This window comes from Carcharhinus amblyrhynchos, chromosome 9 (assembly GCF_965287045.1).
Source record: "Carcharhinus amblyrhynchos chromosome 9, sCarAmb.v2.hapA, whole genome shotgun sequence".
Lineage (NCBI taxonomy): Eukaryota > Metazoa > Chordata > Chondrichthyes > Carcharhiniformes > Carcharhinidae > Carcharhinus > Carcharhinus amblyrhynchos.
Window position 1 is genome coordinate 26,362,703 of NC_137332.1, and position 72,089 is coordinate 26,434,791.

The 72,089-nt window shown below is 40.4% G+C and overlaps 1 protein-coding gene across 2 annotated transcripts; it reads left to right on the plus strand.

Annotated features, from left to right (window-relative positions):
• Nucleotides 1–46,424: 46,424 nt before the first annotated feature.
• On the plus strand, nt 46,425–59,218 carry dmbx1b (diencephalon/mesencephalon homeobox 1b). Of its 2 annotated transcripts, none has more exons than XM_080196528.1 (4): nt 46,425–46,578; nt 51,940–52,154; nt 53,784–54,138; nt 58,789–59,218. In XM_080196528.1, the coding sequence occupies exons 1-4, from the start codon at nt 46,425–46,427 to the stop codon at nt 59,193–59,195; spliced, it is 1,131 nt and encodes a 376-aa protein (XP_080052654.1). In that variant the 3' UTR covers nt 59,196–59,218. The 2 variants fall into 2 exon arrangements, with proteins under 2 accessions (XP_080052654.1, XP_080052655.1); XM_080196529.1 differs by having other exon boundaries at nt 51,976–52,154.
• Nucleotides 59,219–72,089: the final 12,871 nt, after the last annotated feature.

The following is a 72,089-nucleotide window of genomic DNA, read 5'->3' on the forward strand; positions in this document are numbered from 1 at the left end:
CACCCCGAGAGCTCCAGCTGTCATAACATTCCATCTTATTAGAATGCCCTTGATTTATACTCGAAATATTTCCTTCTTGGAAAGCCCGCCGTTGCTCATTGTTTAAAACGCATCAGAGTAAAAATCGCCACAATGAATAACATTTTAACGGATTCGAGTTTGAAGGGGAAGATCCGTTTTATGAGATACCACACGGCCAAATAAGTATAGCACGGGCTGAATCCTTGTTAAACAAATGAAGTTAACTTAAAGTTGTGCTGAAATAAAAGGTTTCAACTTTCTTTTGTTGGGTCATTGAAATGTTGCATAAATTCGGAGAGATAACACAGCGAGTCCGGCATTCCTGTAGGCGATGTTGTCCCTGGGTCTTTAGGAATGAAAACTACGAGACATTAAAGCTAGCATTGCAGAGACATCCCTCCGAATGCAGAGAGAATGAGCGGATCTGATAGGGAACGAAATGGAGAGAGAAAATAAACAGGAAGGAGAGGTAAAAGTCGAGAGAGGTGTACGCAGCCAAGTTAGAAAACAAGGGCAAAGAGAAGGTGACAGAGACAGAAAAGGGGGAAAGTAACTGGGGATAAAAAAAAGGACGGCTCGGAGTTTGAAGCAGGCCGGATCTGACAGAGTCTCAAAATAGCTCGGCAGTGTCCTTATGTAACAATTTAAAAAAAAGCACATCCTAAGCAAAGGAGACAGCCCTTTAGGAATTACCCGTGCTACCGTCAAAAAGCGCAACCGACATTTAGACAAAAGAGGCCTGTGCAATGTGCTCAATAAGACGTACTTTGTACAGATGAACATTCGTTCTGTATTTCTCTGAATTGTATTTACGCAACAATGAGGATAAAAGTGCACCACACGGCAATTGTTAATCTCCACAGTATCAAGTTTCCAACAACCCAGAGAGTAATGCTTCGAAGTTCCCACGTTCTAACCGTGCAGTGCAAATAGGTCAAAACGCAAAGGCTCGGTAAGAAATGTGCATGAGTGTTAAAAAAAACACCAAAATAAAAAAGTTAAAGTAATGTACCAACAACTTGATGGTATTTCAAAATTACATTCTAGTCACTGAATAACTGATGCTGACAACATTTTACATTCGTGTGTATTCATTCTTTTTGATTACGGGTAACCTGGATTAGAATTAGGCGTGTCATAGATTACATCGACACTCCTTTGCAATATGTTAAACGCGGTTTATATCCAAAATCCTCAGCAGGTCTGGCAGCCTCTGAGGCGACAGAATGAACATTTCAGGCCGGTGACTTCTTGAACCTTCGATTGATCGAAGACCCAAGGGTCATCGACCTGAAACGCTAACCCTGTTTCCCTCTTCATAGACGCCGCCAGACCTGTTGAGTATTTCCAGTATTTCTGATTTCAGATTCCCAGCCTCCGCGATCACTTGCTCTTGTGTAAGATGTATGGCCCTCTGTTTCTGTGCCTTTGGAGGTCTCTACATTTCTACATGCTTTGTTGTTTGTGCGCTGGTTTTGCCTGCTTAAATGAGTGTGCTGGGGTCGTTACATGTGTCAGTCCGTGTTGCACTTATGTGCTGCAATTGCACATGTGCATGCTGATGTTTGGGGATGCGTGTGTCAGTGTGCTGGTACATGTGCATACGTGTCTTTGTTATGTTGTCCCTTCGCCTTTCTGGGAAACGTTTAAAGAATTACGCTAAGACGCACGGTGATTGCGTTCCGTTGACAGTACTTAGTCCGGTTATCTTTCCAAATCGTTGTTAAAATGCTTTACAGATGATCAAAGGGGATTTGGACCACTCCGTTTGGCTTTAAGGGAGAAAAGGAACTTTTACCTAGTGATGGCATTTAAATCCCTTTGCCGCTCACACTGCTGGCAATAGTTTGACAAACCTTCCTAAACTGATAGAGAAAGCAACAAAGTGAATTATTCAAACTGCGGTACTAGATATTTGATTTCCCAATATGCTTTTAGCCCATAAAGTGGTAGACGCTTAGACACTGCGTCCAGTGCACGTACACACTATGCACAAATATGTGGAGACGCGGGTGTACTTAGGTTGATGAATAGATGCTCATGCTCACCGGCATGGAAATAGCTCAGATATACAAGTTGCACGTACATGCAGTGGCCAGGTACACACACACACACATATTATATATACAGTATGCCCATGTGAATACCATGAACGAGTACATTCATGAACACCGAGCGCATAGACAAATTAACTGCAAAGCTTATACGTGGATATTCGAGACAGATGCAGTTCGGATCACAGTAGCACTGTACACACCAGGGGAACGCATTCCTGCCGAAGGAACATACATACACGGGGATAGTTCACCCCATGTGTTGGGTATTATCAACGCCACAATACGTGGAATTATATGGATTGTCATAAATGTGAAACTTTCCATTCGGAATGAAAAGATCAAATTACTATTTATGATGTCATTTGCCTTTATTCTCAGTCTTAGCCCCTTTCATTTAGATAATTGATTTTTTTTTCCCCTGGCGTTTCTTGGGAGTAATTTGTTACAGTTTTTAAGATGCTTTAAAAATGATCAAAAGGGTTTAGAGCCACTCAGTGCTGAGTTGGGGGGAGGGGGGATAGAGAAGAAGCTTTTTTTTAGTGATGGCATTTAAACTCCTTTGCCGCAAAACTGCTGACAAGTTGATATTTTCCTATTGCAGAGTTCCAAAAAAAAAGCTGGATTCAACCCCAGTAAAAGAATGAGGTTTGCATTTATTTTTCCCCCTCCTCTCTCTTTTGTCTTTTTAAGGCTGTCAGAGTACGTTAGCCTCTCAGAAAATTAGTCGTTTGGATCATCTTCTTACCAAAACAAAATCTGAGCTTTTTAAAGCAATACCGGATTATAGCAAGGGGCTTTGTTTTGCTAAATCGAAGGATTAGAGAAGATTTGCCACCATAACGTTGTGGTTTTATCGTCCTTTTATCCCTTCGTGTTGGTAAAGCTGTGTTGCTTCGGGATTAAGGTTTTACAAAGACCTTCCTTGTGCTGCTCTGAGGCAGATAGGTGCAAATCCACGGATATGGGAGGCTTGCCTAGGTTGCTGTTGGCCACAAATCCGCATGTAAATTCTACTGCCGCCAGATCCAGTGGCTAGCAATATGGATTTTTCACATCTCCATAGTCAAGTTTAGAAAAAAAAGTTATATGATGAAGCATTCACACGGACCCTTAAACCGCTAAGGTTTTGAGGATTTTTTTTTTGAACGGGATCAAATAAGTCAAGGTTCGAGCTCCCTAATACTTTATCAAAGGAAAAGAGCCTTTATTTGTATCCACGTACTCTCGGAGATCAAGTTATCCATTCAAAGCAGACTATATGTATTATGAAGAGGCTCCAAATAAGGTCGCCTACTTCGAAAGCACGGGGGCTATTATGTTATGTACAGACGCGCAGTAAAATAATAAAATAGAAAATGAAAACAAAATATTCAATTTTAAGCATATCACATACTTGACATACGTCAGGCCAGTCCTCCTCTCTGATCATGTGTGGGAGTTTAACTCTCCGTTCTAAAGTTCAGCTTTCTAAATGCATTGGAAGTGTGAAAGGATATGATAGATATCATGAAAGCGGATGTAAGTGAGTCTTTCCCCTCCTAGGAGTTGTATGGATTATTTGCTCCCATTGCATATCTCTGGAATATCACTCACATATTTGACTGTGGTTACGAGTGTTCTGTAGCTAAAAATTACTGAGACATAGACATATCTTACTTATTTAGGTAAAATAAAACCTTCCTACGGTTGCTAATGAACACTTGTTTCAAATTACACTCCCCACTGTCCTAAAAAAAAGTGATTAAACAAGGAGATGGAGACGGTGGGATATCTGGAGACACACACTCAAAACCAACCAAAAACATGCACATATACACTGAGACACACGTTGACAGATGCAAACACCCCAATACATGCAGACTGACAGAGCCCCCGAATGCTGGATGCCCGAGTAGTTTGCCAGGATTAAACCAGAGTATGCCCCGTGATTAACCCAGGTTTCAACAAACAGCCCTAGAGAACCCGCCAATAGGCTTGGACAACCTGGTAGCCACTGTCAAAAATCGCGAAGAAACACTTCAATTGTTTAGACTGATGAGGCTGGCGAGCTGTTTGTACCCGTATCCACGAGGTAAAACATTCTTCATATTAAAAGTGACTTTTTTTTTCATAATTGGAAATCTATTCCACTAATCGAATCGTGTCATTGGTGGAGTTCCACCGTGTGTCCCCGATACCTGCGTCCTTCTGACCTCTAATCAGAGTGCGTTTTATATTTTGAATATTATGCAAATTATTTTGTAAAGTTATAATCGCTCCTGTTCAAAGTTACTAGGAACTAAACAACTCAAGTGTGACGGTTCCCATGAAAAAGATATATGTTTTGATTTGAGGAAGGCAGGACACATCCGAATTCCGACGAACTTTCAAGGAAATCATTTTATCTTTAGTCGAGAATATTAAAACTCTAGCAGAGCCAGACAGCTTCGGTTCTGGTCCTATTAAAATCCTACAACTATTTAGTCAGGCAGAGATTTTGAGTGATCCGAGAGGGAAGTGAAAGTGGAAGAGAGAGAAGTTCTTAGTTACATCCGACTATGTTTAAAACTTCACTTTTATCCCCGCTTGTTATCTATCGTGCTTTAAATAATAGGACTGATCTTTTTTAAAAAAAACTTCTACTTCAAATCGTCAAAATGGATCTGATTTATTTAGTTTTGAAGAGCTCCTTTTCATAAAGTTGAACACTAATTGCGATGGCAACGGGAACCAGATAGGGGTCGTTAGAAAGTTCGATCCCAGAGCATCAGGTTGCCAGAATCCCCACCTCTAGGAACGCTCCCATGTCAGGCTTTAGTGACCACACTCAGTGGAAGTGCCCTATTTTATGCATATAGAAGAGTTTCTTCAAATATTGAAGCAAAGTTGATTCCCGCTTTTCTTGAAGACTAATTTTAAATCACAAATTTTCAGTTTTGGACTTCGCGTTTGTGGAGAAGCTGCATTCGGATTTTACCTGGCGTCCCAAGTGTACCTGTTAATTTAGGAAGTTGCAACGTACCAAGTTGCTATTTTCTTTCCATCTGGTCTCAAATTTAAAAAAAAATTCAAAAAAAATTCTAACGACGTTTCCAGTGCAATATTTATCTCTGTTAATCCAAAGGGTTTGCTTTATTCTATTCAAGAATTCGGACTGTGCTTTTCTGCCCCGCATCCTCTACAGATCAGAGCCTATTGATTGGGTGTTTACAATGGGTTGTAGCTCCTGTGTATTGCAATTAATTTAAATAATCTATTGCATTGATATACTGTGGAATTTGGTGTGCAAGAGGTCGAAGCAAAAGGAAGAGGGGAAAAATAGAAGAGTTGTGCACGAGTAGATCTGCACAAGCCAGGCAAGATGAGATGTGTACCCGATTTACTGGAGCTAAACCAAGGCCTGGGAAAAATCCGTGTCTATCAGAGATACTGGTGTGCAAGATTGGTCCTATATATAGTTGTATAGCCATCTATATTTCTGTGCATCGTTGTCTATTTATCGAGTGAGACGTTTCCAAATGTAGAATAATGCACCTTTAATCTGAAATTTCACACTGAACAGAAAATGGCGTTAGGAGGGGGCAGTTTATGAACATCTGCGCGCAGATGTATGGATTTAGCTTGCTCCCAGCACAATGGTGTGGAGTGGAGTGGATGAAACTTTGTTCTCCTCCCAAAGGTGTGCTTATCTCTGTAAGCAGATTGGGGAGAAATAATCAAAGTGAGAGATCTCATGTATATTTGAATTAATAACCTTAGGTGGGAGGGAGAGATTCCACTGCTAATTCTGATGCAATGCCTGCAATTTAGTTACATCAACCAGAGGTTTGGAGAAAGGTGTTTAATTATTGTTAGACTTGTTGTCAGACTAATAAAAATAATCGATGTTGATAAGTTGGATAGGGACAACTTTTTTTTACTGTAGCTATGATGTTTAAAATGCTAATTATCTCGCAGAAGGAATTACAAATCGGGGCAAGTCGAGGTGAAGACCTGATAGGAAAGTCGGGCGGGGTGGCGGGGGGGGGGGGGGGGGGGGTGGAATAAATGAAAAGTTTTGTTGATAAACTATATAAAGTCGAGGAAACCCTTTTCGTTTAGCGACTAAGTAAGTACCGTCCATCTTGGGTTCAGGCATATTTGATGATATGATATTCAAAATATTAATGGGAGGTTAAAACCATCTTCACAAAATGCGTTGTTCATTGCCGCAAACACAGTGATTGTGATGTTCAACGCTTTTGATTAAATTATTTATTTAGACTGTACAAAATACATTCATTCAATAAGTTGACTTCAACACTCAGTGTCAACCCCTTGTCACTTGTAACCTTTTCGACTGGAAATAATTTTCCTGCAAATGTTGCGAAAAGTATCGGGGCAGAGCTGGCTGGACTGCGGCAGACAAACTGCAACAACTGAGACTTCCGGAATTTCAAAGTCAGACTTCAATTAGAACCCAATGAGCTATTCATATATGTCTAAGGGTTTCATAATGTCGAGTTTGTGGCTTTGCTTAAGATCATTATTTTGGTTTGCAATTAATCCGTTTGAAGTTGACGAATAAAACAACGTTAAGGAGAATTAATGAGCAGAATGGGTGAAGTGGAGGAGCTGGGTAATGCAGAAGCCATTGTGACATTCAAATCACCTTAAACTCCTACTTTGGGCAGTTGTAAAAGGAGAGAGAAAAAAATGAAAGAAAATGACATTCCAGTCACCTAAAACTTTCTTAAGCGAGATTAGAAGGAGAATTGGCGGCTCTTGTCATCAATAAAACGATTTTCTTTTGGTCGGTGTGTGAAGTACAGGTGTAGGAGAGGAGATCCTCGCTAACAGGTAGGTCTATTCATCCAGCCTGCTGCCTAATTCTCCCACAGCCCTGCTCAGACGAAGCCGGCGCTAATAACATGTCGTGTAGATGGCTGCTGGCAAATTGCTTTGTTATTCTTGTCAGAGGAGGTCCCTAGGAACCAGTCAATTTTAAACGATACATCAAAATGATTAATTGCCTTTAAATGAGCAGCTGTTGGGTACCCTTGGACGGGTTGGATGCAAAGGGGAAAAAACAGAAAAGAGCAAAAGAGGCTGCAAATATAATATATTCATAAAGTAAAAGTGATTAGATCTATTAATTAGCTGACAGCCGCCAATAGCCTCCCTTTTCTAGTTTCAGATGTTTAGTTGTTTGGGGGTTGGGGGTGGGAGGTGGGAGAGGGTTTAGGGGTTGTGCTGGCGTCTCTGTAACTCTAAGAAGTCCCGGAGACAATTCCGAAGCTTTTCTTTTATTTCCTCGGTCTTTATTCTTTGCCCGTCTCAAATATTATTACATATCGTTCAGAGAGAGGGAAAATAAGATTGATGGCACTATAGTTCGAATGGATAACGCGCCCTTGTTATTCTGTGCTTTGCTGGGGATATAAAACCGTGCATACAGTACAGGACAGAGAGGAGGCCATAAATACAAAAAAGGGATAAGTTTGTAAAACAAGACTTGTAAGTTTTTTTGTGAGATCGCCAGATGAAATATGAAGAGGTAGGGGCAAAGGCAAGGAGGGAATGCTGTAAAGAAACCAACCTTCTTAATATTTTACTTAAACCCCTCTGACGGGACTGGACGCTAGTCTGCATTAAGCTGCACTGAAAGCTGGCTTTAAGGAAAAGCTGGGAGGAATTTATTCTTGCTTTAATTGCTTTAGAACGGCTCCCACAATGACTCATTTGAGAGATTTTGCGCCCATTTAAGTCCCTACTTTCAGCAGTTCACAAGTTAATCCCCTTTCATTCTGCAGACCCGCAGTTGGCATGAGACAAGGGAGCCTGCTAGACAGGAACTTAAACATATAAGCAGCCAGTGTATTTTAGCGGACACTTCCAAACAACAGCAGCAACAGGAGCGTGGAAACAGGAGAACACTGTGGAAAAAAAAGTGTGAAAAAAAAGAGTTGAGAGAAGGATTGGAGAAATATGCAAAATAAATGTTTAAAAAAGGTTACGGTTAGTCACGAACAGGAAAGCAGAGGTAAATTGTGAAATAAGAACATGCACTGGCAAGGAGCGGCTTCAGAAATTGTTTAACTAGCTGGACACAAAACTCTTCCAGCAATCTTTAAGAGAAATGTTCCAAGTATTACCCCTTAAAGATCTCACCATCCCTATATCAGAGCAAAGTTTTATCCTGCACTATGGGAAGGAGACGCTATCTAACACACATCAAGGAGAGACGGGCATTATTGTTTTAATCCTCTTACCAGTAGTCATTTTAAGGCAGTTTTTTTGGTGTGTGGAATGGCGTCGTGTTGCCCCCAATCCCAGTTTAAGCCGTCAGGGCTGGGAGAGATTGTATGGGAAGGACCCGGGACTCTATTAGCAATATCCAGAGGGTTAGAGACGTCCATTCTGCTGCAGGGAGCATGACAAATCTGAAAAGCAAATAAAATCAACGGTTGAGTTCGTCAACTCTGCACCAAAAAAAAGTCTGTACAGTTCTGACTAACAGAAAAAAATGATATCCATGTACAAAGGGCACTTAAATACTGTGCACTTTCATGTGCTGTGGGGAGGGGGTAAAGTTGGGTCCTTCTTGTTGATAACATATTATAAATTCCTTATTGTGTTTTAATGTTTGAAGCTGATTTGATCTGTCCAGATAGGAATGTGACGCAGGTTGTTTTACAAGAAGTTTGTGGAGAAGTGAGAGGGAGAGCGGAGAGGCCATGTTTTGATTGACATATTGAAGGGCCATTGAAATCCTGCAGACTTGCTCTTGGCTCCCGAAGCACGCCACTGATTCTGTTTTAAAATTCTGCATCAGCCGACTTCCCAGCAGATGGCAACATACCCTGTCATTGGCTACAACTTTCTAATCTGCAAGAACGGAGTGTGAGAGACTGTGTGAGTGTGTGTGTGTATGAGAGAGAGAGACTAATACAAAAAGAGAGACAAGAGGTGTCTGTAGACAGAAGTAAAACGTCAGAACTATCTTACTGAACAATTTCAAAATCGCTAAGTGTCACATATTCTGCCTTATTATTGACGAGCTCTTGAACTAGGAGTGTATCCTCCGTGGGCTACGGCCAAGGTTCAGCGTTGGAAAGGTAAGTGCAGAATATAGACTTTTAAATTGAAGATGTGTGCTTAACAAACTGTTCTCCTTTCTCTCAACGTTGGAACATGCATAGATGGATGAAGCGATATGTTTACACGTATACCTCAGTAAATGTATGCAAATTAATGACTTTGCCCCGATGTTTGGCATATTTACAGGCTGCTTGCTCGGATTTGTTTGCCGACTTGCCAAGTTTAATTTGTGCTGGTCTGATAATGACACGTTGGTTTGCTGGTGGGTCCCACGAACTGATCATCTTTTATTTATCCTTCCCCCCCACCCCCCACTTGTTTATTTTATATCTTATCAAAGAAAATGTATGCCCGCAATGAAAATTGATGCTTTTATTCTTTTAAAAAAAGGCTGCGTATCAGAACAATCTGATGTCTTCAAAGATCTGAACGTCAATCTTTCTGATTGTTTCCTTGGGGTGTACCTCTGTTAAAAGTCAGCGTTCATTCCCTGACTCGGAAAAGCTCCGGCAAAAGCATCTCTCAGACCTGTAACCTCAGCTCCGAGTGCCCAAATCAGTGCTATTTCTCACAAAGGTTACGCTGCGAGCCTTTGTAAGTAAAGAAATGTTCGCACTCAGGGGAAAGGGAAACCTTCGCATTGGATTCACTCAAACCTTTCCCGTGCCAAGCAAGATGTAAAGATGCAAAACTTCTGGATGCGCTTCACTTGTGTTTTGCTGCGCGGCAGTTTCCTTGTATCATTTACAGCGCCAGCTTTTCTAACAGTGGAAAACGCTTCGCTTTTTAGACAGACACATCAGTGATACACTCCCACCATCTCTCTGACAGGCGCCAGTTAAAAGGGGATCCGCGGTGTTGCAAATAGCACTTTATGGGAGCAGAAAGGAATTGATTAAAAAAGATGCTCGGATCCTGATTCAGTTCCTTAACTTCTTCCATATAATACTCCCATGCTGCGGAGAGTTTTTAAATATTTGTTTTTTTTGTAAAGGCGTCAACCGAATTCCCAGCGTTGGGGGGAGGGGGGGTGGTGAGCGGTGGTGGTGGATACTGGATAGTGGAGGATTAACGTCGCTCTACTGATGTGGAGACATTTCCCCAGCAAAGTTTCAAAAGGTTCCTTCAGTAAATCCGACTGGAGTTTTGAAGCTGTCTCCAATACACTCCCCTTTGCGATAATTGTTCGGGGTACGGCGTGAGATAGGATCTTCCAGCTCCTGGACTTATTCTGCGAATTATGGGTCGGTTTCTGGTCCTGCTAGAATTTAGAAAAAGTTGTTTTATTTTATCCGTGTGACTTATTCATTAAAAAAATGTAGACAGATAGGTAGATAGAATAGACAGATAGATAGAACAGATAGATAGAACAGATCGATAGATAGATAGAACAGATAGATAGATAGAAATATAGCTAGATAGATAGAACAGATAGATAGATAGAAATATAGCTAGATAGATAGAACAGATAGATAGATAGAACAGACAGATAGATAGATAGAACAGATAGAACAGATAGATAGACCTGCACACTGTTGTAAAGATGCTGATTTGTTAGATTATTCGACAATGAAAGTATGGCAAAGTTGTAATGACTCAGTGCAAAGCCCATTCGCCGTTCCCTCTATATTAGTAGCAGATTTGTCGCCAAGTTAGTCTATAATTATCTGATCAAAAATCTGCTCAGGTTGGGCAGAGACCAGCTCTTCCCATTCAATATAGTCGAGCGAAATATTCCTCAACGGCCGCACATTCTCGACAATGCGAAATCGGGAGAGATTGGGAAAGAGAGACACGATTGCACCGGAGATAAATATTTAGACAGCATATGTTACAGGTGAGGCAGGTGAGAAAGGGGAAAGAAAGGGACAAGAGGAAATAGAGAATGCGAAAAGATATTCATTGGAAAAAGAAGGGAACGATTCACGAATGGCGCATTGCCGAGAAAGTTTAAAAACAAAATGAAGCACAAGTTAAATAAACAGTTTAAGAGAGAGAGAGATTGAATGACCAGTATCGAGCGAAATTAATAATGATGGAAAAGAGAGAGAGAGAAAGAGATACCGAGAAAAGATGCAAATATATAATTTGATTTGATTTATTATCACATGTATTAGTATACAGTGAAAATATTGTTTCTTGCGCGCTATATAGGGAGAGCATACGGTTCATAGAGAATGAAACGAGAGTGCAGAATGTAGTGTTAATGCATGCAGAAACTGTGAACGTGTTTAATAAACATCGATACAAACACATTAAATATTAATTGTATCAGATGTATGCCCATGGCAAATATTTATAATGTCTGCACATATGTAGATAGATGTTGAATGATCCAGGATAACTACATAGATGTATGGGACTTCAGAATGGCCAACAGACAATCACAAAATCAGGAATGTTTGTCACGGTGCTGGGGACATAAAGCAATGGACAGGTGTGTTATCAAAATATAGCGTTGGGTAGAAAGCAAACAGAAGGAAGACGTGCCACGAAGTAACGGTGATGAGTGTGCACAGGGTCTGAAAAGAGTAATTGGAAGAGAAATAATGATAAGGAAGGTAGAGATTTCCTAAGGAGTGCATCAACTCTGTGCTGTATCGTCTGAGCATGGCCATATATATATATATATATGATCAGCAAATAAGGGCGGGGGGTGGGGGAATCAACCTGGTGTCAGAGAGGATGATGAATGAACCGCACTGCAGTCGAAAGCTATTTCCACTTCTATTAGGTCCCGAGCCAAATGGGGATCAGGATGCATATTTTAAGGAATATCTAATAAATCTTGCCAAACTCGCCCCTACGGCAATGATCCCGATGCAGAGGTGACTGCTGAATGCTGGCCTACTTTGTAGCAAAGTAAATGTTTAGAAATCGCCTCTGTCGAAGTAATCAACATTCCTGGGCGCTGCTGTAAATCTCATTTCAATGAATTTTTTAAACTGTTTAGCAAGTGTCCATAAATAATTAGCTCTGTCTCAATGTACAGAGACTTAAGGAACAAAAATGAACCCGTGTAAATGGTAAATCCCAGCGTTCGGAAATTCATTCGAACGGAAGAGCAATTCTATAAATCATGATTTTAAATCTTAGGCGTGTGGCTTGCACTCGTCCGATATGTAATCAAGGCCCATTTGGTTGTGTTTAATAATTAACAACAATTAAGAAATAATTATTTTTTGCACGACATTTTAATATTACAACTGAGTCTAATTGCTTTCAGTTTCACTTGCAGCGACTATCCTATACTCTTTAGCGCACTTTGACAGCGAGAAAACATCTCAATTAACTATAATTAGTACATTTGAATATGGTCTGCCCTAAAGCTACGCCCAAAAAAGATTTAATTATCACAACGTAATTATTTAAACTAAAGTTGCCAATATTCCAATTATAAGTGCAAAGACCCTGGAATGCATACCAACCGTTTAAATGTATTTGCAGGTTTGGATAAGGTGCCTTTATTCCATTATGTTCTGTAGTAAATTATTAATAAGCACTCTAATTAATTTGTTAATAGTATAAGGAATTTATATTGTTTATGCAAATAATTCAAGTAAATACAAACATGTTAACAAAAAAAATCTTCTAATCGCTTACACACAGGACTTCAGAGAAGGAAAATACATTTCTATCAAATGATTTCATATACATATTCTGTTGTGAACCGAAAAATAAACATTTAAACGTATCGCAATGGTTCATTTGGTTTCTAAAAAAAGTCGAATGTTTTATCTAAAGGAAGTAATATATATTTCTTCTCTCTTCACTGTCCTCTCTCGCCCCCTCACTCGCCATTTCCCCCTAGCTTGCTCTGATTTATGCAGTTCGATTAGGAGTGCTGTATATTTGGTTCCAGATCGGCGCTGTCGTTAGATTTGCCTTTGCAGATGTAGATGACAGTAATAAATATATAATCATGTCCCGCAGCAAGGAGCCCTTACGGCAGATCCGCCACGCCAAACTTTTAACACTGTACAAACCAGGGAGATAATCGACTTTGGCAGCAAATGGAAACTTCCCTCTCTCTCTCTTCTAGTCTGTCATGAAAACACTTGGAAATGCACAGACATGCAACCCCAGTTCAATAATTCTATTGTTTGTCACAATTGTGCGGAGATGAAGCGATCCCAATACCACTTGCATATCCCAAGTGTCTCATTTTAAAACCTGGGAGGGAGGACAAACATATATCTTGCAGACTGCAGTGGTGGTGGTGGTGGTGGTGATCAACATTTAAAATATATTTAACAAGTATTTATTATTTGATTTCATAAGTGTGCTCGGTCTAACTATTTTCCTATTAATGTCGGTTCTGAACTCTATATTTCATCCTGGGTGTTTGAAGATTATCTGCCCATGTGTTGGGTTGCTTCCCAGGCTGATAAGTATTAATGAACTTTAAGATTGTGCCCTTCTTGCACTGAAGGCGCTCAGCGCCTGCCCGCTACTCCCCCCCCCCCCCCCCCCCCCCAAACAACTTCCTCCACGGGCAATTTGTGTATCAGTTAATTCCCGAGACAGCAGTTGTCAGAACAATACCTATACACGTTAACTAGTATAAACCTTTATCGTCTTTTTTTAAATCATCTCTCTTCCCCCCACACGCCCCCCCGCCCCTCCCCATAGTCGGTCCCGTCTCTATCAATCACTCTCTATCTTTCTATTTCCTTCTATTACAACGGGAGGACAAGTGTATTGATAATATACACTCTGAAGTGTGTTAACTTCGTACAACTCTTAACTCCGCGCTATTTGTTTTTGAGAACTGTTTATTTTTTAAGTATCTGTCGTAAAATTGCATTTGAAACAAAGTGTGAACAACTTCCTAATATTATTCGCACCTAAAATCTGCGGGACGTGTTTTGAGACGCTGCAACAATCCATCAGTGTTATCACTGCTATTCGGCATTTCCGTGTCCCAGATAGTAAATTTACTCATTTTCCCAATCCTTGGGGAGACACATGGAAGGCGTCCATTTATATGCAGATTTAACTGAATCAATAAACGGCAGTTTAAAGCACAACTAGACACAACATAATGTCGAAGGGCGTTTTATATGAGCGTCTGAATTGATACACGCGTTTCCATATTAAATAAAGGCATGAACATCCCGTGCATCGATACGGAATAAATATAGAGAAAAGCAGCTTGATATATGGGGCCTGTGCATGAGGAATACATGAAGGAGATTACTGGTGGACGGGTAGAATGAATCAATATCAATGGGGGAGATGGAGATATCCTTCAGTAATTATGCAATTAAAGTTTGAGTTTAACCGGATTTATGTCTCTTAACACGAAACAAATCGCCTGATTAAATTCGACAAAAAACGCATCAGTCACACTACATTAAAGAGGATGGAGATAATTATACCAATTACCTCTTTGTAATCGCCTGGTTCATAATTAATGGCTTTCCCCCTCCCCAACAGATAGTTTGATAATAATACATAACACTGTTGCTGAGGCACTTTCTCGCCCTACAGGTCACGTTCCATTTAGAAGGGGAAAGGGACAAGGGACTGAATTAGGACACGCGGGGAAAGTTTTTTGCCGCGTCCATGAGTATCAGCTGAAACTATTAGCTGCAAGAACTGAGATTCCTAGCGATCACTTTATCTTCCTGTGCTCCTCAGACCAGGGTTCGCTGTGGCGTCCCTGCTTCTTTCCAAGCAAAGGGACAGGAGACAATGACGGGTGGTTAAACAGGCTCATTTATCGAGCCCATAGGGGGACCAGCCTGGAATTCTCCCGCACCTTTTTTTTGGAGATCTGGGGATTGGACGGGCTCGCCATCACAGGGCATTAATGCACTTGCTGGTCTCCTGATATTTTGATGCACTTTGCAGTGACGCTAATGTGACAGTATTAACACAGCCTGACACAACAGCGATAGGGTAAACCCAGCAATGACGCGGTCCCAGTGGGCGCTGCCTGTAAATTAGGCCACTTATTCGGTGCAGACTACATGGGGTAAAGTTGGAGGGGACCTGAGAACGCAAAGACAAAAATGGCTAAAAGTAGAAACGCAAGTTGACAAGACCATAAATAACGTAAACAACGCAGCAGCGTTCTACAGGGATGGAATATCCAAACGAGGAGCTAATGTTAAATTCACACAGAACTTTATTCCAGCCAGACAAGTGTATGCAGTTTCATAAATAAGAAAAAATTCACAAAGCTCATTGCAGAAAAAATTTGAAAGGATGAGGGTTAAAATGTTGAAGGGCGCTGATAGAAGTATTTTTTTAAAAAAACAAAATAAACAAAAGGATGAACACGGGGAAACTATTTTGTGGTTACTTGTGCTTGAACCCAGAACAAGTGGGTAGACATAAAAGCGGATGTTGGAATCTGAAAATGCTGGAAAATCTCAGCAGCTCTGTGGAGAGAGAATAGAGCCAACGTTTCCAGTCCAGATGACCCTTCGCCAGAGCTCAATTGCTGCTACAGATCAAATGCGGAATATGGGAAGAATCTCTTTACACGGAGTGGTAAACATGTGCGACTCGCCGCTCCGTGAAATGGTTCAAGCAGCTGGTATTAAAGGGAAGCTTGGCGGATACATGAGGTAGAAGGGAATGGAGAGATGGGAGCACAGTGTGGGAACAGGTAAATTAGAATGGGAGAAGACTGGTGTGGAGTATTAAGGCTGGCATTGTTAATTTGGGCTGGATGGTCTGCTTTGTGCTGTAAATTCTATATATAAAGTAGAGCCAGGTTTACAACGGTACAGCATGGAATCCGCGATCGGCATTCCTTTCAGATGTGGCTCCCTGCTGGCAGTTGGTGAATTGATTCTATAATGTCAGATTATACTGGATCCTGCTACTATACTGAGTCCATAATTGGGCACATGCCCCTATGGTTAGCTACATATATCAGACCTATTGAACTTGCGTCAGTTTGTAACTACATAATATGATTCGATACCTATCCCTAATAAATTGAAACATCCCGACCGAATATAAACCCTTCAGTGATCTATAATCAGACAGGTTACCATGATAATAACCATTGTAGTTAACCTGGAAAAATACCTTGAATGTAATGAGTTAACTGTTATTTTCCTTTATTCTTTTATGGGATGTGGGCATCATGAGCAAGGCCAGAATTTGTTGCCCATCCCTAATTGCCCTTGAACTGAACGGCTTATTAGACAATTGAAGATGGCAGTAAGAGTCATGGCCATGGATTTGGAGTCACAAGGGTATTAGTGAACTAAATGGGTTTTTATAACAACTGGTGATAGGCATCATAGTTGATAGTCCAGATTTAGAACAAAGAAATGTACAGCACAGGAACTGGCCCTTTAGCCTTCAAGTCTGTGCCGATCATGATGCCCTAACTAAATTGAAAAAAATTTTCTGCCTTTACTCGGTCCATATCCCTCTATTCCCTCCCTATTCATGTATCCATCCAGACGCCTCTTCAATGTTGCTAATGTGCCTGCTTCCACCACCTCCCCTGGCAGTGCATTCCAGGTACCCACCACTCTGAATGAAAAACTTCCCCCATACATCTCTCTTAAACTTTCCTTCTTTCACCTTGAATCTGTGCCCCCTTGTAATTGACACTTCCACTCCAGGAAAAAGCCTCTGACTGTCCACCCTGTCTATGCCTCTCACAATTTTGCAGGCCTCTATCAGGTTTCCCCTCAGTCTCCATCTTTCCAGTGAAAATAATTCTAGTTTATTCAACCTCTCCTCACAGTCAATGCCCTCGAGACCAGGCAACATCCTGGTGAACCTTTTTGGCACTATCTTCAAAGCTTCCACATCCATCTGGTAGTGTGGTGACCAGAACTGCATGCTGTATTCTAAATGTGGCCTAACCAAGGTTTTATATAGCTGCAACATGATTTCCCAACTCTTGTACTCATTGCCCTGGCTGGTGAAGGTAAGCATGCCGTATGCCTTCTTAACCACCTGTGTTTCCAATTTTAGGGAACTGTGGGACTGCATAGACTCCTCTGTATCTTAATGTTCCTAAGAGTTCTGCCATCTACAGTATTATTCACTCCTAACTTTGATCCTCCAAAATGCATCATCTCGCATTTGTCTGGATTAAACTCCATTTGCCATTTCTGTGCACAAGTCTCCAATCTATCCTCTGACAACCCCTGGCACTATCAACAACTCCACCAATTTTTATTTATTAACTGAATTTAAATTCCATTGGCTGCCAAGGATTTGAACCCAGCAAGCATGGAGAGAGAACAGAGCTAATGTTTTGAGTTTGGATGACTCTTTGTCAGAGCTGGGATGAAGTTGAGCTCTTATACTCTCTTCCTCACCCTCTATTTCCCCCACCATCCCCATCATAATTCAATAAGTTGCAGGCTTTCACTTTCCACAGCTACTCGCAAGAAGTAACTGTAAAGATAAGGTATAGTAGGACAGCTGGTATCCATAACTTGATAACTTTCATTCACAATGTGGCATCTCCAGTAAATGAGAGAAACAGATAAGCAAAAAATATAAAATCATACCTGTACCATTTTTGGAAATGGCAAACAATGCAACATTGTTCTACTTTATCACGCCACTTTCTAATCAGGGAATCCTATGATTGGTAAATGGACCTGGAACTGCCGATGAGATGTTTAAAAATACAAGTATTGCAGCTATTCTGCCACTTTCCAATGATGCAAGCTAGCTTACAAAGGTGTAAAAATGATAATAGGACATAGGCATTAACTTGGCACACTGATTCTTGAGTGTATTAGGGCAAATCCCCTTCCTGTCAGGGTTTCACATTTATTTTAAAATATGCAAGCAGCAATATATTTCCAGCTGGAATGAATTCAGCTATGCAGCAGAATGTTGGATGGTGCCAGAAATACTAGAACAACATTAAAGATAGTTCCCTCCTGTTGCTGAGAACAGAGTCCACTGTACTTCATGCAAAATCAGACAGACTGCCAATCTACCTTTGCAGGATATATGTATGAATCACTAAATCGTCACATGTGCGTGCATTGTTATGACGTATAGGGACATTTTGGATAGCAGCTACTGCAATTAAAAATTGCAGCAGAGTTGAGTGGCAGTATAGCTCTGATCTTTCTAACAAGTGTGCTATCAAGCCTGTAGCGATTTAAAACTAATAAATGCAATGGAACTGATTCCTTAAAGTTCAATGAACCACCAATAAGATTTCAAAATCTGCACTGATTTTAATTCACTTGCAAGCAACTGGAATGGTCAGAGAACAACTCTTCTCAAACAACACTCAACAACATCAAACCGACATAGTTATGTTACAATTGAACCATTTGTTTTACATCAGTTGGACATGTAAACCCACTCACCCCTACTCAAGATGTACAGTGCATCTGTTCCATTAGAAAACTATTGAAGTGTTTTTCGTGGATAGTATTTTCTGAAATTGCAGCTCACTTTATCTTGTTCCTGTAATGTTTGAAAGAAGTTTATCCTGTAAGTGAGGTATGGCAGCTGCTATTGCTCTCAATTGTGGAAAGACTGTCCGAAAAGACTGGTGAGTGCTGTTCAGAGATTGCTTAGGAAAATATTCATAATTTTCAGGGATCACTAATAAAACAACAAGGAAAATGAGTTAAAAGGCACTTAATAGAACCACAGAATCTCTACAGTGCAGGAAGAGGTCATTCAGCCTTTCCAGTTTGCACTGACTCTTCCACTCAGGCCCTCCTATCTAACCCTGTAATCCTTTACATTTGCCATGGCTAATAATCCACCTGACCTATGCATCTTTACACACTAATTTAGCATGACTAATTCACCCAACCTGCATACCTTTGGACTGTGGGAAGAAACTGGAGCACCCACAGAAAACCCATGCAGAAACAGGGAGACTGTGTAAACTCCACACAGACCGTCACCCAAGGCCAGAATCAAACCTGGGTCCCTGTCGCTGTGAAGCAGCATTGCTAAGCACTGTGCCACCATGCTGCCCACCGATGTGAACTCAATTTCAAAACTGAATCAACAACATCAGCAGTATGAACTTATCAGTTTGCTGACCACATTCCATTTAAAAAGGGCCAAAAAGAGATTCAGTCACAGGACAAGGAGACTTTAAAAAAGCACTTGATAGAAAGATTATAGAAATAGTTGATTTCTTATTTGTTCCTGTCAATCTAAATAATCCTCAGAGCAAATTGCATGAGAAGAGAAATGTAGGTAAAATAGGTCAGTCTAATGTTAGTCTATACTTTATTGTTTCATATACAATTAATACAGGGCTGTATTAATAAAGAAGCATGTAGATGATAAAAATAGTCCATGCTGTGATATTTTGGTAATTTAACTGTTGCATGTTGTTGCCTATGCATGCGACAATAAAGTGATCTTGTTTCTTTGTTGGTAGCATATCATTTGTCTATTATTTCCCATATTCAATGACCTCGGATATATCTTAAGGATATTGAAAAAGCAACGTATATATACTTCTGTTTATAAAGACACTCTTCTAAATCAGAATCAAGGCCCCACCTTACTATGGAATGAAATGGAATATGAAATCTTCTCTTCACATGCTCTAAGGTCAAACGAGGCTGGCTCCAGATTTACGTTATGATGTTAGTATTGATGAAAGCAAAAAACAAAGCTCCTATGCCTCAATACTACAATTGCAGAATAAAGCCAGCCTATAATTGGGGAAAAGAGCAGTTTCAGATATACACTAACACATGCATTCTACTCAAGTGCCAGTGAAATGTTTATGGCCAGTAATGGCACTATTATAGTACAGGTATCACTTTGAGTTATTCTATCTGCCTGCACCATTCTTCCACAAGTCAACAGTGTTCAAACATTAGTTCAAATTTTTATATTGAAGGAACAGCCAGCACTTTGTGAATATTGAGCTGCATGATAAAAGGTCAAAAGTTCTGAACTGTTCCTCCATAATAATGTAAGTTCATCTCTCCAAGTGAATTCAGCCACTTTATCAGAATTCAGTCTGATGAATTTCATTATGCTGCACAGTTCACGTTAATGTGAAACTAAAAGTATGAATGTAAACTGTGAAATATAACTAACTCATAAAGAGGCAACTAATCTATTAATTCTCTCCGAATAATTTGATCTCAAGGTAGTCTAATGGACTGGCAGAGCACCTGTTAAACTTTAAAATTGAGCTTAGAAAGCTGCTTTTGCGTTGGCTGCAGTACATGGAAACAAAAGTGATGTGATACTGCTTATAGTATATTTTATGAATGGGAATTCATAAACATGCGTCTGTGATTTCTCAATATGCTCTCCCAGCAGGAGAGGGTCTGTGCCAGGACTCCTCATTCACAAAATGCGTCCTTTTGTTTACAACCACTTTGTTGTGCTGGAAATAATATAAAATGATTGCCCTGTTTACACACAGAGAAAAAACACCAAATCCTCAGGATACACAAGAAATGGATTTTTTCTGATTGTAACAGTTTTCTTTTCAAAGCTTTTTGTGCTCATTTCATGAGTTATCAGTGCCTTACAATTAAGCAGTTTCCATCTTGGCTAACCAACACCAACAGCAGGGAATCCCAGGTGAGGTTTAGCATGGTTACATGATCAATAAATCGTGCTGCTTTTGGAACAGACATTTTTATTAACTCAGGGATGCAAAGTTTATATTAATGATATAAGGGAACAGTTCTCTGAATAATGTAACTTACAATTTCTACAGAATAATAGAGCACAAGAGGTAATTCAACTTAAAAGTTGGCCAATATGATTTGTCATTTCTTCATTTTGAATGTTGACTATTATTTTAAATAAATGATCTTTATTCAAATATATATATATATTTGTGTGTGACCGCACCGTGGGACTGGTAAACACTACCAGGTTGCAGGGCAATTTACCTTTTTAAGGTGATGTATATGTGGCCAAATGGTACTTAAGTATGTCACATCTAAAGAAATTGTCATCAATAATTGCCTATGCTTTGATTGTTGTGTCCACAGCTGATGTTTGTACTGCAGGTTTGCAAAATATTGCAAGGAATATGAAGTGTAAACCTCTTTTAAAAACATACAGCAAGCCTTTTCCTTCCCAATTCCACACTCCTCTTACTATTGTGTTTAGAAGCCGATTTAAACAGTGAATTTTTATTCTAAACAGCAAAACAAGCAATTTCATGTCTATTACTGACCTTACAATTCACAATGTCAATATTGAATTGAATTACCACTGTTACCAGAAAGTTAATGTCATGTGCCTGTCTTTTCTGTGATTTTTTTTTAATACCTTACGAAGTAACATAACTTTTAGCATAGCTTTGTACAATATTCAATGGTCAATGATGGTACTTCAATTCTGTGAATCTTTTGCTGACTCAAAATGGGGCAACAGGTTTTATGATTTTAATCAGTGTTGGATTAGAAAATAATCGTGTCATATTCCTGCCATTTATTGGGATTTTTGGCAAACATTATGCAGAAAAGGAGCTGCACATATTCACTTCAGCACTTGACTCAACTGATGGCTGCAATGCAGGTTCCAGGCAGAATCTTATTAATCTGATCAGCTTGAGCCCAGCTAGGACTTAGTGTCCTTAAGAGAGAACTCTGCACATGCCTGAATGCAACCGCACCAGAGCTGTCTCCCAAAAGTTAGACATTGAAATGCTGAGAGCATGGGGAAAGGGTAATGCCAGCTCTGTAAACATTTAAGTGATTAAGTGAAGATTGACTAGGTTTACAAAGAGTCCATAGGGCACGACAGACCCACTGAGTACTTTGTAAACCAGGTTTGACACTGCACTGGATTTACACTCCACACTGTGTCAAATCTTAAGCAATGTGAGGCAGCCCCTACAGGGAATCTCACTCTGCTTTATTCAGAGGCAGGTCAGGTCCTCACGCCAAACTTAAATTTCAAATTTTCTATTGATACAAAGCTGAAGTCCCTCTGCTCAGATGTCAAATCTGTAGCATAAATGTTCCTTAAAAACAATATGCATGATAACCTAGATAACCTACACACTAATATGAAAATATTAAAAAATTCTAACTATTTAAATGCAAGTCTTTTTGACATTTGTATATTCATCAATCTCATCTTTTGTGTAACCACCTGTATTTTATCATAAGCATCTTTTGATAGTAGATTTTGTTCAAAGCCTTGTAAAAAAATGGAAATTCTGTGTGAGATATATTGAAGTTCTCCACTAATGATGTATCCTAATTCCAATATACAGACCAAACATTACAGAAATAAAATAAGTCCATATATATTAGTGGATGCAACCTATCATCTGTTGACCAAAAATTTGTATGAAGCATTGTAGGAGGACATTGCAGGAGGAGCCTTGTACAGAAGTTCAAAATTAGTTAAAGTTTGTTAATTTGTCACAAGTAGGCTTACATTAACACTGCAATGAAATTACTGTGAAAATCCCCTATTCGCCATGCCCCACATAAATTATCACTTGATCTAAGCATGATTCTTCATTTGGTTTTTCTCTTGCACTCAAGTTGAGACAGGTTTAAGTTTAGTTATTATTTATTAGTCACAAGTTGGCTTACATTAACACTATAGTGAAGTTACTGTGAAAATCCCCTAGTTGTTACTTCAGATGCCTGTTCAGGTACACTGAGGAAGAATTAATTATGGTTAATCTATCTAATCAGCATGTCTTTAGGACTGTGGAAGGAAAGCAAAACACTGGAGGAAACCCACGCAGACAACCTGCAAACTCCACATAGACAGTAACCTAAGCCAGGAATCAAACTTAGGTCCCTAGCACTGTGAGGCAGTAGTGCTAACTATTGTGCCACCATGCTACCCCTTTTGTGACTGGGGAATTAAACTTCCTATTACAAGCATCCAGTATCAGCATCAAGTGCTCCCAGGTCTGTAACAAAACAGTTCGATATCTACTCTATCCTATTAACATGTCTCAGTTCTAAAAGACCAATACTTAATAGAAAAATGTGATCATTCTGACTTTCATACAATAGCCTCTATTTCCTCTTGAAGTGAGTTTACCAATTAATGCCAGATTTAGGGAAAGTTTTGTATGCAAGCAATAGGAATTGACGTGAAACTACCTTAAATTTGATGGACACTGCAGACGTCAGGCAAAAAGACATTTTACAGTCCTTGGTTTAATTTAGACTCAGCCCCATTTGATGTGATAAAATCTCAATGTCCAATCTTGATCACCCAGTTCTCTTCCATGATTCAAATGCAGGCAAAAATTCCAATGGGCAAACCCACCCTTCTATTTAATCTAATTACAGAAATCATGTTTAAAAAGCAGTAATTAAATCTAAAATTCTGATCAGTCATAAAATAATCCTTGGTGCAAAAATATAACTAATCCATTGCTAGGTTTCAGCCAGAGACCAGCTAGATATTCTATAATTCTTTTGTCTGACTAGCGAAGGAGAGGGTGGATAGACTGGGACTTTTTCCTCTGGAGCATAGGAGACTAAGGGGTGATCTTATAGAGGTCTATAAAATAATGAGGGGCATAGATCAGCTAGATAGTCAATATCTTTTCCCAAAGGTCTGGGAGTCATAGGTTTAATGTGAAAGGGGAGAGATACAAAAGACTCCAGAGGGGCAATTTTTTTCACACAGAGGGTGGTGAGTGTCTGAAACAAGCTGCCAGAGATAGTAGTAGAGGCAGGTACAATTTTGTCTTTTAAAAAGTGTTTAGACAGTTACATGGGTAAGATGGGTAAAGAGGGATATGGGCCAAATGCAGGCAATTGAGACTAGCCTAGACATTTAAAAAAAAGGACGGCATGAACAAGTTGGGTCAAAGGGTCTGTTTCCATGCTGTAAACCTCTATGACTCCATGATTACACTTCTATGAAGTATTTTGAGACATTATTATTATCCAACCCTATGGGTTGGTTAATATTTGATTGCAAATCCTGTCTCTGATCGTAAATTGCCAAGTGTCTTGAGAGCATTTGTAGGTCTAAATTAAGTGCAGTTCTAAATGGGGATTAACATAGCAATACAATGCTATAGTGCAGTTATACATTGAACTTTCATGTAAGAGCTGTTTGTATTGATTCAACTAAGGAAATTCAATCTTGAGACTCAATAATATCCTAATGGACAATTGTATAGTATTCCAGCATTCCAATTGTATCTTGGAATGTTATGATATGATGCATGTTTCTAGATTTGATTGTTTTGGAGTGTTGTGTCACGAGAAATTCAGATTTGTGCACTAATTATGGCAAGTGACAAGAGAAACCAAGACTAATGTCACAAAGGAATATAAAGCAAAGATTGGAGATAGATTACATGCCAAGCTTGAGTTTGAAAGACAACAAGAATTTGGAAGCCACAAAAAGTAAGGGGTTCCACTGTTTTATTGTCCTGAATGAACTATAATCAGAAGTGGGCTAAAGTGGAAGACTGTGGAATGAGACACAGTTTCAAATCAGTGAGGCTGTAATGAGAAAAAAAATATAAGGTTTTTAGAAGTTTATTTATGGGCTGTGGGCATCACTGGCTAGGCCAGCATTTATTGCCCATCCCAAGGTGGTGGTGAGCTGCCTTCTTGAGCTCTGCAGCCTCTGAGGTATAAGTATACCCACAGTGCTGTTAGCGAGGGAATTCCAGGATTTTGACACAGCAACAGTGAAGAAACAGTGATATACTTCCAAGTCAGAATGGTGAGTGATTTCGAGGTGAACCTCCAGGTGGTGCTGTTCCCGGGTATCTGCTGCCTATGTCCTTCTAGAGGGTAGTGTTCATGATTTGGAAGTTGCTGTCAAAGGAACCTTGCTGAGTTCCTGTAGTGCATCTTGTAGATAGTACAGATCGCTGTCACTGTTTGTCGATGGTGGAGGGATTGAATATTTGTGGATGGAGTAACAATCAAATGGACAGATGGTGAAGTAACAACTTAGAAGGAACAAAACAAGGTCAGAGAAGCATTGCCTATAGTAACATTGATTACAGAATTGTCATGTTATACATGGAATATTGTGTTGTGTGTGGTGGGATATTTGGACATGGTGCTAGGATTTTGATAGGAAATCATTGGAGTTGCATTTTAGGGCATAGTTTTGTGGTTTTGTGTAATAGTTTATCAGGACTTTGTAAAATTATAAGTTCTAACCTTATGTTGGAATTTGATGTAACATAATGGGACAATCATTGTACAGTGCTGGAATGTGTTAGAACACATACTTTCAGTATATCGAGATATTGTGGTTGGAGTACTGTATCATTTTACATTATAGTGTACAAGTTTACATTTAGTTCTGTGTTGGAATGTGGTGCCATTGTGAATGAACATGTTACGCCATTATACATTAGGTATTGCACTATTTTATGTTTGAGTATGTTTTGTTGGTGCAGTAATAAGTCATATTAGAATACAACAACTGATCCATCAGTACATGGAGTTTCACAGCAAATCATAGAATTGTCATAACTGTTGAACTGATAAAGACAACTCTTACTTGTACATAATTAATCATGTGTTAAATGAGGCTGTTGTGATAGTCCCTCCTTCAGATCAATTTCTAGTCAAAATGTAATGCAAAATTAATGTAGGTATATACTGAGATAATGAACAAAATATAACTTGACCAATGTATTTTTTATTGTTTAGAATGGATAATACAGATAATATTTGGCCCAATTAGTCAGTGACATTACCATTACACCACTGCCTCCCTTCATATCATATGCTATTTCCTATTTATTAGAATTGCACTCCATCACACAAACAAGCTTCCCGTCCATTGACTCTGTCTACACTTCCCGCTGCCTTGGGGGTAAGGGCAACTGCCAAAATGAGCAGGTCATTTGCCATATTGAAATAGCCAATTGTGGGTGAATTAAGCTTGTTGCCAAGCCTATCGATCCACAATACATTTGGCACAGGTGGCAGTGTGTGAGCACGAAGTCTGATATTTTAACCTCAAATGGTTAAAGGGTAGGAAGAAAGAGAGGTGTTGATCTTCAAGGGCTGCCCTTTGCTGATTGCAGGCTTGTCAACCCCATCCCTTAGACTGAACACCCCCTTATTTCCTACCTGCCCTCTCTCTTAAATTCACTCAACCACTTTTCCTCAGCATGGTCCCTATCAGTAATGGTCCCAAACCCTCTAGGCCCAAGACCATGGATTTACCGTACCAGGGTCCTAAGCTTTGTGTTCTCTTCAGCTGCAATCCCAGCAGTTGCCACTGAGCTCTTTCAAATGCCGCTGGGACTGATGGAGTTGCCAGCCCTGGAGGAATTCCCACTCAGCCCTGTTTAATGAGCTCCACTGTGATTTATTCCTGCAAGGCTGTTTGGCATGCCATCCAACTCCTCCATGTATTATTCCTTTTTAGCCTCAATAATGAAGCTATCATCAATTGTTGTAAAAACCCATCTAGTTCATTAATGTCCTCTAGGAAGGAACTCTGCCATCCTTACCTGGTCTGGCCTACATGTGACTCCAGAATGTGTCAGCAATTGGTTGACTGTTAAGAGGCCCAAAAGACCATTCAGTTCAAGAGCAAATGGGATGGATTTCAAATGCTGGGCTTGCCAATGATGTTCCCATCACATGAAAGAGTTAAACCAAAACGTAAATCTGGTTTGAGTAAAACAAGAACTTTTGGGGACTCCTGACTAGAAGCATATCACTTTAAGCCGCTTCCGATTTATCAGAGTTTCATTTTAGACATATTGTTTTATAACCAGGCTGCTAAGAAAGGAATGTAAAGAGGGATAAGCAATTTGAGTAAATGATTGTGAGAAGATATAGACCATTCTCTGAAGTTCACTTGGATTACCATAAAGTAAAACGATAACATTTCAAAAGGGTAAAATCTGGGCAACAGCTGCCAAATGGAGATTCCATGCATACACTTCTAATCTGTTAAAGAGAAAAGATGCCAAAAACAAGAAAACATTACTTTCTCTTCCTCAGACAAGGAGGAGGAAATGTTTAATATATACAATATACCATCTTGGATTTTCCCTTTGATCACAACAATTTGGGGGCATATATTATATTATATATATTACATGTATATAGATCCTCAGGTTGTTGATTGGTGATTTGCTGCTGATATTGAAAACCATCATCATTCCATTTATTTAATATGATATATTTCATCATTGAGGAGGTGATGGCCTAATGGTATTATTGTTAGACTATTAATCCTGAAACCCAGATAATTTTCTGGGGAACCAAATTCGAATTCTGTTACAGCAGATGCTGCAATTTGAGTTCAATTAAAAAAATCTGGAATTAAAAATCTATTTATGACCTTGAAGCTATTACTGATTGTTGGAAAAACTCATCTGGTTCACTAAGGACCTTTAGGGAAGGAAATCTGCCATTGTTACTTGGTCTGGCCTACTAGTGATTCCAGGGCCACACCAATGTGATTGACTCTCAACTGCCCTCCAAAGGCAACTAGGGATGGACAATAAGTTCTGGCCAGCCAGCAACATCCATGTCCCACAAATGAGTAATTAAAATGCAGCAAATTAAATATTTTGGGGATGTGTAGCTTCAAATGGTAGAGTTTTGCTAATGGCTTAAGAGACAACTCCTTCCACAAGTGCCACCCATGAAATGGTATAAAATGATTTTCAGGAGCATCTATTACAGTTTCCTGTACGGAAATCTGTAATTGAATAAAGTGCCCGTACCAGTGTATAGTGGTGTATCCAGTGCCAAGTCTGCCCTACCCTCTTCTCCCTAACTCAAGGCTGGTAGATTTGTTTCACATGTCTACTATCTTGCATTGAAAAAACTTCAGCTAAAAATATGACATTCCCAGTGGTTGTAGTGGCTCTTGATGGAAACTTATATTTTGAAGAAATAAAACATCATAATGATCATCAAATCTATGGCTCATTCTGACTTCATTCTAATTGGATGTTTCAAGAAGTTTATCTCTGCAGCATTAGTTGTTTGTGCCATTACTTGTGAATGTCTAGATTCAAAAAACATTGAATCTGAGCTAAAAAATTCTCAGTAGTGATGAAAACAAGCTTTCAAATCCATTTTTCCACCTCACTCAGCTAAGATCAGTAAGTGTTATAATTCTTGCAAGCAGCGGACAGAACAGAATTACAATCTTGGTTGAACTGAAATGTCTTGTCACCTTGGGTGAAATTAGTTTTGATGTGGAGATGCCAGCGTTGGACTGGGGACACATGCATCTCCATTAAGGATGGTCACCTCAGCACCTCACTGTACCACAAGCCCAAGGGTAACCTCATGATGCTCCACTTCTACAGCTCCCACCCTAAACATGTTAAAGGCATCCTCCTGTCCATGATAAGCCCTCCATATACATAGGATCTGCTCAGATGAGGAGGATTGCAACAGACACCTCCAGATGCTGAAAGATGCCCTCATAAGAATAGGATATTGCGCTCGACTCATCAATCAACAGTTCCGATATGTCACAACGAAAAATCGCACCGAGCTCCTCAGAAGACAAACACAGGAAACGGTCAACAGAGTACCCTTCGTTGTCCAGTACTTCCCCAGAGCGGAGAAGCCACAACATCTTCTCCGGAGTCTTCAACATGTCTTTGAGGAAGACGAACATCTAGGCCATCCCCACACCCCCACTTCTTGCCTTCAAACAACCACACAACCTCAAACAAACCGTTGTCCACAGCAAACTATCCAGCCTTCAGGAGAACAGTGACCACAATACCACACAACACTGCCACAGCAGCCTCTGCAAAACATGCCGGATCATCGACACGGATGCCATCATCTCACATGAGAACACCAACCAACAGGTACACGGTACATACTATTGCAACTCGGCCAACGTTATCTACCTGATACGCTGCAGGAAAGGATGTCCCAAGGCATGGTACATTGGGAGACCATGCAGACGCTACGACAATGGATGAATGAACACCACTCGACAATCACCAGGCAAGACTGTTCTCTTCCTGTTGGCGAACACTTCAACAGTCGCGAGCATTTGGCCTCTGATCTTCAGGTCAGCATTCTCCAAGGTGGCCTTCACTACACACAACAGTGCAGAGTTGCTGAGCAGAGACTGATAACCAAGTTCCGCACACATGAGGACGGCCTCAACCGGGATCTTGAGTTCACGTTATACTATTTGTAACCCCCATGACTTGCCTGGGCTCGCAACATCTCACTTACTGTCCTGTCTGGAGACAATACACATCTCTTTAACCTATGGTTAATGCTATCTCCACTCACATTGTCTGCACCTTTAAGACTTGATTAGCTACAAAGACTCACATTCTAATCAGTATTCTGTAAACTGAGCGTGTGTCTTTATATGCCCTGTTTGTGATCAGAACTCCCCATTCATCTGACGAAGGGGCAGAGCCCCAAAAGCTAGTGGTTACCAAATAAACCTGTTGGACTTTAACCTGGTGTTGTGAGACTTCTTACTGAAGTTAGTTTACTAACATTGGGATCAATAGTGCTTTAACGCAAAGATCTTTGCAAACCTGATCAGGTTGTAAACTGTCTATAACAACTTAGTTATTTAATTTAATGTCTATCACATGGCACATTTCTTTAACCAAATATTGTGGACTGGCATGAAAGAAAGAAAGACTTCCAATCTTTTACTGCCTATCATGACCTCTGAGGACCCCCAAGAGCTTTACGGCCAATTAAACACTTCTAGAGTTGGTTAGCTCAGAATGTTAGGATATGGTGCCTAATGGTGCCAATGGCAGAGGTTCAGTCTGTATACCAGCAGAGGTAATCCTTGTGACTGGCTGTTCCTTCTACTTACCGGTTAGAATATCATGGCAACTTAGAAAAGATAAAGGTGTGCAGAGAGCCATGATTAGCAATCCTCAGGAAACCAAGGATGCTGCATGAGAAGAGAGAGAGAGAGAGAGACAGAAACGAAGTATCTTTAAATTGTATGAACTTGCAATAATGACAACGTAACAAAGAATCTTCTTACACAGATGCTGTGTCTCAAGGAGTGGAACATACTTTCAGTTGACTTTGTAACAATAGTACCAAAGTAGACCAAACTTGAATGAGGACTTACTTTAAAACTAAAACAAGGTGTATGCTGTTAGAAATTAATGATGTCAAACTCAGAGGTGAAAATCCATTTTTAACAATAAAATGGGATAATGCCTGATTCTCTCCATAATTAATGAGCCATTAATGAAATCACAAACTTCAAAGTAATGTGCTTAGTAAAGCTTTGTAAACTATAGCTCCAGATCAGCAGCTGAATAGGACTGAAATAAATGCAATATTTTATGAAAAGAAAAATTCACTTCCCTGCAATTTAATCTCAAAATACTGGATATAATTACAAACCATCAGATCATCATTCTCATTAACTATACAATCTAATCTCCTGTTTTATGATACAACTAAACCTATCGGATCAACTCGCATTGATTACATTACAGTGTAATAATTGTTTTATGTGGGTGTCTCATAAATCAATTAGGCTGGCATATTATCATCATCATAGAACCCTTACTCTGCTCCATAAAAAGACTAAAAAGAAATAAGTAAACCAGTTCACTTATCCACCAGTATGGCTCATACCAAAAATACAAGACAGAATGCAGCTGTTGCAAAGCTCTAATATTTCTGGCAGTTTTCAATCACTCAAGCTGCCTATGACATCAGTTAAGTGCCTTAATCATGTGATCAATTGCAGGTATTTATTATTTTCTATGTCGTACACTTCAACCTCATTGCAGACTTATAATCATTGTAGTAACTTATTGTTTTAATAGTGAATCTCATAAGCCTATTCAATTAGATTGCAGACGCAATAACTCCATTATTTTATATATTATACACCTCGAACCATAGAATTCCTAGTGCAGAAGGAGATCATTTGCCCAATTAAGCCTGCACCAACTCACCAAAGAACATCTTATCCAGGAACGCCTGCTTCCCAACAAATCCCCGGAAACCTGCACATTTACCATGGCTAATCTACCTAACCTACACATCTTTGGAGTGTGGGAGGAAACCAGAGCACCCGGAGGAAACACAAGTAGACACGAGGAGAATGCACTAACTCCACACAGACCCAAGGCTGGAATTGAACCCAGGTCTCTGATGCTGTGAGGCAGCAATGCTAATCACTGTGTCAATGTGTTGACCCTAAGTCATACTGCAGCCTGCTATTCATGCACTGTCGCTGCCAAATATATTTTGTATGAAATTGGTTAAATCGATAAGACACACTTCTTTCTCTGAGTAAAATTCACCACCACGTCTGTTAAAACAAACACGCTAAGCTCAGAATGAAATCACAAGGGAAAATAATTTGTTTCCTTAAATACTTATATTTAAATACTTTTTTTGAATCAGGAATGTTACATAATAAAGAAGTCAGCATAAAAGTTGACCTTCTAAGGCTTGAAAAATCCATCTAAAAATGGGGATTTATGTGCTGAGTATAAAAGTGAACTGTTGACATGGGGGTGGGCTGTCACTATCTTTGTAATTTGCTACAAGGGGACATGCCTTAGTCACCTACACATCTTTGTAACATATCTCATAACTGCTGGCCCAACCAGTGACACCCAAATGAATAAAGCCTGCTTGACTCCTTGCACCCAATTTTAGGGTGCCTAGAAATAAAACATCCATCTGGAGAATGAAAAGTTGATTGTGACGACTAATGCCAAGGGAGGGGGGTGACATTTTTGCGCAAATATCAAAAAGCATGATGTTAGGGACTGAAAAGCTTATACATGGCATATACATTAAGTCAACTTATACACTGTGATCTCTTGTAATGCCAGAAGTTGGGGAATGGTTTTGTCCACTGGAATTGTAACAAATGGAAAATGCATTACCCCATTGAAATGCTGCTTGGAAATTTTTTGGGAGATGAGCTGATCTGCTGGAATTCCAAATAGGAGTGAACTGAAATGACATTGTGGGGATATTTTCAGCAAACTGACCACAGCTATTCAAGAAGGCTAACCACTTATTTCTCTGGGTAACTAGAAATGAGGAATAAATGATGGTTGACAACATCCACATCCCATAATGAAATGGAATTAGAACTCTTCACAATGGACATGAATGAGAAATTATTTCACCAATGAACTTCTATACAATGGAAATAAACAGGAGGTGTTCCATGCATTTGACTATATTTGAATCAGAATTGGAATTGAGAAATGTACGGGGTTGTTTGCAGTCAATTATATTGCTATCAAAGTTCTCTTGAGCCAGTCAAAACACTTCGCATTTTGAAAACCAACTGTGATATTCATTTTACATCTGTTGTAGGAAATAAAAGGTAGAAAATGAATTTGGCAAATTGTCCAATAGCTACTATATGTTTATATATAGTATATACATATATAAGCTCTGATAGCTACACATAGAGATTCAAGATGGCACCAAAGCACAGTGGTTTCATGCAAGTTGTGTCCAGCGTATCCTCTAATTCAATCCTTTACTCTCATTCTATGCTTTTAAAACTCTACATTAATTCTTAAACCCTGTAACAAGCCTTTAATTTAATCTCTTACAGATTTGACAACCTTATATTAAGTTGATCTTTCTCTACACTCTAGCTATGACTGTAATACACATTCTGCGCACTCTCCTTTCCTTCTCTATGAATGGTATGTTTTGTCCGTGTAGCATGCAAGAAACAATACTTTTCATTGTATATTAATACATGTGACAATAATAAATCAAATCAAATCAAAGTTCCCTCTTTGAAAAGTTACTTTCTGTTGTCACATTTTTGTCACACATTTGCATTAACTATTGTGTTATAAATTCCTGTGTCCTCATTTATAATCAAAATTGTTGAGGTAAACTTACCCCACAGTGATTATTTCCACCCTCCACTTGTGGAGACATGATGCTTCAGTTTTACATTTTCCCAACATCTTATGCTTCAACTCTGCTCCCAAATTGCTCCAGATCTTGCTATTTAGCAAAACTGAAGACTATATTTAATTTTGATTCTTCTACTGTGCTGCAGATTGACAAGTATTTTATACAGAGATAGGACATATAGGAGTGACTTATATTGAATTGAATGGTGGAGTTACTCAGTGTGATCCATCAAATAGTTCAGATCAAATATATCATGAGGATAATATGACTCCTCTCTTTCAGGAACCATGCCCTAAGGGAGCATTGATAATGATGCACTTCTATTGGATTGGTCTATGATTCTGATTTACTGTAGTGGTTTCCCATTGCCTTCTGCAGTAACAAGAAAACTCTTCCACTCTCACTGCCTGTCACCAGGCATTATGAAAGGATTTACACGCTGATAATCAACATGTTTGGCCATATTATGAATGAGGTGGCATGGTGGCACAGTGGTTAGCACTGCTGCCTCATAGGGCCAGGGATCTGGGTTCATTTCCAGCCTTGAGAGACTGTGTGGAGTTTGTACATCCTCCACATATCTGTGTAGATTTCCTTCGGGTGCTCCGGTTTTCACCCACAGTCTAAAGATGTGCAGGTTAGGTGAACTGACCATTTTAAATCACTGTTTAGTGTCCCAAGATGTGTAGGTTAAGGAGATTAGTGGGGTAAATACATGGGGTTATCATCAGGATAAGGTCTGGGTAAGTCTCTTCATGCAGGATTTTATTTCAACTCAGGAGCAGCTTCTTCCCTGCTGTCATCAGACTTTTGAACAGACCTACCTCATATTATGTTGATCTTTCCCTACACCCTAGCTATGACTGTAACACTACATTCTGCACGCTTTACTTTCCTTCTCTGTGTACGGGTACGTATGACAATAATAAATCAAATCACATCAAATCAAAAAAATTGTTCTTTTGGGGACACAGTGCAGACTTGATGGACCTGTTTCTGCACTGAAGAGATTCTATGACCTTAGGTGGCCATCAAGTCCTGCAGTGGGATTTGAACCCAGAGCTTCTGGTGCCTCTGACATTGCACCACAAGACCTCCATAATATGACTATTAAATCCAACATTAAGTTTTTTTTATATACTCCTAGATATGTTACGTTATATCTTAAAGGCCTGAAATTTCCATAGAACTTCTCTCACTATTGCCTAATTGTATGAATGCTGTACGTGTACATAGAATTTCCATCATATTATGGGGTTAAGTTTTGGAAGTGAATTGGATATGGACCTGAGGAGATTTCAAGCCACATTTTACCATTTGTGCCAGGTTCACCCAACCTCATAGATTGTGATTAACACAATGCATTGCTGCAAATTGTAACACAGGGCTTGACCTGTTGTTTTATAACAAGGTATTATCAAAATATTGTTTAACAATGTTGTAGCATCCTGTACCATAAACTGTTCCATAATAATTTAAAGTATGTGATATATGGATACATAGACTGGGATTTTACCGGCTCGCCTGCCCATCGATGGGTGGGGGCAAGCTGCTAAAATCACACGAGAGCCAGAGAAATCAGGAGCACACCTGATTTATCAGCTCTCGCGAGCTTACGAGAGCCAGATTTCCAGCAAGGTCAGACTCTCGCTGCAAATAAATAATATACATTTTAATATTAATTCCAATGGCATCAGTGAGCTTGCTTGCCTTTGTGGCCTCGCTGGGAGAGGTGCTCCTGATCAATGGGGAACAGTGGTGTTGGCTTTGCTGGTAGAATTGGAGGTCACTGAGATTCCTGGGTAGGCTGAGGGCAAGGGGGTTGCCCCTTTGGCAGTGCCAACTTGGCAGTGCCAGCCTAGCACTTTGGCAATGTCCACTGGGCACCAGGGCCAGTTTCTATGGGAGAGGAGCCTAAGAGGGTGGGGCCAATGGGACTGAGCCTATGGCGATGCGACCTTTGGGACGGCATCTATAAGGGTGGGGTGGCCCGATCAGGGGGAACGGGGACCACTGCACACTCTGCCTGTAATCAGATCGGGGGAGGTGCGCTGCCAATTTGCAGGTGATTGGAGAAGAAGGGGATGCTTGCTGCCGCTCTGCAGGTCATCAGATCAGAGAGGGAAAGGGGCCTGCTGCCTACAACAGCTGGAAATGGTCTAGCCCATATTTTCAACATCTAAATCCATAAGATTGGGCATGAAAACTCACCCAAAAATGGATCAGGAACTCTCCCATTTTCATGCTAGCTGGACACGTAGAATCATTCTCTTAAACTTCACCTGTAGAATTACTGGGTGGAATTTTATGGCCTTCCCACCAGTAGGATTTTCTGGTCCTGCCCAAGTTGACATATTTTGAATGCTTCAGCACGTTTTATGGCCCTGCTCCCATTGGTTCAGAGATGTCAATAGAATGACACAACATAACACTGCATTATTGTGCAGGAACTTTGAAAAAAAAGTCCAGTGAGTTCCATAATCCCTTTAGCCTTACAAATGTTTCCAATTCAAGAACTTATCCAGTTCCCTTTTAAAAGTTTACCTGCCACCAGGATCATCCGGTCTCACCAGAAGTCCATGGATTTTTGACTGGGACGCTGAATCTCCTATAGAGGGTCCTGTCAGAACAGGTCTGGAAACCCTGGCCATTATTGTATCTGCTACCACTACCTTTTCAGGCAGTCCATGGAGCAGAGTGGCGCAGTGGAAATGTGGTGTGCCCATAACCCAGAGGTCAATAGATCAAAACCATCTTCTGCTATCTAATTACACATCTGGATTTTCTTTGCAGTTGATTTGTATCAGCTTCATGCTTCCAATAAACACTTCAGTCTGCAAACAATCAGGCAGTCTATTTCAGATCACAGCAAATAACTAGAAAACCTGGCTCTTTCACTAATTACCTTCAATTTGCACCTTCTTTCTTGTTACCAACTCTTCAGCACTGGAAATGGCTTATCCTTGTGTAATCTATCAAAATCCTTCCTCAAACCTCCCCTTAACCTTCTCTGCTCTCAAGAGAGCAAATCTAGTTCCTCTAGTTTATCTATGTGACCAAAGTCTGTCACCCCTGGTACAATCCTGGTAGCTCTCCAAGGCTTTGACATCCTTCCTACAGGGGAGGCAATGGTGAAGTGGTATTATCACTAGGCTAATAATCCAGAGACCCAGGGTTAATGCTTTGGGGTTCAAATGCCACCACAGTACTTGATGAATTCAATAAAAATCTGGAATTAAAAGTCTAATAATGACCTTAAATCATTTGTTAGAAGACTATCTGTTTCACTAATTACCTTTAGGGAATTAAATCTGGGTTTGGCTTACACGTGACTCCAGACCCACAGAAAAGCGGTTGACTGTTAAATGCCCTCTGCAATTCAGCATGGGCACTAAATGCTGATCCAGCCAGTGACACCTGCTTCCCATGAATGAGTAAAAGATCTGGTGCCAAGAATTGGATACAATATTTTTGTTGGAGCCTAACTAGTGTTTTTTAAATCTTTCATTTTATTTCAATACTCTATTCCTCTATTTATAAAACGAAGGATGGCCGTATCTTTATAACAGCCTTCTCAACTTGTGCTTGTTGTGTTGTGATCAATTAAAACACTGCCTTTTATTTCTGTAATACTTGAGCATAAATCCACTTCACGCTGATGGAATGAAAATGTCCTCTCCCTGTTGATGACAATAATCCTAAGTAAACTGAGTACAGAGCAGTTGCAGCCCAGCTTCTGGCTGACAGGAATCCATATCACAAACAGTCCATAATTTAATGCCAGTTGGCACTAAACTGGTAATCTATTATCTTGTGATTGTAACATAATACTACTTAACATTTTAGCACTGATGGATTGAAATGTGAGAATTAATTCTTTTCCAACTGCGTTTCATTTAGTTACGTTAAAACTACAATAGAAATGAGCAAAATTAAAATTATTGGAAATATAGCAGCACCCAACTGAAAAAACCTCACCATCAATTTAAAATGACCAGCGTTAATATAAAGAAGAAGGTCCCAAATCCAACTTCTTGTATGTGGGATCAGTGCTACACTGCTTCCAGTTGAGCCAATTAAATCCCTTCTGATCCCCTGGCTCTTGGAGTACTGCGTATTGGATATAATGCTGTGGCAACTGAACAGGAACAGGAGAGTCATGTTTGGCCTCAACTGAAACCCATCAATACAGCCACTGGGCAAGTGCAACTTATTTGGCTGCTTAATGAAATATAAAGATTATTTTAAGCACTGTAAGCAGAATTCGACAGCCTGAAAAACAGAGCCTCCACTTGACAAATGCATTTGTAATTTAAAAAATGCTGTATAGGTTCTTTTCCATAATTGATTTATGTATTTTTAAAAGGATCTTAAACACGAGCAAGAGCTGCTTATTATTAGTGCCCATTGTAATATATATTCCTAAACCCTGCAGCTATGGTTATAGCAAAAGCTTTCTGATGTCCAGCATTGTACCACACTCTTCAAGGAGATTTATTTCCCACACTATTACCAGATTTATTGTAAATTGGAGACAGCCAATTAGCTTCAACAGGAATGCTAGACTCCCAACCAGGATAGGGCATTAGTTTGAATTAGTGATACATCTGTTTAACAAACATATTTTCATTTTCCATTAACGTTTTTCTATTGGTTTATGCATGTTTCATACATGATGCCAGTGTAAGTTAAATCAGCTGTTTTCATTTTCCTGCATCTACCGGTACACCCCTAGAGACAGATACCTTTCTGAAGTAGTTTAGCTTTTCAATTTCTTTCTTCCTCTTGCTATGTTTCCTCTGTGTCAATAAGATATTTTCTAATGAAAAAGAAAAATTTCAAGAGAAGGATCCACCATCCGTGCTTAACTGGACAATATCAAACTTAAAGAAAAAGCATATAATTGCACAAGGACAGGTGATAGGTCAGAAGGCTGGACAGAAGAAAAAAAGCAGCAAAAAAAAGGCAACAAGATTAATAGAGGATAAATTTGAGTATGAGACAAAGATGGCTAGAAATATAAAGACAGATATCAAGAACTTCTACTGATATTTAAATAAGAAAAGAGCAACAAAGTGAATATTGGTCTTGTAGAAATTGATAGTGGGGAATTGATAGGGGAAAGTGGAGAGATGGTGGGTGAATTGAACAGGTATTTTGCATCAGAGGAATCTGGATGTCCTAGTGCGTGGATCACAAAAAATAGAATGCATCAGTAATTAGGAAAGGTAATAGAATATGATCATTTATTGCAAGGGGAGTTGATACAAAAGTAAAGAGGTCATGCTTCAGTGGAAAGGAAACTGGTGAGACAACATTGGGAGTACTGTGTACAGTATTTGTCTTCTTATTCAAGGGAAAATGTAAATGTGTTAGAAGCAGTTAAGAGAAGGTTTACTAAATCAATACCTGGAATGGTGGGGATTTTTTTGTGGAAAGGTTGGACAGGTTACTCTTGTATTCACTGGAGTTTAGAAGTGTAAAAGACACCAAGACTGTAAACTTTAAGATCCTGATGTGTCTTGACAGGGTGAATGTGGAGAGGGTTTTTCCTCTTGTGGAAAAAGACAGAACTAGAGTGTCAGTTTAAAAATAAAGGGTCACCCATTTAAGACAGAGAAGAAGAGAATTTATTTCTCTCAGAAGGTGATTGTAAGCCTTTGGAACTCCCTCAGAAGGAAGTGGAAGCAGAGTCCTTGAATATTTTTAAGGCAGGGCTGGATAGAATCTTGATTAACAAGGGGTGAAAGGTTATTGAGGAGAAGTGGGAAAGTGGAGTTGAATGTGATCTGAATCAGATCAGCCATAAGCTCACTGAATGGCAGAGCAGGTTTGCCGGACTGAGTGGCCTATTCTTGCTCCTAATTTGTATATTTGTATATTACAAACATTTACCTGGATGGAAAAGCAGGCAGGTAATCTGCTCCATGCTTTGCATCTACAGTGCTTTCTAATTGGCCATGAGCTGTGTATGAGACAGTCGCTGGATGATGCTGGTTAGACAATGGCACAGCTGAGATCATGCAGTCTATGTAAACCGACAGAAAACTCAATCTCACCAATCTAATACACAATGTCATGAAATTTGTGGCACTCTCATTTTGTAATTACTTATTAATGCTCTTATATTCTCCCTCATCAATAGAAACAATCAAACATTCTCAGGAGAGCTCTCTTACACTCACAAAATTATGGTTAAAATGTAATGCATTAAGTTGTTTCGATACATGAAAACTGACAAGAAGATATTCTAGTAAAGGAATTAAAAAGGACATGACATGATACTGTCCAGACCTTTTTATCTCACTTAAATTCGTTTCAACTCTAGTTCAGATCTAATCACAGAATTAAATCAGATCTCAGTGCACTAAAAATAGACTAACCATTGCATTCACACCACAGGTTTTCCTCACACCAATGCCACGTAGTACTTGTTAATCCAGTATCAAGATCCGAACTGATTCCCAAGCATACAATACATAAGATTTTAAGAATCAGATTGACTTCAAAATGAAGCAGAATGCAAGAAAATCATACTTCACCTATCTCCAGTGTTCAGTGCGATCTTGACTTTGGATTCAGTTTGAACTTACACTTTTAATTTCATCATCAATGTAAGTTTATTTATCAGTGCCACAACTCGGCTTACATTAGCACTACAATGAAGTTACCATGAAAATCCCCTAGACGCCACACTCTGGCACCTGTTCGGTTACACTGAGGGAGAATTTAACATGGCCAGTGCACCTAACCAGCACATCTTTTGGACTTGTGGGAAGAAACTGGAGCACCTAGAGGAAACCCACACAGACACCTGGAAAATGTGCAGACTCTACACAGTGACCCAAGCCAGAAATCAACTGGCACTGTGAGGCAACAATGCTAATCACTGTGGCACTGTGCTACCGATGTAAAGTAAAGCAAAGTGGTGCAGTAACTATAATGCGAATGCACTGTAAGGCTTGCAATGAGATTCCTTTGCAGTGCCAGACTTATAATAGGAGTTAAAACGTTCCACTTTGCTCTAAACTTTGCTTCTCAAATTAAATAGCAAGTGCATCCTTTGACATTTATTTACAAGTTAAAAGATTGTATGCAATCTTATATGGATAATTTACAAATACTAAGGATAAGAAATTAAGACCAAAGAGCAAATTAGTAAATTGAAACTATAAATAACCAGTGCAAAGTTGCAGAGCAATACTAGCTTTCACTGTAAAGATTAAATCAGAACTCAGTACTCCAGAGGCTGATCTGTGCATGTACAATGCATGTAACAATTCTATGATACAGTAAGTTGAACATTGAGTGAATTGGCTTCATTTTCAGACCAATCCTATTGTAAATCTAATATTGACATGGAAGTTGATTCCAAAGCATGCTGTAACTTGGACCACCTGACAATGGATATTTTAAGAATAGGTTAGACTGAAAGAATAAAATACTTCTTGAGGAATTATATTCCTCTGCTGCTGGAGGAGAAAAGGATATTATCTCATTCACTAACGTTCTGATCAAAGCGAAACTCCCCACTATCCAGTGCTACAGTGTTGGCCAGCACCAAATCACTTTGTAGCTATTTATCACATCTCGCATATTCTCTCTGTGATATCTATCACCTAACCATAGTCCACATTGTATCTTTTTATTCAATGGTTTGTTGTACAGCTGTTTGTCTAAACTCATATTACCCCTTTGAGTAGTTTTGGATCTACTTTTTATATTGCCATTCACTCCATTATCTAATGCTATACTTGCAGTGCTTCTCTGCGCTGCTCTGATTTCCTGTGCTAAACTCCTCCACTTCTCTCTCCACTGCTGCTGCCATGAAATTGCCTATCCAGCTCAACACTGATGTGCTGAGCAGCATTTCTATATGCTTGGCCATTATAGTTTCATATTGTCTATCTTTACTCAACTGTCTCAAATCACTTTAATCTGGTGACAGCATCTCTTTAAGGCAGCTGGATAAAGTTACATTGAAAAGGGCAGATATTTTAAAGTCAATGCAATCAAAATCCAATAGAATTTTAAACAATGATCATTATTGTATTCAAAATAGTCATGTAACTCAGATGCCATTACTTATGCTTCAATGTTATTTTATTCTGTAACTCCGCCTTCAGTAAAAGCAAAATGAAATCTGTGGAGAATAGTTCCAGTAGGTTTTGCATGCATACATCCGTGTTTACATATCTATCTATATATATATCCATCTATATCTATATCTATATATATGTCTATATGACATACATAATTATCTTTTTAATGAATATATCTCATGTTTTGGAGATAATCTCAAACTATTCATCTTTTCTGCAGTGTGACTGTAATTTATTCCTCAATTTACACCTGGTGTAATCTAGTGACGTGTTATTTTGTGCCGGATTTTCCCCAATTGATGTTTATGTTTTTTGTTTCAAGAAGGCTCCACCGGGCTAAATGTTGCCATTTTGCACTTGCCTGAGTCAGCCAGTCTAGAGCTGGGTAAAGTTAATACTGCTGGATTCCACTCAAATGTGTCCATGAAGCATCCATATGGGGAGAAATTTATTTTGGAAGAAGTCCTTAAAGCTTTTCATAGAATCAATTGTAAAATAATTAAGCACAGAAGGAAAGCGATTGGTTCAATGTGTCTATGACGGCATTTTGAAAGAGCTATCCAATTGGCTCCAATCCCTGGCCCTTCCCCATCGCCCTACAAATACCTTGCCATTCATTTATTTACAGAATTCCCTTTTGAAAGTTACTATTGAATTTGCTTTCACTATCCTTTTAAAAGCAATGTTTTCTAGTTCAATAGAACATAATGCATTTTTTCCTTATGCCGCTTCTAGTTCTTTTGCTACTTACCATCAACCTGCATTCTTCAGTTACTATCCCTCCTGTCACTGAGAAGAGTTTTACTTTACTTACTGTATCAAAACATGTCATGATTTTGAACACCTCTATTAAATCTCCCATGTTTTCTAAGCAGAGCAATTCAGTTTCTCCAGGCTCTCCACGTAACTGAACTCATGTATCCCTGATATCCATTCTCGGCACACTCTCAGTGGTTCAATGGGTAATATTCTTGCTTGAGTCAGAAGGTGGAAGATTCAAGCCTCACTCTAGAGACCTGAGCACAAAAATCTAGGCTATTCTATTCCAGTACAGAGGGAGTGCTGTACTGTTGGGGATGCTGCCATTCAGATGGGAAATTAAATCAAAGTAGATGTAAAAGATTCCTTGGCTCTATTTCAAAGAAAATTAGAGGAGTCCTCATTGATTCCTTGGCCAATGGCCCTTGAAAATAATTAAGATGATTATCTGGTCATTATCACATTAGTGTTTGTGATATTATAGTATGTGCAAACTAGCTGCCAATTTTCCTATATACAACACTTGAAAAATACTTCATCAGTTGTAACTGCTTTGCAATGTCTTGAGTTTGCGAAGGATGCTGTATAAATCGAAATCTTTCTTTCATAACATCCTTCCTAAAGTGTGGTGTACTGCAGGTGAGCCTCAACAGCATTCTATAAAAGTTTAGTATCATTTTCTTGCCTTTATACTCTTGCCTATACTTATACGATCAAGGATTCCATACATGTCTTTTTCACAGCTTTCTCAACTCATCCTGTCACCTTCAAACATTATGGCTGGGATTTTCTGACACTGCCCATGGCAGGACCCACACTGGGGGATGTGGCAGGTCAGCCAAAGACCCATTGACTTTTGACAGGACAGGATGATCCCAGTGGCAAGCAAGGCCCAAGAATCCTGCCCTGTGTACATACATCCACAAGTCTCTTAGCTCCTATACTCCCTTTAAAATATGCTTCATCTTTAAAGAAAGGTTTAAAAGAAAAACTCTTGTTAGGCACTCTAAAGGGCTGAAATTAGTTTCCTGCAGTAAGATATGCCATCAAACTGTAAGGTCAAGGAATAAGGACTATTGTAGGTTCATCCTTGCCTCATCATCATCATGGAGGTGAAATGTAAGTAATAATTAAACACTTCCATGCAACTCCTCTCTCGAGGCGAAACCAATTGGGCAGCGCTGAGAACCAGAAGAACATCTGAGGGGTTAGGAAGACTGGGTGGAGGGGTTCAGGTGATTGTGGAGTGAGGGGTGAGGCTGGGCAAACAGCAGTCTGCAGTTGTTTGGTGGAAGAAAGGAGGAGTCCTCCTGTTTTTTCTGCTTCCAATAAAATAATCGCAGGAGGTGCTGGGGGCTTCTTTTGTGCAACCTTCATCAGATTCTTTTAAAATGGTTGATTAAGCAAGTTAAGACAAGGACATATTGATGAGACCTTTAAAGTTCACATCTTGATTCAAATCACAGAATCCCTCCTGCGTAGAATGAGACCATTCCATTCATCAAATCTGCACTGACAACAATCCCACCCAAGCCCTATCCCTGTAACCCCAAATATTTACCCTGACACCAAGTGATAACTTAGCATGGCCAATCAATCCAACTTGCACATCTTTGGTCAATGGGGGGAAACCGGAGCACTTGGAGAAAACCCACGCAGACACAGAGAAAATGTGCAAACTCCACACAGGCAGTTACCCAAGGCTAGAATCAAACCTGGGTCCTCAGTGCTGTGAAACAGCATCGCTAACCACTCTGCCACCATGCTGCCCTCAAACCTAAACAAATTTAGGAATCTGAATTGGAAACCTGTCCAGGTGCTCTTGCTCATTGCAATATTTCTATAAGGCCTGTCCTTATATTTGGCTGCCCTAAAGATACTGGCCAATTAGAAGAGATACAAATGCCAATGGCAATCCCCTAACCAAGCTTTTTGTTCTGATATAACTAGAAAGGACTGCCTAGAGTTCACTGTAGATATTTGTAATTACACTGGCTTTGACAAAATATTGTGAAGTTGCGTAATGCAATAGATAAAATAGATAAAACCTGGTAGAAAGAATTGTTCAGTACCAAGCTGCATTGCAAATAATAATCAAGAACCCCACATACCCTGTACATACCCTTTTCCACCTTCTTCCCTCAGGAAAAAGATACAAAAGTCTGAGGTCACGTACCAACCGACTCAAGAACAACTTTTTCCCTGCTGCCATCAGACTTTTGAATGGACTTATATAAAGTTGACCTTTTTCTGCACCCTAACTATGACTGCAACACTACATTCTGCATCGTCCCCAATCCTTCCCTATGTATGGTATGCTTTGCCTGTGCAAGAAACAATACTTTTCACTGTATACCAATGCATGAGACAATAATATGTAGCATCTAACCAATATGTAGCTAGTCAAGGCAAGTAATCAATATTACTAGAAAGACAAGTTTTATAATAGAAAAGAAAAAGTTTGGAATATTTTACAGAGCATTTAATTTCAATGTAATGGCCTAACATGACATGACCAATCAGCTACATTATTGATGGTAGAACCTACAAGGACTGTAACAAAGAGAAGATATCTGCAGGCAACAGCTTACCTTGCTTTTAGAGTCAGGAGAGCTTGGAGCTTTGTTATTAATCAACAACAATGCAACATGCATTAGCCTCTTGTTGGAACTGATCAAGAATGCAAGTTGTTGTGAGGAGATTCTTTCTGAATTAGGTGTCTGTAAGAACACCTTTTAGGGCAAGACAATTAAAGCTACAACCACTGGAACACATAAAACCTCTAAACTCTAAGACTGACTCTGAGTCCAGCTCAATCCTATTTATGCTTATATTTACTGTTCTTTACATCGACTTGTTTGGAATTTGAAAAGGTGGTTATTAGCAGTTATGCCATTGTTAAAACTAACCTTTTGGGAATCTGGATTTAAGCTGTGTAGATGACCTCTGAGATTTAATATTACATGCTGTAGTAGCCCAAAAAGACTAAAAATGATGTTATCCCTTGTCTAGAGATTCACTGATTGGATCATTAAATTGAGGAGCGAGTAAAGGTCATAATGATATGGAGCTGAGTGAATAATTTCACCCTTGCTCTGAATGTGAATAACTTTAATGTAAATTACAAGAAAAAAGGATATGATAGAATTTTTTTTAACTCTTATCAAGTTAATAAAGAGCTGGTTAGTGCTGTGAACTTGAACATTCATCTTTGGACCTTGAACTAAAACCTTGGCAGTCTAATCAGCTAAAATTTGCTTCTCTGTAAGGATTATAAAACTTGTTAGTAAAATTATTTAGTGGCATCAGCATTTCATTTGAAATGGTTCATTCAACCATTTCTGGTTGACATGGTCAACCAGGCCAAACCTAGCCACAATCCGATAGAAGTCAACTCCAAACTAGAACCCCAATTTGGAGATTTTAAGAATGAACCTTGTGAGAATTAAAATGTAATACTTTGGAACTCTACCACCTTGCCCACCTCGGAACCAGCACAGCCAATAGTCTAACAACGGGAATCGTTGTTAACCTCAGGCGGGAATTTCTGGCCTTGCTCGAGTGAAGCTGCAAAATCCCACCAAGTTTGAGTAAAGGATATTTCCTGATAGTGGGCACCAATATGTGTTGTTGGGGCAATGTAGATGGTAGTTTATGTTGCCTTGTGCCATTGTTGCCCTGGAAGCACATTTTCCCTGATGTTTAGAACACAAACATTGCAATGTTCTAGTCTCAATTCCAGCATTATGTATCTTGTTTGACACAAAAATGCATTAAAAAGAAAGCATTGAGTAATTAAAAATTAAGTATGAAAGGAACATTCCAAATGTTCTATCAAAAATAGGGGGTGTTTAGCTGGTTAGCATGTTGATGCACCCTACCTTTGTAAATACGATTTATAGATTATCTGAATTTAAGGCATTTTGTTGATTAGGGCCTCTGAATTATGTTGCCATTTGCTTTACTTGCTATTAGGTTAGGGGGAAAAGCTAACCTTTATTCCTTTTCCAGGTCTGCTCTATCCAAACCAGCCAAATATGAAACATATGAACCAGAGTGGAAATAGAACTTCTTCAATTTCACCAAATTAAGATCCTATTCATTGAGAATTTCACTTCTTAGCCTCTTATTTAAAATTTGGTTAAGAACCTTGAGTAGAATACCTTCACACGTTGTTCTGGTCACATGGTAATAATGGCACTCAGCATGGGTCATGTGAAATACATGTCCACTGACTTGCCAGGATTTGATCACATGTTTAATTCAATAGTTATTAAGCAAGTAACTAATTGCTTGACTTTTAAATGGCAAGAAGTAGCTTCTTAAAATGCTTCAAGTATTACATGAATTGAAGGTATATTGACTGATATCAATGGATTTCTAACTGACTAAAATAACAAGAAATTGTGTTAACACATCTGTTTGAATGGGATTCCTTGGTCTGCTATGTATTGCTAATACTGACATCATGATATCAACCCTAAAGTTATACTATGAATACAAAATCATCTTGAATATATTCCCCATGGATGCTATATCAAGCAAACCAAACAATTAGATCATAAACTGTACTTAATGCATTGAGTCTAAAAATTCTAGCCATTCTTTGATAACTGTATATTTGCTGTTTCTCCCAGAGATTTGCAGCCATGCAGCACTATGGGGTCAATGGTTACTCTCTTCATGCCATGAATTCTCTGAGTGCAATGTATAATCTCCACCAGCAAGCAGCACAACAGGCCCAGCATGCTCCCGACTATAGACCATCTGTCCATGCACTGACTCTGGCTGAGAGGCTGGCTGGTAAGATACTAATGTCATTTTTCACCGTGCAGCAAAGTTGAGTTTTTATTTTCTCTTTTTCTGAATACACTTATGCTGGATTCAGAAAGTCAATGCAAAGTTGTCAAATTTGTGAATGATAACAAACAAGAAGTGGCAGCAATATTAGAAGAAGCAACTTCAGAATTACAGACTGAGTTGGACAAAATGTGGGCAGAAAATTAGGAAGCAAAATCTAACATGGAAGATTAAAGTTCTGCACATAGGAAAGAAAATCAAGCAAGATGTTGAAATAAATAGGAACAATGCAAAAAAAAATATTGGCACAACATGCTTCATGAATGCAGCATTCATGAATGCAGATCAACAAAATTAACAGAATATAGAACACAGAAAATAGCTAAATCAATAGATCACAAGGAGTCCTGTAGTATTCCAAATCAGACTGTACCTCGAGTACAGTCCTATTACTTATCACAAGTTATTACTGTGTTATTACTTATTACAAATGAGTAATTCAGTTATAAGTAATAGGATATGAAAGAAAGATTAAAACACTGAAGAGACATAAGGTGATGTTTACTGTCAAACGTCTGAGTTAATGAAGAAAGTCTGAAGAACACCTGGCTTCACAGAACTGAAAAGGAGGCACTTGAGAAATGATCCTATACAGACACCTGAGATAGTTAAGAGAATTTGACAAATCTAGAGAGCAGTCAATACCAACATAGAATCAAAATTTAAACTTAAACCTTTAACTCTATTAAACTTTCCTAATAAAAAATCCCTAAAATCAAAAGAAAGGTACACATTAAAACAAAGCCATGATGTTTTCTGGTCATGTGCAAGGTCAAATCATACTTAAGAAAAAGTACTTTTGCATGCTACAACAAAATAGCCCTCAGAAAAACAAGACATAGACATTAAGCTCAGTTAAACAAAAGCTGTTATCAGAGCAGCCAAAACGTCATTGGGGAAGTGGATGGTGGATAGCTGTACTATCAATGGCAAAATCATTTTCAGCTGTCCTAGGAAACCAAGAGCCATATTAAGGATTACATAAAACATTGAAGAGTTTCTTAGGCAGATTAAGACGGACAGTCAGGATTGGTATAGGTTTTAAATTACTATTTAAATCATTATTTTTCACTTCAGCACATGATTCTCCAATAATGCAATGCACCATTGACTCTAAAGTTGAACATCTCAAAATGGATGTGGACATAATCTTGTATAGAAAAAGCAGTCTCGAAACAGTTTGGGCTGTTGGACAACAGATCCACTATTGCCTGCTTTATAATGCCATTGATATTACTTTTTATCCCCATCGTCAAAGACAATAGGAGAGATTCTCAACATAGTCTCTGGATAAGGAGGTTATGGCTTATCAATCAATTGAATTTTGAGGAGTTAATTAAGTAGAAAAATAAAGGTAGCCCAGTTGTTTTGACAAGGTACCACAGAATAGGCTACTCAGAAATAGTGCAACTGGTAGGGGAACTTGTGTTAAATAAGGAATTAGTTACATTCTCATAAGCAACAGTTTATGGTAGAGATTATCCATGGAGAGCAGCATGGATTGGTGCTAAAACCATTGATGGTCATAATCATTATTAATAGTTTGATGAAGACTGATTGCAACTACCTACAAGTTCATAACTGATAAAAAGATTTGAAAAAGTATTGAAACTTTGCATGAGAATAAATTATGACAATCAGATCTAGATGGGATGGGACATGTGTCAGGAAAATGTTATTTAATATAGGTAAAGGTATTTACTCAATGTATAGGGCTCATGTCAAGCAGGTGACTATCATACATAGTTCTGAGCTGAAGTCTGTTTAAGGGTAAAGAAGTCTACATGTCACAGTCCAGGAATGTCTCAAGATTCATAGCCAGTGCCATGAACCAAACAGTATGAGGATACATGGTTAGTCTGACCAAATATAAAATCAAAAAAAGCATTCTACAGTTATATAAAAGGCATTTTCCAGACACATTTCCCATCCCATCTAGATCTGATCATCATTGGAACAGGCTTGCTGATCCAGCTGGTCTTTTCTTGTTAATTTTTAGCTAAACTCAGAATATTGCTTTAAGGTAACCAGCAACAGCTGGGAAAAATGACATGGATTCAAACTAATAATAGGTACACTTACAAAATTATTCCTTCAACAAAAAGTGATCAACATACAGAATAGACTTCTGGGAAAAGAAGCAGAGATGAAAACCCTGGAATTAAACAAGAAGTAATCCAATAATGAAATATTGAGGGACTAATATCTCTCTAGGTAGATGAACTCAATGGCTATAATAGTCTTTCTCAACTGGAATTACCACATGAATTGCAATTTGAGCTGAACAAGTCATGACTGCAAAACTGGTTTTAATTTTTAGAACTGGCAGCTAGTGGGTGGTAGATGATCAGCTGACCGTTTGTACACCCCATGACATTTTCCTTTCAGCATTTCAAGTTTCAGGGGACAAAGGCATGTATGTGGATTTCATTGGCATTTGGGCAGAGGTAGGAGTAGAGACAGCAATGTTAATGAAGGTGAATGCAGGGTCTTTGAGATGGAAAAGGCAAGGAATTGGAAGCTCTGTACTGAATTATACATGATACTGACAAGGATAAAGGATCCTTGTTGGTAACAAGGCTATGGTGTTTGTAGCAGGGCTGAAGTAAAGGAGTGGATGAACAAATGATTCATTCAAGTTTAGATATTAGACAGTCGGACAGTTCGTGTGCAGAGGAAGATGGTGAGCAGCTAGAACTGGCATCAGCATTAGAGCTTGAAGCTGACTCCATGTTTGGTAGATAATGTTGCCAAGTGCAGCCTTTGGGAGGGAAAAGAAAGAGCCAAGGATGATAAGAGATGCCGCTGGTAGAGTCACACTTGCTATAATCAGACAGCTAAGAATGGAACCAACGAATGGACAATAGGGAAAGAGACATTAACGGAGGATGGAGTGGTCACCCTTTCTGAAAATTGAGGTCAAAGAGGAAGAGGATGCAACACAGTCATGGGACATTTAATTCACAAAATTGGTAAGAACCAATTCAGAGCTATGAAAGAAGTGGAAAGTACTTGGAGAAATTCAAATAGAAATTTGCAGAAGGTATGGATATGATCTGGAAGGTGACAATTAAGTCCATTGCTTTAGAGATGAAAGGGAATTTTGAGGCCAAATATGTCAAAGAGTACAGTGATGTAAAACCATTTGAAAGAGAGGGGGAAATGTCTGAAGGGGAGAAACTTACAGTGCCAGCTAATATGGAGCAAGGAAACAAAGGTGTTTGGTCAGAACTTTGATGGGAATTATATCAAGGAAACATGAGTTAAATAAATTTCCATCGGGTAGGAAGGGGTGGCGAGAAACTAGAGATAGATTATGTAGGTAGAAAGATGATAATTCAGGGCTAAAGTGCAGTTGGGGATGGGGTGAGTTTTAGCTTAGCAATTAAAAAAAGGAGGAAAACAGGAGCAGCTGAATGGATGAAGTCTACCAGGATAAAAAATGCATTCATTTCCTCACACATTGTTAGAGATGAATGTGGAAGAAGCAGCAAATAGGGAAAAACTGGTAGAGAAGAGAAACCCATCAATATCTTTGCCTTATAAACACCTGTTTATGTTTAATACATGGGTATCTCTCATGGCAACTGATATGTGATGTTCCCTACACAGCAACTGTGCCAGAGGAACAAACACAGAAGCCATGCAGTGGGGATTTGAAGCTTTTTCCTGATCAGTCTAGGCACTGAACTTGTCTGTAAATTTTATTGTGAATGTATTAAATTAGGATCCCTTTGCGTGTCCAAGTGAATGTTGAAGGGGCAATGACATTATTCAAAAGAGAGTAAGAATGATTTTCTGTGCCCCGGCCAATATAGCACTCCCCCAAACCCCTACCCCACCATGTCAAAATTACCAAAAGAGATAATTATTAATCTTTCATCTAATTTACATCATCCTACAAGGCAAAGATATTTATCACTGGAAATCAATACGTCCATTCCACAGTTAACAAGATGTATTCTGTTATGTGCACCATTGAGAAATCTTGAAGGGAAGGGGCCTGAGAAATTTACAAGAAAATTGTTTCTCACCCACAAGGCAGAATAATGACCATTGTCATTCACCCCCACCATGTTCAATAGAAGGGTCAATGCAATGCATAAACATCAACTTACAGAAATGAAGAGCTTCACCCCCAAATGTAATAAAATTTCCTCAGACAACATAGTGGCACAATGGTTAGCACTGCTGCCTCACAGCACCAGGGGACTGGGTTCAATTCCAGCAACGGGTATCTGTCTGTGTGGGATTTGCACATTCTCCCCATGTCTGTGAGGGTTTCTTCTGGGTGCTTTGGTTTCCTCCCAAAGTCCTAAGATATGCAGATTAGGTGGATGGCCAAGCTAAATTGTTCTTTAGTATCCCAAGATGTGTGGGTTAGATGGATTAGCTATAGTAAATGTGTAGGGCAGGGGAGAGGGCCTGGGTGAGTCGAAGAGTCGGTGCAGACTCGATGGGCCAAAAAGGCTTCCTACTGCATTGAAGAGATTCTATGATTCTAATTTATCCCCAAGATATTATTGACTGAAAAGTTGTTGGTAGTGATTTGAATGTTTGACAAAATCAACTCCTGCTGCTGATCCTTACCCAACTCTGTCACTGGCCTTATTGGGAACAATAATCAATTCTCAATGGAAACAATTTCAACTCAATTTTTGTGAGTATAACCAGTCAATCAAGCTGATCAAATATTCATTGATCATAAGATCATAGAATCCCTACAGTGCAGAAGGAGGCATTCAGCCTATCGAGTCTGCACTGATAACAATCCCACCCAGGCCCTATCCCCATAACCTCACATATTTACCCCACTAATCTCTTTAATTTATGCATCCCAGGACACTAAGGTTCAATTTGGCATGGCCAATCAACTTAACCCACATATCTTTGTACAGTGGGAGGAAACCGGAGCATCTGGAGGAAAGCCATGCAGACAAAGAGAGAACATGCAAACTCCACACAGACAGTGACCCAAGCCGGGAATCAAACCCAGGTTCCTGGTGCTGTGAGGCAGCAGTGTTAACCACTGTGCCAGCATAAGCCGCTTTATGAGGCCAGTAAGTTTTAAAAGTGGTGCTGAATGGATATAAGACCCCTAACAAGGTGAGAGGGGAAGGTTGAGCACAAGTCAATTGTAGGGCAGCTTTTGTGCATCTCCTGTGCAGAAGTTGCTATTTATGAGTTTGTTGTTAATGGCACAAGGATTGAGGTAACATCATTACAAACCAGCTGAATGACAAAAGGGTTAGCAATTGACAAGGATGTTTGTGAAAGTTGTTCCTTTCCCAATAATTAAACTAGATGTGTTTTTATTTTCCAACGGCTGTGCATTTCAAGATATTATCCTCGAGGCAAGGTATGGGTCCCAGCACCGTAAACAACGTCGCAGTCGGACAGCTTTCACCGCCCAGCAATTGGAGGCTCTGGAGAAGACGTTCCAGAAAACTCACTATCCAGATGTGGTGATGAGGGAAAGGTTGGCAATGTGCACCAACCTGCCTGAGGCTAGAGTGCAGGTACAGGATATCCTATCCCTTGCCTTCCCCATTAGTCATCTATCACAAAATCCATGACTCATTAGCTGCTTAGATAACTATCTAATTTTGTTATCTGTGATCTATTCAGTTTTTACTGGGCTTTGCATAGCGGCTATACTTCTGGCATTGCGTAATGAAACCAATGTCATTGCAATGTCCATGGGAATATCTTAGGAGTTATATTCCACTCTTCTTGTACTGCAATTTTCACCATACCAACAATAGTTAGAACTGGATTGTTATAGAATCACCGGATAGTTACAAGCACAGAAGGCAGCCATTTGGCCAATTGTGTCCATGCTAACCCACATCAGGAGCAATTCAACTTGTGACACTCCTCTGTATTTTTCCTGTAGCTCCGCACATTTCTCTTTTTCAAATGATCCAATTCTCTTTCAAATTGATTGAAGCTGCTTCCACCATGGTCTCAGGCAGAGCATTCCAGATACTAACCTCTCACTGCGTAAAATTGTTTTTCCTCATGTCACCATTACTTATTCTGCTTTAAATCTACGTCCTCTGGTTCTCAATCCTTCCGCCAATGGGAACAGATTCTCCCTTTATACTCTGTCCAGGTCTGCCATGAATTTGAACACTGAAAATCTCCTCTCAACCTTCACTTTTCCAAGGAAAACAGTCCCAACTTCCCCAATCTACCTTCATAACTCAAGCTCCTCATTCCTGGAGCCATTCTTGTGAATATTTTCTGTGTTCTATCTAATGCCCTCACATCCTTCCTAAAATATGGTGCCCAAAACGTCATGCAATACTTCTGTTGAGGCGAACCCTGTGTTTTATCTCAGTTTAATCTGCTTGCTTTTGAACTCCATGCCCCTATTTATAAAGTCATGATGTGAGTATGCCGGCGTTGGACTGGCGTAAACACAGTAAAAAGTCTGACAACACCAGGTTTTAGTCCAACCTATTTATTTGATAATATACTCGCAAGCTTTCGAAGTCACCTGACGAAGGGGCTAACCCGAAAGCTTGCGAGTATATTATCCTATTTATAAAGCTCAGAGTGCCACATAATTTATAAACCACTCTCCCAATCTGTCCTGCCACCTTCAACCATTTATATACCCAGGTCCTGCACCCGCATTAGAAATGTACCTTTTAACTTACAGGTGGCACAGTGGTTAACACTGCTACCTCAGCGTCAGTGACCCGGCTTGTGTCACTGTCTATGAGGAGTCTGCACGTTCTCCCCGTGTCTGCGTGCGCTTTCTCCCGGGTGCTCTGGTTTCCTCCCACAGTCCGAAAGATATGCTTGGTTAGATGCATTGGCCGTGCTAAATTCTCCCTCAGTGTACCCCAAAAGTGTGTGGCGACTGGGGGATTTTCACAGTCACTTCATTGCAGTGTTAATGTAAGCTTACTTGTGACACTAATAAATAAATTAAACTATATTGTATTCTTCCCACTGAAATGAATCACTTCCGTCCACACATTAAAATTCATCTGTCACTTGTCCACCAACCATCAGTCCATTTCCTTTTCCAGTTCCCCCGCTATCCTCCCCGGTGTTGACAACGTTTCCAAGTGTTTAAAATGTCATGGCAAGGTCAAGGATGGTCACCCTTTCTTCTTTGAATGTTGAATACTCAGGTGTGGTTCAAAAACCGGCGCGCCAAGTTTCGGAAGAAGCAGCGCAGCCTGCAGAAGGAGCAGCTGCAGAAGCAGAAAGAGGCCGAGATGAGCCAGGACGAGGCGAAGGCGGAGAAGGCAGCCACCGAGACCCAGGGCTGCTCGGAAGTCAGCGAGCCGCGCAGCGCTGGCGGCGAGCCCGTTAACATCGAATTAAATGTCACGTCGGCCGAGCAGTCAGACAGTGAATCGTCGGCAGAGGAGCAGATGGACCGGGAGCGAGAGTTTAAATCACCCGCCGAAGAGTTCAAGCAGGAGAAGAGCTGCAGCCCTGAGAGCAAGACACCGACCTGTAAACGGGGGAGCCCCAAATCCGGTAAATGGGAGCTTTCTGCTCTAACTGGGGGGTGGGATTGAGAGCTGATTCTCCCGTGCCTTCATGGTTCAACCCAACCTGACAAAGTTCATCATTTCATTATTGTCACTTTAACTTTCAACATTTGGAAATTTCTGCATCTGAGCCAATGCTGCCAAAGTCAACGCCAATTGCAACCCCCAATTCCGCTTGTCCCGTTCACTTCAAACTGGATTCCAAAACCCTAGGACTGGCTCCGAATCCACTAAAGGAATCCCCTCAAAATCAAATGCTCGGGGATCCGGGTTCGAACTGTTCAAAGATGTGTTAATTCCAACAAGTGATGTAAAGCTCCCATGCCCTGTCTCATTCGAATTTGTCTGCATCCCAGTCCCCAAACCGCTTGCCTTTCGAAGCCACTACAGCGTAATCTCACACTAGAATTCACCCAAATCCTGTTGTCACTCCGGTTTTACTAGTCCTGAAGTTGCGTATGATTCAACTCACCTGGATTCCACTCTTCCTTATCCCTCAAATTCAGATTGCAGTTCTGGAGCACACCTCGTATCCCTCATTAGATTAATGGATTACTGTTGATAAAGTATTTTCCCCTTTCAAATCATCCCGAATTGTCACCAATCCTCTTTCTGACCAATAACCAGCCGCAGTGAATCTGAAAGGAGCTGTTCAGATCTGGCAAAATAGCACAGGGCGCAATTTCAAAGTCTGCGGATGATACAGGATTTTGGAGAGTATTGTGACCTGTGAGAAGGGCAATGCAGAATTCCAAAAAGGCATGGACAAATTGGTGGAGTCGACAGATAGGTGGCAAATAAAATTCCATGTGTAAAAATGTGAAGCGATACATTGTGGTAGGAAGACATAGAGAGACAATACGAAATAAATGATACAACTCTAAAGGAGGTGCAGAGAGACCTGAGTGTATATGTGCATATGTTATTGAAGTGGAATTGCCGGTACTGGACTGGGGACAGTAAGTAGTCTCACAACAACAGGTTAAAGTCCAACAGGTTTATTTGGTATCAGAGCTTTCACCTGATGAAGGGGCAGCGCTACGAAAGCTCTTGCGCCAAATAAACCTGTTGGACTTTAATCTGGTGTTGTGAGACTACTTACTGTACATTATTGAAAACATTGAAGGTGGCAGGACAGGTTAAGAGCGTATTTAATAAAGCATATAGAATCCTTGGATTAATTAATAAAGAAACAGAGTACAAGAGCAGAACTTGTATAAAACATTAGTTCAGCTTGGCGTGTGAATGCATTGGAGAGAGTGCAAAAAAGATTAGAATCCATAGAACCATAGAATCCCTACATTGCAGAAGGAGGCCATTCAGCCCATTGAGTCTCCGAAACAGCATCCCGACCTCCCCTCTAACCCCGTAACTCCACACATTTACCATGGCTAATGCACCTAACCAGCACACCTAACCACCCTGCAAAGGGCGGCACGATAGCACAGTCGTTAGCAGTGCTGCTTCACAACTCCAGGGACCTGGGTTCGATTTCCAGCTTAAGTCACTGTCTGTGTGGAGTTTGCACATTCTCCTAGTGTCTGTGTGGGTTTCCTGTGGGTGCTACGGTTTTCTCCCACAGTCCAAAGATGTGTGGATTAGGTCGATTGGCCATGCTAAAATTGTCCCTTTGTGTCCTGAGATGTATAGGTTAGAGGGATTAGCGGGTGTATATATGGGGGTAGGGTCTGGGTGGGATTGTGGTCAGTGCAGTCTCGATGGGGCCAATGGCCTCTTTCTGCACTGTAGGATTTCTATGATCTTCACACTGTGGGAGGAAACCGGACCACCCAGAGGAAACACATGTAGACATGGGGAGAACGTAAAGCTCCACACAGTCACCCAAGGCTGGAATCAAACCCAGGTCTCTGACACTGTGAGGCATCAGTGCTAACCACTATGCCACCGTGCCACCCACTCCATTCACCAGAATGGTTCTAGGAATTAAGAATTTCAATTATGAGGATTGATTAGAGAAGTTAAGACTGCTTTCTTTAGGGAAAAGAAGGCTGAGAGGAGATGTTTAAAACATGAAGGGTCTGGACAGATTAGATAGGGAGAAACTGTTCCCACTTGTAAAAGGATCACAAACAGATTTAAAGTAACTTTCTAAAGAAGCAAATGCGATAAGAGGGGAAGTTTGATAGAGGTGTACAGGATTATGACAGCTTGAGATAAAGTCGACCAGGAAAAGCTGTTCCAAATAACTGGTTTAACATTTTTAAACAAGAGACACGGGGATGTGTGAGGCAGAACGTTATAAGCAGGGAGAGATATTAACCTGAAACTTAGTGCCTACCAGGACGCTGGAAAGGGAGACCTCAGTCATTTCAAAGGGAAATTGGATAGACTCTTGAGGGAAATAAACTTGAAGGGCTGGGAGCTGGAGGGTAGCGTGGTGGATGAGTGATTTTACTGCTGTACAGAAAAAGCCAGAATGGACTTGATAGACCGAATAGCCTCCTTCTGTGCCGTAAAGATGGGGGCAGGAAAGAAGTGGGAGAGAAGAAACTATTTATTTGTGTTGGCACAAACAAGGCCTACTATAAGTCAGTCGAGAGCATAAGGGGAAGAATAAGCAGCAATATGTGGGGGTGGGGGGTATCGAGATATTAAAATCACAATTTGATTTGATTCGATTTATTATTGTCACATGTATGAGTACACAGTGAAAAGTATTGTTTCTTGCACGCCATACAGAACCAGGTTACCAGAAGACTGCCGCGTGTCTGTCCTGTCAAATCGATGTCTGAATTGGTGCCTGAACACAAACCGATTCATGTGCATCAGTAACTAAGGAAAACATGTTTGTTTGATGACTAATGTCCCCCGCATTGGTCTGACTCCCTTTGAATCAATGAATCCCTTGTAGTCTGAGTTCGGCAGCTTCTGTTGATTCCTTGTGGCCCCTGATTTGAAAAGCTCGGCACTTTAAAGGTTCAAAATCCACCCCACACCCCCCCTTAATGAATTGGAGGGGTGAAAAGACATTTGGATGGGATTTTCCACTCAATCTCCTGGCGTCGGTGTCACATTGGTTTTGATCAGATAAAGCTCACATTTCCAGTGATTAGTTTTCTGACAGCTGGTCAGGTTTCAAATGCAGACAAGTAAAACCGGGCGCTGTCAGGACTGATGAACCCATTGTTTGACTGCAAGCTGATGTGATTTTGGCGCTTTACAGGTGTAGTTACCAGAGCAGCATTTGAATTAATTGCCTATCACTGTGGACCTGAGAGTGGAATGATTTAAACCCCTTTTCACCTGCACTTTGAGGTCTTAGTGGCAATCCGTTCTGACAGCTGAGACTATACCAAAACCAAGGGTCACAGTCTGAGGATACAGGGTAGATTATTTAGGACAGAGAGGAGGAAAACTATCTTCACTCAGAGAGTGGTCAGCCTGTGGAATTCACTACCACAGAAAGCAGTTGAGGCCAAGACATTGAATGTTTTCAAGAAGCAGATTTCACATGGAACTTGAGGGGAAGGAGATCAGAGAATATGGGGAAAAGGCGGGATCAGGCTATTGAGTTGGATGATCAGCGATGATGATAATGAATGTGGGAGCAGGCTAGAAGGATCGAATGGCCTCCTGCTCCTATTTTCTATGTACCTCCACGTATTAATAAGCCTATCTGATACCACAGCCTCCAGGGTCACTCACTAACCTCCCAACCCCTGCCCTCCCACCATAGCTGTTAATCTGCATGGCTAAATGCAGTGGGATGAAATTCTCCTTTCCCCATCCATCCATACCTGACTCGATGGCACATTCCAGCCCTTTCACATCTGGGGAGTGGGGTGGAATCCATTGAGATGACCAGGGAGAAAGTGTCTGAATTACAGATACATTGCCTCCCAACAGATTCAACTGCCTCCCAACAGGTTCAACTGCCTCCCAACAGGTTTTCCCAGACTTTGACCACTCCAAGAATTCAAATAGTGGCCCGTCCCTGCCCTTTCATGGATAACTAGAAATGGCGTAAAATGTAGTTTTACTAAGGTGGCCCACGTCTAAAGAACAAAGTAAAACAGAGTTGTGTGTTCCACCCAAATAGCAGTATAAAAGCAATGTGGTAGGTCATAAATGCGCAAATAACTCTTTTGGAAAACCAATTGGTGAAGTTTTCTATTACCCCCCCCCCCCCCCCCACCACCACCACCACCACCAAGCCCTGGCAGTAAAGCAACACGCTGTTCCTAGAACCCAGGATGGGCCGACTTGCATTTTGGATGTTTTAAAGTTTGATTACTTGTTAGCGTCACAAGTAGGCTTGCATTAACACTGCAATGAAGTTACGGTGAAAATCCCCTAGTCGCTACACTCTTGTTCAGGTACACTGAGGGAGAATTTAGCATGGCCAATACAGGTCTTTCCGACAGTGGGAGGAAACCGGAGCACAAGGAGGAAACCCACACAGACACAGGGAGAACGTGCAGCCTCCACATAGACAGTGACCCAAAGCCAGGAATCGAACCGTGGTCCCTGGCCCTGTGAGGCAACTGTTAGTGTGCAACTACAGTTGAAATTGGAAAGTTGGACAATATTGTTAAATTTTAATCAGAAAAAAATAAATTCCTCCGTAACTTAGACATAAGCCAAGGGTATACATTTTTTCCATTGTGTCTTACAGACTCGCCGATTAACACGACAGGGACGCCTGCATCGAGCAGCGGGAGTAACCTGGTACAAACCCACTCCTACTCCTCCTCTCCTCTCAGCCTGTTCCGGCTGCAGGAGCAGTTCCGTCAGCACATGGCAGCCACCAACAACCTCGTCCACTACTCCTCCTTTGACATGGGTAGCCCGCCGGCCATGCCATACCTAGGCATGAATATGAATGTGGCCCCCATCAGCTCTCTCCACTGCCAGTCCTACTACCAGTCGCTCTCGCATGCCCAGCAAGTGTGGTCCAGCCCCATCCTGCAGGCATCCGGCGCCCTGCCCAACCTCAACAGCAAAACCACGAGCATCGAGAACCTCCGGCTCCGAGCCAAGCAGCACGCTGCCTCGCTGGGACTGGACAGCCTATCAAACTGACTTTGACAGGCCCTGGCCACAGGCTGAGGAAGGAGGCGATCCTCTTTGGAAATGGAGACTTACCAACAACACCAAGATATTGCTGCGTTTAGGCCGAGTTAGATGTTGCTAGCTTTGTAAAAGATGCTTTAAAGTAACGTGCATAACATTTAATTGCATATCTATTTCCTATAATGAGTAGGAGGAATCAAATAACTTTATACTCACACAGAAAAGCTGCATTCCCCCCACCGCGCCCCAGATATCACTTTGTCCCAGTTTCAGATTAAATTAAACCCCACTACCAATTGGTTACAGTTTTCAGAATCCAATATGTAAAGGTTCAATTGCCCGAAACGCTCTTAAACCCTCTTAGAGTGAGTTTTAAAACCAAATGCCCCTTTGCAAGAAAACTGGTCCTATTGTGTCATTAGCAGCGTGAATTTAAACACGGAGATCCCGGAAGCAGCTCCCTCCTGACGAGGTAATCAGCGCTTTGTTTTGCCCCAAGACTGTTCAAAACTAATGAACAAGGGGGAGAGGGAAAGAACGTTGCTGACACTTGTTTTTCAGCAGGGCGCCGACAATAAGGTTCTCCATTAAAACAGGGTCATTTAAGTATCTGTAGTTATAGAATCACAGAACCCTACAGTGCAGAAAGAGGCCTTTCGGCCCATCGAGTCTGCACCAAACACAATCCCACCCAGGCCCGACCCCCATATCCCTACATATTATACCCACTAATCCCTCTAACCTACGCATCTCAGGACACTAAGGGACAATTTTATGGCATGGCCAATTAACCTAACCTGCACATCTTTGGTTGAGACTGATCTCAATGACTAGGTGCACATATTTCCGAGCGTCGCTTGTCCGCCCCAGATTCTGCCCGCTACCCCCCGCCCTGACTACAGAAGCAGTTAGTGAACAGCATAGACTACTCGTAGACTGGATCAGAGGTGAATCCGTGTTCCTCTGTAACTTCATCCCTGAACATTCGGACAAGGCAGGGCCGTATTTGAAATACGTTTCACGAAAGTCCTAAAATACGTTGGGCAGTGACTCCCAAATGCCACAAATTCTGCTTCAAAAATTGTGCCCTCGGATCAGTTAGACGCGCCACTTTAACAGAGAGGGATGGGGTGCGGTTTGCAGTCCACGGTTGTGACTGTTTATTAACATCAAGTTCAGCATTAAACCCATTCCCTGTATTCGCGATCAAATTAACCACAAACCAGTACCCATCAGAAACGAGAAGACTCTGGCAAGCCACGTCTAAATGTTTAAAGCCATGGGTTTAACCTGTTATATTGTGGGGGAACCATCTCACCGATTACATCCAGCGTCTTTCTACTGCTGATATCCACCTCAGGGCCGGAAATGATCAGCCCAGCTCATGATACAATTCGGTGAAACCAGTGAAATCAATAACAAAAAAACTGGACCATCATTTTGACAATGATGCTCAAGGCTCCGAATACTTCTCGCACCGTACTTAATCAAAAAATTGCACCAAACTGGCCGAATTTCTCGATCCGAACCCAGCGCTTGCAACAGAACCAGTACCCGCTCCCAGTTAAGGTTTCCGACCGTTTTGGGTTGTCGAAATTAAAAACGCAGCGGCCAACATCACACAGCCCAGCCCATCGCAACTTGTGTCGCAATTCACTGTTGTGTAAAAATGGGGATGCCAATTTCACAGATGCAGTTCAAAACAAAAACCAGATTGCGAACCCATTGCAGTTTCTGCTAAATATTGGAGTTCAAAGGCCAGTTTACAAAGGGGAAGAGGGATGGTTGTAGCAGCCACTTGCTTAGCAGGAACCATTCTGTCTGAAGGTTGCAGCCACCTGAATCAATATGACCCTCCAGATTTGCTCAGCACTCCCCATCTAAGCCCCTCTGAGGCGTTACCGTGACCTTGCAAAAACACCCGTGCGCATCTTTAAACCCAATGCCACAACGACCTGGAACGGACCGGACCAGTCAGCTCAAATTTAATCCAGTTCCGATGCTATCTGTAACGGTGCAAACTTGTAAGTGCAACAAGTTTCAGTGTCTCTCTCTCTCTCTCTGCAGCATAAACTTGAGGATTGGCCGCTCACGCTGCAGCGCAGTTGGGTGGCCAGGATCTCAGGATTCCTCATACAATCAGCGAGAGTCCTTTGAGGCGTCTCGTCTGACTCTCATCGCCACAAGCGTACACAACGCTGCTTCTGCCATGAATTGAGACAGTAATGGGATTTCATAACAGCGACAGTCAGGGAGAGCGAGTAGCACTAGTTCCCAGTGACCATTCCCAACTCCTGGCAACTTTTAGCATTCCAACAATTTCCATATGATAAAAATAGAACATTTATACACTCGTGTTATACACTCTGTTGCCCTCACTTAATCACTTAACTTCAGACAGATAGCCAAGTGGTCTTTCAACGCTTGAAATTGCGAAGCATCCGCGTGGTTACCTGCAGCTAAAGGTTACTGTCATCTTTCTGTCTATGCTAATGATGCTCATTAAGTCATTAATCTCACCTCTAAAGGCATTATGACACAAATCCTATAGCATAAATACATTGCTTGGACTTAACTTGCATTTAAATAGCGCCTATATATATGGTAAAAATTTGCCAAAACGTTTCACAAGAATGTAACCCGACTATTGAGTCATTGCAAGAGATATTAGAACACGCTTGCTCTAAGAGGTTTTAAGGAATGTTTTATAGGACACGCAGTTGGGGAGGCAGACATTTATTGAGGAGATGACAGGGGTTCAGGATCGGGGCGGCTGTCAATGGTGGGGCAAATGATGTCAGGAAGGGACAAAAGGCCAGATAAGGAGGCTGGCGGAGTTCTTAGAGGATGAAGGTAGGTTACAGAGGTAGGGAGGAGCGAGGCCGTGAAAGAATTTGAGCAAAGAATACAGGTTTAGAGCTTAAGATTTTGGTGTCTTGGCAACAATGGACAATGGTGAACAGGACTTGGTGCCGGCTAGATTATGGACTGCAGAGTTGGTGATCTATTTATGAAGCATGGAAGATGGGAGGGGTCGGAGAAAAAGAAAAGAGGGTTTCAGCTGCAGTGGAGACCGGTCATTTTATGGAGCTGGGTGGAGGTGACCTTGATGATGTGGCTATGTATCCAGGAGGTCAGCTCAGGGTCCAATATGACAGGGAGTTTACAAACAACCTGGCTCAGTATGGCTGGGGAAGAAAGAGGTCATGTTGCCCTCTTGTCTAGAGGCTACAATAATTATCAGAGATTATTTGCTGATGCACAATTTAATCGTTTTTACTCTGAATGGAATCACTTACAAACAAATGCGGATCCTCTTTAAAGGTAGAGCGTAAAGTGGCACTGAAATCCATCTGCCTGTTAAGAAGCCAATTTATTCAGATTCTTTCCTCAAAGGCCATTGTGATCAATAGCACTCTTTCTGCTCACAATATTCAATGGATCTGTGGCTACAATTTCTAACTTAAATGGACAATGATTTTACTTAAGGTTGTCTCCAATAAGACTCGTTTGAAAATTATACTCATTAAGTGTAAAACATCACAAAAAAATGTTGTTCCTAGCCTAATATCATTCTTAAACTCATGAGTTTTAAAGAAATAGTAGTTCTCAAAAAGCTTCACCTATCACAAAAATATTAGTAACATCAAGTTGCAGCTTCGTGTTATTTTCTAACTATTCTGCCCATTGAAACTCCTTGAGTTATCACGTTTCTCTGAATTCCCTTTTCCCATATGTTGTTCTCTGACTGAGAGCGTAACCACTGGTGAAAGTCTAACAGTGGATCACCTCAGAATCTCTGTGTCTATCATCACACAGCTCCACCAATCATGGCTGTGTGCCAAAAATGGTGTTAAGACCATCCAACCAACAAGATCAGCCATTGTGATAGAATGGCAAGTGAGGGCAGCTATTCAAGCCACCAATCCATCAAGACTTATCACTTCACACATGGGATTGCTGCTGATAGTGGTCAAGATCCAAGATCCTCTGTGGGAATTGTAAAGTTCCCACCTACATACCACAATGAGTCACAATGCACAAGGTGAAACACTAGTGCACCAATGTTTCTAATCATTTAACATCAGTAAAATCTACACATTCCATTTTCAGTCTTTGCCCTTGTAAAGATTAAATTCACTATATTCATATACAGTAAAAACTAGATTAGTTATTAGTTATTGTTAAATAACAATATTAGTGGACAAATATTTGTATGGCACTCTCCGCTATCCTAGTGGTGGAATTGACCCATTTAAAATAAATAGATTAATATATACATTAAAATAGTGGACAGAGAAATGTCAACCATTCAGCTAATAGTGCAAGCAGTCTACCCTGGGTTATAATGTTATTTTAATTAAGTGTTCTTCCAATTATCTGCTAGTAGATGACTCCAACATGCTTCAAAGATATTGTTTGGTATTTATTAAATGAACTAGCAACAGCATCTAGTGGCAAAATGTAGAATCTTTTTATTGCATTAGTGAAAATTTAGGAAAATCTGCCAAGATCAAATACCAGTTGTTCTCTGTTCGCTGGACTTCCTCACTGGCAAATATCAACTTATCTTAAAGAAGCTTCCTCTGCAAAGACTGGGTGAAAGTAGTGAAGTGGAACATTGTCATTTCACCTCTTGTACCTGAACAGAAAACTAGCTCAGACTAGTCTTTTTGGTTCTGAGAACCATTTGAACACTTATTAGCACGCAAAGGTATCCCAAAAGAATTAGTGAGAATGCTAGTGTATTTGATGTAAATCTGCTGAGGGAAGTATAGAGGGAGTTTTAGCTTGTATTTAATCCATGTTGAACCTGTCTCCAAAGTGCCCAATAGCAATGCTAAATTAAAGAAAAATAGCTATTCATTTGTAGCACTGACATTTCTGACTTTGAAAAGCATAAATTCAGTTTCCAACACTGGCCATCTGAGCACTGGGATGTTCCCCTTTGAAAGCAGTTCTAGTAATACATTGCATCTTAAAATCTCAAATCATCTATTTTCTTGGCTACTCAGATAGAAAACAAACAAGAATAAATAACTGTCTTCATGAGTATGTTATCACAATGTTCCAGTGACATCTAATCTCATCTCTGATGCCAGGAGGTTGTTTGTGTTGTGGTCAATATTTTTCTGACTGTAGCTGTCCCTAACCGGACACTGAGCTACAGCCCACATGAAACAGTGATAGACAACACAGAACCTTCAGAAAAAAATGTTCTTTCTACTCATTGCTGGGGGGTGGGTGGCTGAGTCAATCTATGGTGGAAGAAGGGTGTAACAGTAACCACATCAGTATGTAATCAGTTCCTACAGTAATAGAAATGTGAATCAAGTAATGAGAAGTTATTTGTAAAATACCTGTTGTACAGATGAAATCATTTTTATTTACATTTTTCAAAAAAGTTAGTGAGATGTGAGCTTGATCCCCAGTGGGAATAGCCAGTGTTGTCTCTGAAATGTAAATACATGTCTGTCGTGTTCATGAGCTGTGTATTAAGTCAGTGTTGCCTTACCCAGATGGTGAGAAGAGTCTTTCCTATTTCTTTGTTCCTCAGTAATTGCCACAGTTCTGTAGAATGTTCGACAATAGACTACTCAAAGAACTCAGAGTCCTTAGCAATAGACTATTATTACATCAAAAATGCTATCACCAATATTAAAGACAAAGCATCTTAAGTATAAATTTAAATCCCGTATCTTACTTTTGAGTCAGAGTTCACTATTTTAAAAGTTTTTCAGGGTAAGATGTATTGCATGTTCTCCAATGCACAGCAATAAAGCAAGATCAAGTCCAATACCTTTCAATATTTGGAAAGAAAAAAAATTAATAGATTGGTTCAAATCAGGAGGAAAAATTTTTACAAAGATCCACAATGTCAACAACATTCCATTAGCCACACCATTGGAGATAGATCATTTTGCAAGCTACCTTTCAATGAGAAGAGAAAATTAAAACTGGGAGCTATTTAACAAGATAATTCACGCAGATGCCAACAAGTAGGGGCGGCATGGTGGCACAATGGTTAGCAATGCTGTCCAACAGTGCCAGGGACCCAGGTTCAATTTCCAGGTTGGGTCACTGTCTGTGTAGAGTCTGCACGTTCTCTGAGTGTCTGTGTGAGTTTCCTCTGGGTGTTCCGGTTTCCTCCAACAGCCTGAAAGACATGCTGGGTTAGGTGCATTAGCCTTGCCAAATTCTCCCTCAGTGTACCCGAACAGGCATCAAAGTTTGGCGACTAGGGGACTTTCATAGTAACCTTACTGCAATGTTAATGTAAGCCTACTGTGACTCTAATAATAAAATAAATAAAGTTATAGTGTCCTTGAAAATGTCACAATCTGCCTGTTTTAGGAAGGAGATAGAGGGAAATGTCCAACCAAAGAAGTTAAACCAAACTGGAAGAAGAAATCACTATGGAAGAAGAAATTTTATACTTTAGAACTCTGGAGTCATGGAGACATGGCAGTCAGTTGATCACTGATTTATAAAGGACTTGATCTGTTCACACTATGTTTCTTGAGTGAGGGACAGACAAGTATACTAATCAGTTGTGCACTCAACTCTTCCAGACAATATGGAACCAATGCCTGGGGTAAGAATGAAGGGTACAATTTATTATCCAGAAAGTTCAGATTTTGCAAAATAAATTCACATCACATTGGCCCAAAGTATACATTAAACAGTCACCAATTATTTTGAATAATTACTGTTTCCATGTTAAAGTTTTAGTGGGGCTGCTTGCCCTTGTAGAGATGGAGCAGCACATGGTTTGGTTTTGCAAAGTCTGCCACTACTTAGTGCATTGCTGAATGTCAGATATCTTGGAGGGACTTTGGCAACATCTGTTTGGAATTACATGGCTGTGATGCTAAGTCTAGCTTCTAGACATACCAAGATCTGGAGCAGGAAAGGTGACAGATATCAAATCTACCAATTGATGAGAAGTTTGGGTAATGGAGAGCTTTAAATCCAATACAAAAAATAGGATTTACTTTGCACTGAAGGGAGCAGAAGGATACTTTTGGCTCTAATTTGTACAATACAGAAAGAACAAACTTACATTATCCAGCACCTTTCATGTTCCCTCAATATCCCTAAATACTGCCTAGCCAATGTACTACTGTTAAAAGTTACTGTTGTTGTGTCAGCAAAGTAAGAATGAAATCTACCCTGACAAAGTAAACCAGCTTCTGCTAGGGAGATTGGTAGTGCATCATTAGAGACTCTGGGACATGTGTTCCATTTTCAACCTAAAAAGAAGTTTGATAATGTTTAGAAGAGAGGGACCTCTCCATTCAAACACTGATCTTCCTTTATTGCCTGTGTACAAGATAGCCTGTTACACTGCATCAAAAGATAAGAGTGAATAAATACCATTCAAAGTTAGCATTAGTAATTTTCATCCGGACCATACCTACACTAAGATTGAAATTCAAAAATGCCAATGACTCTGGGCACTTTTCAAAACACTAATTGTGAATTGTTTGATTTTTGTAAATAACTAAGTTGCCAATGATAATTTAGTAAGTGAACTGTAGTATGTATTGCCGCTGAAGGAGTTTGTCTCTTGCGAAAAGGGAAAGTGCAAAGCAATTATTTAAAATAAAAATAAAAGTGAGTGAATTCCATTAAGTGTATTGTGCTACGTGGCCTTGTAAAATGTTTCATTATAAAGAGCTTCTGCAGCTAATTAGGTAAACTGCACTTTGTGAAGGTCACTTAAAATATTTTTCAAAAAAAGGGAACTTTTCGTTTGTGTGTATGTAATGTATAATTAACGTAATCAAGGGCTGAACTCTAGCCATTCATTTGCAAATGTTCCTTCATAGGCCCATGTTTCCAGAGGTAAAATTTATGATTGCCTCAACCATCATAGTAAGGTCTACAAGACCGCTTGTGCATCTGCTTGTTATGTTAAAAAAACACACAGAATGTAAAAAAAACTCAAATGTTGAGAACTTTTGTGGACATGTTTTACTGTAGGCACTATAAATGTTTATTTTGATGATTTTTAATGGGGGAACTGTATTTATCTGAATAGGCACAGAATTCTGGATGTATATAAAGTGAGGTATCTGTACCTTATGGTGTCTCCCAGTCTTCCTTTGTTCCATTTAGAACGTCAGATTGGAGCTGATCTTAATTCCCAGCATTTGTATACGATTTGTTTGTATACAGGTTATTTGTATACAAGTTGTTTGTATATAGATATTTTATGTACAAATTGTTTGTATATTGATTATTTGTATACAGTTTGTCCCTTGAAATGAAATTATGGTGTGAGTTTCTAGATTTGGAGGAATGCTAGTGTACCATGCTCTGATATATATACTTCCAAACCACATTTAGTGATGAGTGGAGAAAGTTGTTAATTAAGCTTGTTACTGGTTGGAGATGGGGGGGAGGTGGGGAACCAATTTAAACAGACCATTCTGCAGTCTCTTTACAGTTGCAAAATCATCTGTCTCCATACGTTCCAGTTAGATTTGCTGGTAACCAAATCAATTCCTCACCAAACAGAGCAAGAGCATTTTGCAAAATTGTTACGTTGTTCTACGTTGGCTACTGTCACCCTTTCAGATGATGGTCAATATAATGGGAGATCCCGGAAAATCAAACCGCCACCCCTTTAGGCTGAAAGAATCATTTACCCCAAGATGAAAAACACATTGATAGCAAAACCCATGTACTAATCCCACACAATCTTCTATTCATAGAAATCTTGGAGACTTATGTGGTGCAATTATTGAATATAATAAATAGCTGGCTGTAGGTTGTCTACTTTCTCTTTGTGACATCTTAACAAATGCTCCCATGATTTAAATTCGGTGCTACCCTCTGTTTATATGGGGCACGGAGGAAGTTAAATTATGATTTTCCCCATGGCAACCATGCACAGTTCTTCCTTGCTTTGCTTTCCACTTTTTTTATGGTGGCCATACCACTGATGGAAGGGAGCTTGTCCACAGCTGTCAGCCTGTTCTGAAGCTGAAGGAAGGATTAATGCTTTCGATCATGGCGCACCATGTGTTCACTAGAGGAATATATTCGATGCAGCTGGAACTCAACAAAATGTGTCCAGTGCTGTTCAAAATCAGGGACAAAGCTGTTGTGGGTTTCAATATCTTTCATGTGCTGTGTCCTATCACTGGTGCTAAGCGTCTCTCAAAACTACCAATCTGTGACAAACTGAGGAAAATATGTCCATAAGATTAGAAAACCTTCACATATGATTAACTGTATTTTGTCACAAAGGCTGTGTGTTAGACAAAACAGCATGTGGAGATAACATAGATTCATAGAATGGCTGCAATGCAGGAAGGTTACTTGACCCATTATGTGTGTGCCGAGTCTCTGCAGGAGTAACCCAGTTCGTTCCACTCCCCTGTCTTTTCATTGTAGTTTGGTAAATACTTTTACCTTCAGATAATTATCCAATTCTGTTTTGAAAGTCATGATTGAATCTGCCTCCGCCACTTTCTCAGGCAATTGCACTCCAGCACTCCAGCTTCTAACCATTCACTGCATAAGTAAGTTTTCCCTCTTGTCAGCTCTGCTTCCTTTGCCAATCACTCATACTCTCTGATTGTTGACCCCTCCATTAATGAGAACAGTTTTTCACATTGGTGGCAGCACAGTAGTTAGCACTGCTGCCTCACAGCGTCAGAGACTCGGGTTCAATTCCAGCCTTGGGTGGCGTTTGCATGTCCTCCCTGTGTCTGCATGGGATTCCTTCGGGTGCTCTGGTTCCCTCCCACACTCCAAAGATGTGCAGTTTAGGTTGATTGGCCATGCTGGGTTGATTGACCTGGGTGGGATTGTTGTCGATGCTGGCCCGATGGGCCGAATGGCTTCTTCCTACACTGTAGGGATTCTATGATTCTATCTACTTTGTCCAGATCCCTCATGATTTTAAATAACATTATTAAATCTCCCCTCAATCTTCTGTCCGTAAGCAGAACAATCTCAGCTTTGCTAATCAGCCCACATAACTAAAGTCTCTTATACAGAATCATAGAATCCCTACAGTGCAGAAAGAGGCCATTCGGCCAATCATGTCTGCAACAACCAGAATCCCACCCAGATCCCGTTCTCATAACCCCACATATTTACCTTGCTAGTCCCCCTGACATTGAGGGACAATTTAGCACAGTCAATCAAACTAACCCGCACAACTTTGGAGTGTGGGAGGAAACTGGAGCACCCAAAGGAAACCCACGCAGACACAGGGAAAATGTGCAAACTCCAACAGGCAGTCACCCAAGGCTAGAATTGAACATGGATCGCTGGTGCTGCAAGGCAATAGTGCTAGCCACTGTGCCTCCATGCTATCCAGAAAATCCCCAGTCACCACACTCCGGCACCTGTTCACGTACACTAAGGGAGAATTTTTTAATGGCCAGTGCACCTAACCACCTATCAGACTCTGGGAGGAAACCAGAGCACCCTGAGGAAACCCATGCAGACATGGGGAGAAGTGCAGATTCTGCACAAACAGTGACCCAAGTCAAGAACCAAACTCTGGCGCTGTGAGACAGCAGTGCTAACCATTATGCCACTGTGGATTCCTGGAACGATTCAGGTAAATCTTTTCTGCATTCTCTCAAATGCCTTCACATCCTACCTAAAATGTGGTGCACAGAATTTGTACCAATACTCCAGTTGATGCTCCAGTTGAAGCAAAATTCTATCTCTGCAATCTCTGGATGATTAAGATGTTGATGATTGTAGTCACAATCTGAGATGATGTTCCTTCCACATTGGACTGTAATGTAGTTAAATATTGGTCTAATTCATTATGATGCTATGATGGAAATATTCACCTGAGGAATTGAGATATTTGGCTCTAAAATATCTTTATATTCCCAGTCCCTTGTCCATCATAGTGTACAAGGTGACCATATTATTTTGTATATGGTTGTTTCAAGGCAGGTCCACTGATTATCACTTTCAGATATAGGGAACCTATCACCTTCCTACCCTCCTAAGGGCTTTTTTCAAGTCATTCTATGGGTGTTCTGCATTAATGACCCACTACATCCTGAAACTGTATCCAGCTGGTTGTTACCCTAACAATAACCCTCTGACGTAGTGTGAGGTGTATTGGCACTACGGAATCCAGAAGCCTATTTTATTTGGTAAACAAAAGAGCCTAAGATTAAATATTTTCCTATTTTTAGAAATAGTGTTTGAGCACTGTCCTAGTGTAAATAATAGCATTCAGATAATACTATCCATTAACTAATCTGTAATAAGTGACAGGATGATCCATAATTTTCACTGAAGAGTGTAATTTTTACCTGAAAAGCTGCAAAGGAAAGCATAATACAGGTGAAAGGCACCAACGAGACCCCTGGACAACACATTCATTTCAGTTTATAGCATCCGCTGTCAAGATCTTCCAGGTCAAGAAATTCCACAATGGCTGCTTCCAGTAGTGTTAGCATTTCACTTTTAGCTATCCACCCATTGTTGGTATCTACCAACTATTAAAATTTGGGTTTTCCTCGATAACAGCAATACAATAATAACCACATGATCGGATTTTGTGATACTGATGAAGGGATAACCATTAGCAGGAGAAGTCAATTAACTTTGAATCCTTTCCATATAATTTTGAGATCGTTTGACAAATAGGCACCTGAGAAACCTATATTTTCAACACTTGGAATCACCCTTTGAAATGAGGAAGGACTGAAGAATGCCAATAAATATCTCTATTTCTCTCTGTATTTCTGCAAAAAGAAACACATGGAATTATGTGGACATTGAATTGGGATAGGTCTACCTTAAAACAAACCCGCATTTGAAAAAGTGAATTAAATCAACTTCTCTACAATATGATGTAAAATATGTGGCAATGCACCCTGGAGTGTGATAGGAAAATAGGCGCTTATTTCAATGGGAAATTCTACAACAGTAAGAAACAGCTTACCAGTTAAAGCAAATCCCGCACAGTATCATGGAATAGCAGACAATGAGTCTGATTTTACGATTTTCATTCTAAGTGCTGAATCTTGGCTCAATTCAGATCCAACTTGGAAATCTACTTTCAGGCACCCCTACATGCACTCAGCCTGAAAAAAAAATTGCAGGTCTGAATCATGTTGTGGGTGGGGCTTAGCGCAGCCGAAATAATTGGAACTCTGAACTGCGCATACGCAGTTAGAAAAACAGTTTGAAAAATCGAGTCTGTGCCAGATCGCTCCCGGGCCGCAGAAAGTGGAGAAAGTGATCCGGGGGCAAAAAGGGGGAGCGATGGCCTCCACAGACATCACTGTCTCCCTTATCCACTCACTATCCCCCCCCACCACTGCCCAGACCGATCGCAACCCCCTGGCCCTTTACCCCCCACCGATTGCCTGCAGAGTGGCAGCGGACCTCCCTGGCCCTGCAACAGAGATCCATCTGCCCCACCCACCCCTCAGAGAATGATCTGACCTCACTCCTCCCTCCACCCATAGAGAATGACCTGACTTCACTCCACCCAAACCCCCATCCCGAGAAAATGATCTGGCCTCACTCTCCCCAACCCCCCACCCCTAGAGAATGATCTGGCCTCACTTGCCCCCCCCCACCCGCCCAATGGAAGATCTGACCCACCTCCTCCTCCCGACCCATGCCCTCACCAGAGAATGATCTGGCTCGCCTCTCTCCTCCCCCCACCAGACAATGATCTGCCCTCTCCCTCCCACCACCAGACAATGATCTGACCCACCTTCCTCCCTCCTGCCCTCCCCCCACTGATCTGAGTCAGAGAGCTCTGAAACTCTGAACTCGCCTCTTCAGCAGCTGGAGCGCCCAGTTCAGACTTTTATTCAGCATGTCCATTTCAGCGCGATTCCGGATCGGCAAAAGTGATGGTAAATGGGGAAATGCTGATAAAGTTGGGTGGGCAGT

Coding starts and splice junctions, on each gene's coding strand:
- dmbx1b (XM_080196528.1), top strand. CDS start 46,425: ATGCAGCACTATGGGGTCAATGGTTACTCTCTTCATGCCATGAATTCT. Junction 46,579..51,939: donor TCTGGCTGAGAGGCTGGCTG/GTAAGATACTAA, acceptor TAATTAAACTAG/ATGTGTTTTTATTTTCCAAC. Junction 52,155..53,783: donor TGCCTGAGGCTAGAGTGCAG/GTACAGGATATC, acceptor TTGAATACTCAG/GTGTGGTTCAAAAACCGGCG.